The sequence below is a fragment of the Tamandua tetradactyla genome, chromosome 17, assembly GCF_023851605.1.
Source record: "Tamandua tetradactyla isolate mTamTet1 chromosome 17, mTamTet1.pri, whole genome shotgun sequence".
NCBI lineage: Eukaryota > Metazoa > Chordata > Mammalia > Pilosa > Myrmecophagidae > Tamandua > Tamandua tetradactyla.
In genome coordinates, this window is record NC_135343.1 from 51,871,741 (window position 1) to 51,943,829 (window position 72,089).

The 72,089-nt window shown below is 35.9% G+C and overlaps 1 long non-coding RNA gene across 1 annotated transcript; it reads left to right on the forward strand.

The window, feature by feature from the left end:
- Positions 1-16,036: 16,036 nt before the first annotated feature.
- Positions 16,037-37,012, forward strand: LOC143661614 (uncharacterized). The gene is made up of 3 exons (XR_013164732.1): positions 16,037-16,254; positions 25,851-25,956; positions 36,920-37,012. It is a non-coding gene; the product is annotated as an uncharacterized LOC143661614 (long non-coding RNA).
- The last annotated feature ends 35,077 nt before the right edge of the window (positions 37,013-72,089 follow it).

Genomic DNA, 72,089 nt, shown 5'->3' on the forward strand with positions numbered 1-72,089 from the left:
TTGATTTGCATTTCTCTAATGGCTAATAATGTTGAGCATCTTTTCATATTCATATTGCAATTTATATAACCTCATTGGAAAATTGCCTTTTTATGTCATCTGCCCATTTTTTAATTTGTATTGTTGTTCATCTTGTATTGCATTATAAACTTATTTATATATTCTGGATATGAAAGTTTGCAGCTATGTCCCTTCATTGTATAAGTTTGATATTCAATTCCTTGATAATGCTCTTTGATACATAAAATATTTTAATTTTGATGAAATACAAATTTTTTATTTTTATTTTTTTGTTGTTGTTGTTGTTATTCTTGCTTTTGGCCTCCTACTTAAGGAAACATTTCCAAATCCTAGGTCATAAAGATATTCGTTTTCTAAATTGTTTAAGCTCTTCAAATGAATTGGAACATAGGATTTTCCATTTTTGCAAAAAACTGTTAGAATTTGATAGGGATTGCAATGAACATGTAGATAATTTTGAGTGGCAATGACATCTTAATGATACTAAGTCTCCTATTCCAAGAATAAGGGTTGCACTACCATCAACCACGCAGATTCCTCTTCCTCATTTGAAAATTTTGCCTAGAACTAGGTAAAGTTTGTACCAACAGCAACTCTCCAAGTAGGAGAAGTATAGAATTCACTTGGGCTTATCAATTTTAACCAGGCTTGTTTTAAAACTACTTTCTGAATTTTGAATGCCATTCTAGTTTACAGGGGAATATAGAATTAAACATTTCATTTGTTAACACTATATCATCTGCAAAATATACTTCCCATTCTTTCTTCCCTAGAATTCATGTTTAGTTTTCAAAATTTTAGTAATCTTGTGTGAAAGGATTGTGGCCTTGAGAAGAAATCTAAAGAACCAGTAAGTATGTATAGAAATGTGGCAAAACATTGTGAAATGTCACATATCTCCCTGATAACAAAGTACTTCTCATGGATTTTCCAAAAACTTTATTTTAGTACTTAACATAAGTGAAATGATTATAACATAATGTTCATATGGCTGTTGGGAAGATTAGAAGGAATAGCAGATTTAAATTATTTACAACTCAACAATAAAAATAGTTATTTTTAATCAGAGCTTACAATTCTCTTTTAATTTGTTTTTCTTTAAAGGTAATAGCCACATTTCATTAATCAAAGAGAAAAATGCAGTTCTTATGTTTCCATGTTAGAATTTTAAATTGATTTCTGAGTTCTGTGTCTCTCTTTGTTGAATACTAGAGAAATCACCTGTGTAAAAACCTTGAACCAAGTTTATTTTAAACGTTGCACAACCTTTTCTGTACTCCATGCAATTCTCTAGAATCCACTCACACAATTCTCAAGAATCCACTTGCAATTTCTCAAAATTAAAGTTTAAGAAAAACTAATTGCACTGCTTTCAGATAAAAAGGGGTACCAATTAAAGTTCTGGGTGAGAGAAAGACAGATATGAAAATTTCAGGTTGTGCCACACATGCTAAAAGGCCTTTAAACAAAGCATTATTTTCATCATTAACAAAGTTCACCTAGTTTCCCAAGAATGGGTTAATGAAGTACTAAGACTTCATGCTGCAGATAGATTCCAACATGGTTGAATGTGTTAGATGTGTTTAAAAACTGAAAGAAAGAAACATGTTTGTTCTTGAAATTAGAATTGAACAAATATTAGTGAGAGGTATAACAAAAAGTTTGGTCAATATGATTCTTTCCAATTCCACTAAAATCCCTTACACAAATGACACTATGCTTTCATAGAGGAGTGTCTGTCAAGTGGGTAAACATGAGTTCACAGTCATATCTTCAGTGCCATTGTTCCAGGACAGAGATAATATTTGCAAACACGATAAAAACTTGCTAGTTTTCTTATATTTAATTCTGTATATATATTCCCCCCAACCCCTGTAGTGTTTTCTAAAGACAAGATACTCTTTGAAAGGATGCTTATTCAGTGTGTTCAGACTTTCACATGGCTAAAAGTCATTGCAGACTCAAGTGCCAACCAGATGGAGAAGAAGAGGTAATTGACCAACCGGTGAAATAATGAGTTCCTCAGACAACGGTCCTGTCATGGTTAGGGACAGGTGTCAACTTGGCCAAGTTGTGGTACCTGTTTATCTGATTGGGCAAGCGCTGGCCTGTCTGTTGCAATGAGGACATTTCATAGGATTAGGTCATGATCACATCAGCTACATCCACAGCTGATTCCATTTGTAATCAGCCAAAGGGGAGTGTCTTCTGCAATTAGTGATGCTAAATCTAATCATGGGAAGCCTTTTAAGGAGGACTCAGAGGAGACAGGTTTCATTCCTGCTTTGGCTGGTGAGCCTCTCCTGTGGAGTTTATCCAGGCCATCCATCAGAGTCATCGGCTTCGCAGCCTGCCCTGTGGATTTTGGACTCTGCATTCCTACGGTCACGTGAGACATTTTATAAATTTTATATTTGCAAGTGTTCCCTGTTGATTCTGTTTCTCTAGAGAACCCTAACTAATACAGGTCCCATCAAGGGAAATGAATAGTAAATTATATTCATTTTAATAAATTCAAAACTGAAATTGTTTCTCAAATATTGAATTCAAACAGTATAAGTGCAGTATTTATTTAAAGTAATAAATAGTTCACAAATATTCATCCATTAATTCTGATGACAATCTTATGGGTGAAAATCGTAATATAGTATTCTCATTTTCAGATGAGGAATCTGAGGCACTGAATGATTAAGAAATTCACCCAGGATCACTCCCATTTTAATCTGGTGAACCATGAATAAAACCTAGGCAGCTTTTCCCCAAAGTCTTTAAATATGTCCACTATATTTCTTCTTGGAATCCTAGAATATCTCAAAATACATTTTTAATTGTAAGAGTCAAATGTGGTAACTGAACACAACTTTGAAAATACAGAAAAGTAAAAGCAAGCAAAACCACCTGCAATCCTCTTATGCAAAGGAAAGTATTTTTAATTGCTGGCAGATTTAATATTGTTGCATTCTATATATTCTGCACTTTAATCTGCTTTTCTTTCTTTAAAAAATCTGATTCTTATTTAACAATAGGTTTGCAAGCACTAGACTTCTGCTTAACAGTGACATGTAAAGAGCTTGAGGACACCTCTTCCTTTCTTTTTTTTTAAATTTTTTTATTAGAAAAGTTGCCGGTTTATACTACAATTGTTCTAGTTTGCTACTTGCCAGAATGCAACACACCAGAGATGGATTGGCTTTTAATAAAAGGGGATTTATTTTGTTGGTTCTTCAGAGGAAAGGCAGTTAACTTTCATCTGAGGTTCTTTCTTACATGGAAAGGCAAATGGTCATCTCTGCTGACCTTCTCTCCAGACCTCTGGGTCCAACAACTTTCCCCAGGGTGATTCTTTTCTGCATCTCCAAACGCCTGGGCTGAGCTGTGAATCCTGAGATGAGGTATGCTGAGCTGCTTGGGCTGTGCTACGTTGAGTTCTCTCATTTAAGCACCAGCCAATTAAGGCAAATGCCATTCATTGCAGCAGGCACATCTCCTAGCCGACTGCAGATGTAATCAGCAGCAGATGAAGTTCACATACCATTGGCTCATGTCCGCAGCAACTGAACTAGGTTCCTTCACCCGGCCAAGTTGATAACTGAATCTGACTACCACATGTCCACCCCTTGTCAATTTGGCAACTACACGTACGCATCACCTTAAACAATATTAAGGTAAAAAAAAAATATCTTTTGGCTGTGAATCTCAAAACAAGTCATCTTATGCCAATATACAAAGGAGGGACAGTCACAGGATCCATAGGGAGAAACTGGAAAGAAAACCTGCAGGGCAAACACCATTGAATTTCAAAGTCTGAAAGTCATTTATCCTTCAGCTTTAGAAAGTGGCAGCCCCATCCTTTCCAAGGGCCTATGCAGTGACCTGCCTCTTTCCAAATCAACCTCAGGGAACATTGAGGAGACCACCTCTCAGCTCCACTCTCTCCAGGCATCAGGGCCACCCCTCTGCTCTTTGCCATTTCTGGGGCACATGCTCAATCCCTCCATGTGGTGGCAGCCAGGCTCTTCCCAGTCCCCTAAGGAGTGTGCTATACCTTCTTCAAGGCCTGTGGCTGCACGATTCTTCCACTGCAATGAGGTGGGAAACTCATCCTCACCCTTCAGGGTAAACTCACCCTCTCCATGAATATCGGTATATCCACTCTCCTGGGCGAAGCTCAAACCCGAGCTTCTATGGTTCTCACTGTGCAAACTCCAATTTGTCCGTTTGTGTCCCCCTTTGCCCAGATTGGCAGTGGTTCCATTTACATCAACAGTCTCTTCTAGCTCTCCAGGACTTCTCCACCATTCTCTTCACAGTTCCTCCAAAATCTTCCCCTTAACCATCCAAAAAACTATCCCAACATATCTGGTATGTGCAAACTGCAGCAGCACCTTACTCCTGTTACCAAATCTGTTCTAGTTTGCTAGCTACCAGAATGCAACACACCAGAGATGGATTGGCTTTTAAGAAAAGGGGATTTATTTCGTTAGTTCTTCAGAGGAAAGGCAGCTAACTTTCATCTGAGGTTCTTTCTTACGTGGAAAGGTTCAGGGTAATCTCTGCTGCCCTTCTCTCCAGGCCTCTGGGTTCCAACAACTTTCCCCGGGGTGATTCTTTTCTGCATCTCCAAAGGCCTGGGCTGAGCTGCAAGTGCTGAGATGAAATACGCTGAGCTGCTTGGGCTGTGCTACGTTGAGTTCTCTCATTTAAGAACCAGCCAATTAAGTCAAACGTCATTCGTTGCAGCAGACACACCCTCTAGCCAACTGCAGATGTAATCAGCAACAGATGAGGTTCACATACCATTGGCTTATGTCCACAGCAACAGAACTTGGTGCCTTCACCTGGCCAAGTTGACAACTGAATCTAACTACCACAGCAATTATGCATAAAATACAGGATTCCCATACACAACCACACCACCAACACCTGCATCAGTGTGGAAAATTTGTTACAATTTGACAACAATTTTTTTCTAATTCTACTATTTTTTAACAGTGGTTACATTTGTCACAACTGATAAAAGATTATTATGGTAGTACTACTACCTTTGTCCATACTTTACACAGGAATATTTTTCCCCATGTCCCCAACCTGTTATTATTTTTTTTTCATGCTTGCTTTTATTCTTTTACTCATCTACCCATACACTGGACAAAGGGAGTGTTAGCCACAAGATTTTTAAATCACACGGACACAATAAAAGCTATATAGTTATACAAACAATTTTTATCAAAAATCAAGGCGACTGGATTACAGTTCAACAAATTCCAGGTATTTCCATTTAGCTACTCTTTTTTTTTTAACTTTTTTTATTTTATAGAATACCATATAGACAAAGCAAAGGAATAAAAAGCCATAGTTTTCAAAGCACTCTTCAATAAGTGGTTACAGGACAGATCCCAGAGTTTTTCATGGGCTACCATACAATCCTCTCATATTTTTTCCTTCTAGCTGCTCCAGAATATAGGAGGCTTGAGGGTTTAAATACCTTTTTATCATCACAATTGACTATTTTTTCCTTCTTTTTTGGTGAACAATAACATATGTACTAAAAAGCTATAAATTTCAAAGCACAACACCACAATTAATTGTAGAACATATTTCAGATTTAACATGGGTTGTAATTTCACAATTTTAGGTTTTTACTTCTAGCTGCTCTAAAATACTGGAAACTAAAATAGATACTAATTTAATGATTCAGCATTCATATTCATTTGTTAAATCCTATCTTCTATGTATAATTCTACCATCCGTCTTTGAGCTTTCCATAGCTCTCTTTCGGGTAGCTTGGGCTATGGCAATTCTAATTTTTTTTTTTATATTGGAAGGGTCTGTAACTAATATGGGATAAGGAAATGGAACTATCTGATGTTCTGGAGAGTTAGGATAGGTGTCAGGACTTATCTGGCCAGGGACCCACCTGGAGGTTGTAGGTTTCTGGAAAGTTACTGTAGTACCTGGAACCCTTGTGGAATCTTATCTATTGCTCTAGGTGTTCTCTGTGATTGGCTGGGATGATCCTGGTTGAGGGTTAGCAGGTTATGATAGGTAGCAAGGTCTACCTGAAGCTTGCGAAGAGCAACCTCCAGAGTAGCCTCTTGACTCTATTTAAACTCTCTCTGCCATTGATACTTTATTAATTATACTTCTTTTCCCCCTTTGGGTCATGATGGAATTGCTGATCCCACGGTGCCATATCTGGATTCATACCTGGGAGTCATCTCCCACATCGCCAGGGAGACTTTCACCCCTGGATGTCATGTACCATATAGAGGGGAGGGAAATGATTTTGCTTGCAGAGTTGGACTTAGAGAGACTGAGGCCACATCTGACCAACAACAGAGGTCCTCCAGAAGTCACTCTTAGGCATGCCTATATGTAGTCTAAGCTGCTCCACTATCTATATAAGCTTCACAAGTGTAAGCCTCATGATTGAGGGCATGGCCTATTGATTTGGATATACCTAAAGTTTGACAAAGAATCAGGGGATTCCCTGATGGTAAGGTTTAATAGTTTCATACCCTTTCTCCCCTCCCTCAGGGGACTTTGCCAATACTTTTTGGTTATCTGCTAACTGTACTCTAGGATGTATCCAGGCATTATGATAATCTATACAGGATTAAAGGATGTCTTTCTTATTCTGTGCTCCCTGTGTTTCAATTGAGCAAATGAGGTATACAGATAAATCGAATTAGATTATGCACTACAGAAAATTTCAGTTCCAGATCAAATAAACCTTTCTTCCATTGGTCTCAAAGAGGATGTGTGGTTCTAAACTATAGACACTGTCTTCCATCCCCCCGTGTTCCGAATTACTTTAACCCTAACCTGTTTGGCTTCGTTCTTATTTGTAAATATCAGGTTATATATATAAAACACTCTGTCAGAATCCAGAAATAATAATCACCACTCCGGACTTAATGTGTCTGCACTTCAAAGCTTACAATCTGTGCCCCTGTTCTCTTATAAGCATTTTCTAAAGGTGATCATACCATTGATTTTTATTTAGAAAGACTACATCTGAGCAACAAAAGAGGGTCTCTGGGGGCAACTCTTAGGCATAATTTTAAGTAGGCTTAGCTTCTCCATTGCAGAAACAAGTTTCATAAGGGCAAGCCTCAATGTTGAGAAAATATCGGGAATTGCCCAGGTGGGGAAATTTAATAGTTACACATTTTTCTCCAGTCCTTCAGGGGGATTTTACAAATACTTTTTTTTTCTCTGCACCAAATACTCTGGAATATTTCCAAGAATTGCATTAACCTATACATAATATCAAGATCTCATTCCCTATTTTAGATTCCATGTAGTTAGGTTATTTAAATACACTGATCAGACAGGTTACATTAGATTATGTGCTATAGAAAATAATTTAAATTTTGCATTTTGGACAAAATAAACATCTCTTCTTTTGGTCTCACAGAGAAGTTGAAGTTTTAAAATATAGAGAATATCATCCTTTACTTAAGCAGATCCACTTCATTCATATCTCTAATGGAATCTCTTTTTCAACTTCTTTACGAGTTGCTGAATGGAGTGATTCTGGCTTTCAGAGCTGTGAGTCTCAGGTGTCACATAGGTGCCGAAAGTTCCAAGGAACTTCCAGGTTATACACAAAGAGCATAGCACCTCAGAATTTAGAAATGACAGTTAAAACTCAATAATAAATGTGACTTCTGTAAGCACTTAACAATATTCCTTTCTTAAAATAAGCCAAAAACTGGAAAAGCAGACATAAAACTAGTGACTTTTCTTGGACTAATCAGAGAATTGAGATTGCAGAATAAACTGTTAACCCAAAATGTGGAGAAGCAGACAGATACAGAGAATCACAGGTGAGATTGGCTTACTGGGAAGAAGTTGTGGAGGCCCAAATTGGTAGAACACTTAAAGGATAATTTTGGCAGAGGCTGAGAATGGAGGAGCATGAGAGAGAACATTTCCTTGGGACCACAGTATTAGGAGGCTAACCACAATTTTGAGGGTTTTATGTTCAGGAACCCTTCTAGATTTCCATGTTGATGAGCTGAGAAAAAGCCTGCTATATTTTTGGCAAGGAGAGGGGGGAGTAACAATTTCAAAATATTCAATATGTTCTCCATAGCAAAGGCCATCTCTCCAGGGGAAATTTGTTACCAGAGCCATATCCTACCAGGGGAAACGGCAACCACCCACCTCCATCCAGCCTACTTTAGTCTTTCTTTCCAACCTAAGTGGGGAAAAAAAACTAAGAAACACTTTGAAGATCACAATCCAAGGACACATGCCTTCTAGGAGACTGATTTTTAATCACGTAATTCTATATGTTCTCCCTCTCCCACACCTAACTACCACATCACGGAGCTCCACTATAGTAACTGTGGATGACAGCTGAAAGGGCTGCAGGATGCAGATTATTTTATAAGGTGTTCTTAGGGAAACTCAGAAACAACAGGAGAGACAAAAATAAGGACACTTGGGGAATTTGAAGCCTCAGTCACCTACAGCTACAGCAAGCCTTAAACACAGCCTGATTCACAGATGAATTAACCTAAAGCCTCACGCTAAATGCTGATTTATTTCAGTTACTATTTCTTGATACAACATGACATGCTTTCAACTAAGCTTTGTAGGATGCTCTCAAAGACAAGGCAAACATCAGAATCAGACTCAGATATGACATAGACAGTGGAATTGCCAGAAAGGAATTTAAAATACTATGTTTAATATGATAAGGCAAAAAGCAGTTTACGTTCAAGAAGAAATATGTAATGTAAGCAGAGAATGGAAACTAAGAAAGAATCAAAAGAAGGCGTGAGAAATCATAAATACTGTAATAGAAATGAATCCCTTTTGGGGGCTTATCAATAAACTGGACACACCAAGGAAAGAATCAGTGAACTTGTTGATACGTCAGTAGAAACTTTCAAAACTGAAATGTAGGACATAAAAAGAATGAATGGAAAACATTTTAAACACACAGAACAAAATATTGAAGGATTGTGGGAAAAATTCAGAAGGTATAGCATTCCTGTAAGTGAAATAGTAAAGGGAGAAGAAAGAATGGAACAAAAGAAATATTTTAGGTATTAGTGGAAGATAGTTTTCCACAATTAATTAAAGACAACAAACCATACATCCAGGAACTGCAGAGAACAGCAAACAGGATAAATGCCAACAAATATAAACATCGGTATATCATGCTCAAACCCCAGAAAAACAAAGTCAGAGAGAAAATCTTGAAAGAAGCCAGAGTTAGGGAGGGTGCATTGTCTCATGCTTATAATTATCTAGACATGGTTTGAAATGGCTGTATAATGTTCTTTCATTTGTCCATACTTTAATATATATAATAATTCCCAGGTGAGGAGGCATTGAGTTTTTCGTTTTATAATGCAAAAATTGTGTTTAAGAAAACATTTTGCATGTACATTCCATGAATTTCATATTTTTTCTAATTATTAATACATAGAATTGAAATAGCTAAAATTTTATGATTTTTGTATCATTGGGTAAAGTTAATTAATTGTCCTCCATAAAGACTGTGCAGTTTATTCTCTAATCAGCTCTATATAATATTTCCCATTTCCCTTTCTGAAAGTAAGCACTATATATTTTTAATCAAAGTAAAACTAAGAGTTATAAGGTATCGGTATTCCGATCATAGGTTTAATTTTCATTTCATATGTTAATAATGTCATAACTAACACACAATGATCCATATTACATGTTAATATGTTAATATGTTCTAACCATTTACATGTATTAGCTCACAGCTCATTAAATTCATATAGCTGTGAAGCTCTGAAATATATACCTGAATGTGGTCAAAAGGTTAAGTGTTAGGTTATATGCATGTTATAGACTAACAATTTTAAAAAATGAAAACAATTGTGTAGTTGTTAAGTAGATACTATTTGTATTGTCCTTTATAATACTCTATTATTTCACAGTTGAAACTATTAAAAAAAATTTTGTTTTTGGTAACTTAAATACCAAAAAAGCCAAGCACTCTTCATTCCCAAGTTTACTAAAATTTTCTTCATCTCATTTTAGCAGTGTATTCTGAATGTTAGTAAATGTCTTCTTTGTATCTACTGAGATAATGGGCCATTTGATAATCCAATTGTGTCCTTTTAGGAGGCATTAGTGGTTTGAGTGTTGCTCAACTAAGATGCATAGCTTCCATTTTCTAGCTCCATATTCTGACTTGGTGGAGTTCATGGAAAGCCATAATCCCAGCAGGCACCATTGTTTGTGATTTGGGTGCACATATCGATGCACCCTCACCTGTACTGCTAGGCTTTTGAACCCACATGTCCTGAAATGTCATTTACATTTTCATCCAATGCATATCTATTGAGGGTTTACTATTTGCTTAAGGAGTCCACAAACTTTTTTGAAGGGTCAGATAGTAAATATTTTAGCCTTTGGGGGTCATATATACTTACTCTTCCACTGATCCTTCTTCTCCTCATGCTCCTCCTTTTCTTCCTTCTCCATCTCCTCTTTATCCGCCTCCTCCTTCTTCTAATCCTTTATAAAAGTAGATACTCTTTTTTAGTTCATAGGTCATACAGGAACTATTTGCAGACTTCTCATAGTGTTGGGACTACAGTAATGCTCATAATACCTATGCATTTTTCAAACTCACACAAATTATGCTTTCACTGTAAAGAGTTTTAGAGGAACACAGACCACTATGATAATATAAGCTGGGAAACTGATGGAAGACTTCCTTACAACAGTGGCATTGGACAGAGACTCAAAATCACCTTGTAGTCAGTGTCTTGTTATATAGTCTCAGTTTTGCAGTGTCTCAGAACACTTTAAATCCCAGGAAGGCAGGGCCCATGGGAATCCTGATTGCTGCTGTACCTTCAGAACCTAGTACCATGCCATTACAGGCTATATAAATCTTTGCTGGACAGATGAAGAACCCAAGGTGAATAAAGTTAGGTGCAAGTGATAATTGGCAGCATCCTGCACATTTCTCACTAGAATAAAAGGAGGAAAGCAACTTGATTTTCTAGTTGGTAGGGATCAGCTCTGTGTGGGAAGTTTGATCACTATCATTTTAATGACATGGGTTCTATTTCATAAGGTGAAGTAAGAAGAAGGGGAAACCAGGGTAGTGATTTATCAATCAATTGTCTAACTACTTTGTACTAACTCTATAGTTATTCCAGATTCTGATAGAATGCTGTCTGTCATTCTCATTTTATAAGAATTATTTTTAAGAATGTTTTTTTCCATTTCTATGACATCCTAAATATTTTAGGGAGAAGTATGATATCTACTGTTATGGTTTGCTAATGCTGGCAGGATGCAATATATTAGAAATGGATTGGCTTTTATAAAAGGGATTTATTAATTTACAAGTCACAATTCTAAGGCTGTGAAAATGTCCAAATTAAGGCACCAACAAGAAGATGTTTTCAGAGGAAAGGCGGCTTCCAGGTTCCTCTGTCACATGGAAAGGTATATGGCTCTCTCAGCTTCTGTGGGTTCTTCTGGGGGCTTCCTTCTTTTACTCCAAGCATCTGTGTCTAGGCATCTGTTCTTCGTATGGACTCTGAGCTCGTTCTCTCTCTGTGAGCTCTTTCAAGGACTCCAGTGAACAAATTAAGACACACCTTGAATGGGCACGGTCACATATCCATGGAAACAACTTAATCAAAAGATCCCACCCACAATAAACCTGCACCCACAAGAGTGAACTAAAAGAGTCTGGCTTTTTTGGGGTATGAAACAGTTTCAAACCAGCATATCTACCATCTTGGTTTGCTAAGTAAATAGGAGATGGAATCATGGACTTGGAGGAAAATGATCCTTTATCCCAGCCTTAAATTTACAGATATCAAATCCTCGGTGAGTGCAAAAATGAAGAGTATCACTACTAAGTTGGTGTGTGGGTTTTACTTGGACCTGAGAAAGCTGGAAAGCAGATAAATTGTAACTTCAGATGACTCCTCTCTGAAAGTTCCTTTGCCTTCGTTCCTATGGCAACTAAGTTTTTTCTTCTGGTTTCATGGATAGTCAAGGTTTTATACTATAGACATATCTTATTTTTATGTAAAATTAAAAATATGTCCACCTTCTTCACTTTACCATGCTGAACTACCAGTGTTCTAACTCAATAATAGATTTCCATTTCCACTGCCATGACCCTAGCCCAAAGTATCCTCTTTTCACTAGTACCACATAATAGCTCCTTAACTGTTCTATCTCTATCCACTTTTTTTCTGCTATATTTTTTATCTGGCGTTGCATTCTGAGTTATAATTTTAAAAATCCAATATGATCATGCTATGACCTTGATTAAAACTCTTCAGTGACCTTCCTTAGCTGAGAAGATAAACATTAAAATATTTCACACAGACTCTATACAAGTATCACTTTGACCTAACAGATGCCTACAAGACTACCTGCATCTCAAACCAGCAGCCTTTTGGTTTTTATGTCAACTGGCTTGGCCTTATTTCTATTCCAGAAATCATGTTACCATTTTCACTCCAGGTTTTCACACAAACTGAAGGCTGTGCATTCATAATCTGTCCCAAGCACTGAGCTACTATATCTTCATTTTCCTTCCAAGTCTAGATGTCTTTTCCACCAAGGAATTGATCACAATGAGCAAGCATTGGTTAGATTTCCCCATTGATCAGTTCTCTTTAAACCCTGTAGTTCCCCATAGTACTGGTCAGAAATATAAATACAGTTTTTTTTTTCAAATGCCTTACAATATTATTATTCAAATTCTCATGTATTGTTTTTAGAATTAAAAATACTAAATGTTTGTGTCTGTTTCATCTGTCAGAGGATGTGCTTAACAAGATAAGGACTACGTCATTTTTTCCTAAGGGCACATGGAGCAGCACGGTGTGTCGTAGTTGTCACTCTTTATATATTTGGCGAATATACTAGTAAAGGAGAAAATTAAAGCCAAAGTATTAAATAAATATGAAATTAGTACTTTTAGCATACCTACTCTCGCAGAATTAAATTTTATTTTTTTGCTGCTATAGCTTTGTGGTGCCACAGCCTTGGCTTTTCTGAATAAAAAGTATAAATCATACAAAATTAACCCACAGAATTTTATAAAGCCCTTTCCCCCTCAAGTAGGATGCCTATAAACAGTGTCTCCTGAAGACAGGGCATTAAGAAATGGGAAGTAGGATAATGGCCAAATACCAGAGACAATATTTTGTGTCCAAGAGTAAACTTTGTAACTCAGATCACACCACATAGAAACTACATTTTACAAATAAATTTGGTAGCAAAACCACGTCTCAGGCTCGTAAATATCAAAGGGCGGAGAAGACTCTCTACCTGAGGATTTCAAATTTCAAGCAGCGTTACTGAGACTGATAAAACTTTCAGTACATCTTTTCTTCCTTATAATTTCTTAGATATATTGAAAGAAAAATGTTCAAATGTATATTTTCACTTTAAAAAAATAAAACAGTTCCCTACACAGTGATGCAGTGACTCCAATAATCTATCTGAAATACATACAGCAACATCTGGGTTACTTGCCAGCTATTAGCTATGGACCTAAAACAGTTTTTCTGCTGCTAAGTGTTCACCATTGTCCATTTCTTTGCAACTCTCTGGATGGCACATGAGTGCCAACTTTTCCTAAGCAAACGGTTAGATTTAAGTCATAAAGGGAGATGAATTAATTTTACAATTCAGTTTATTTCCTGCTGTTGCTGCCACTGCCATTTTTACTGGTCAAGGGAGATGTCGGAAAGTTATCATGTATCAAAACGCCTGCAAAATCGCAGATTCGTGAAAAGGGGTATTTGGGGTTTGAGGTAGTGGTGATTGAAAATATAATATTCTTAGTTTCTCAGCCTTAGGAAATGAAAATGTTCATATAGAATGACAGGGTCTAGGCACTTTTTTTTCTTATAAAGAAACAAAAATGTTGAGCTCTGAAATTGCATTCATAGAATATATACTCCAGATATTATGCAAAATTGGGGTGAAGATAACTGTCCTTTTTGCAAGTGAATAATGATGTAGAGTATTATATGCTAAAGCACAGGTATTGAAAGGAAGGTAGCAGAGTTCATTTAAATGCAAGGTTTTATTTTTTCTTATTTTTGCCAAGGTGCTCCAAATCCCTTTTCAGGAACAACATGAAAATAAAATATATGAAATGGTCAATCACATAAAAAAGTACCAGGGAGCTTTCTGCAAAAGACTAGTTATATAGTTAATGTGCAAATATAGATCTTTCTTCTGTAAACATTGGGAATTACAGACCTTTCTGAATATATGGTGAATAATATGAACATTTTTCACAGAAAAGTACACATATGCATGTAAATATAAAATTATACATATATATTTAGATTACATTCCTTTAACTTTCCCTGATCCTCCCTTCTAGGAATCTTCCACCCTCTTCCTTCCATCTTGGCCAAGAACTTGCGGACCCTGCCTTAGAATATGAACTTCTCCAGGACTCCAGATAACAAATACCACAGGCATAGACATTTTATCATACGGAAAAGGAATAAATCATTCAAGACAAATATATAAACAGCAGCATTAATTTAAGGATAGCCAAATTCCACCATGAAACCAATATTTGTTCTGCCTAAAGATGATTTTTAAATTATCATTTAATAATCTTCATTTACAAATTAAAATGAAAAATAAATTCATACAATTTCATTTCTGATTTGGAACTTAAAATTAATCCAACTTGCAGAAACTTTTTTTCTTCCTGTTTTGTGAAACTGATTTCCCTTCTTTGTACTTTATAATACTGGAAACACTAGTCTGTGAAATGCTTTGGGCAGGAACTCAGACTATTTCATATGTTTCACCTTACTGGGGATCTACCAAACTCAATAAGTAAGTAAAAAAAAATCCCTCTTGGAGGGAAGCACCAGAGAAATGAAGAAAGGAGGGACAGAAAGAAGTGAGGAGAAAAGGAAGGAAGGAAGAAATGAAAGAAAATTAAAAAGTGAAGGACAGAAGTCAATTATTGATGTCTCCCAAATGTATTTCCCTGTCTTGCTTTGAATTTTTCCTACCAAAAAGAGAACTTACTACACATGACCACATGAAAGATTTGCTGGGAAAATAAGTCCTCATGCAAAAGTGAGCCTCCTGCAATACCCTCTGGATCCCTGTTAAACTAACTGTGGCATTATCAATTAGGGATGATGCTTCTTGGCACTGAAATAACAAAATGAAAATACCCACATTTGTGCTGCCTGGCTTCCCCCTTTTGTCTGTCACTTTCCTAATTCCTCAAACTCAAACCCTTCACTGCAATATGCTAAACTCATCTCTCTTTTTATTTCTCAGCCAATCAACTTCTCCCCTTTCTCTTCACAATTGATACTCATTTATCATTCAAATGGACCTTCTTCCTCTACCTATACGTGAGTCATAAAGGAGTGGAAACATTTCAAAAGAAAAACTATTATGGGGGTTTACTCATACAGCTGTGAGATCAGATACCTCTGTATGGTAGCCACAGCTGTTTTTTTTTCTGAAATATTTTTCTAATATTCCAGTGCTCCTAAAAATTCAGGTTACAATAACAGGGTTTCAGTTTGCTAAAGCTGTGAGAATGCAACACACCAGAAATGGGTTGGCTTTTATGAAGGGAGTTAATTAAATTATACATTACAACTCCAAGGCTAAGGAAATGTGCAAATTAATGCATCAACAAGAGGCTACCTCCACTGAAGAAAGATCAATGGCATCCAGAGTTTCTCTGCCAATCGTGAGGTACATCGCGGCATCTGCTGGTCCGTCTCTCCTGGGTTGGTTTCAAAAATGACTCTATCAACTCCTAGAGATCCCTCAGGCTTCTCTGTTGGAGCATTTTCTTTCTTTAAACATCTGTGCTTTTCTCCAAAATTTCTCTGTCTTAAAGGACTCCAGTTAGCACATTAAGACCCACCTTTAATGGGTGGGGTCATATCTCCATGGAAACAACCTAATCAAAAGGTCCCACCCAACAATGGGTCTTCCCCCACAAGATTGGATTAAAAGAGCATGACTTTTCAGGGGTACACAGCAGTTTCAAATCAGCACAACAAATGACCCTTTTTCTAGTCTGACAGCCTCCTTTCATCGTCATCTGTTCGTATCTGCAGTGAATTCAACCAGGCACAAGTTGGGAAGTGCCCAGTGATCTCGCCAGGCTTCCAGGAGAGCAGAGAAATATTACACCCTCTCCCTGCAATTTCTGGATGTAGACTGCCGTGTAGAACTTGCTGCCAGGTGAAAATGGCTGTTTCTTGCATCATGGAGTGGTCTGAGGGGGAAAGCTAAAAGATAAGTGACAGAAAAACCAAGGAATCAGGTTTACCTCATCTAGACTTCAGTAGATTCTCAAACTTTTCTGAACATCTGACTTTTTGATAGAGATTGTAAATGACAGTAGCAGGAATATTTAATGAGATTGAGTGAATAAAGCACAGTGTTCTGCTTATTTTGACTGCTCAACAAATCGTAGTTTTTATCTCTCTTTTCCATCCTGATTTCTTTAGTAATGAGCTGCTAGCAGAAAAGGTCATGATTTATTTGTTAAGATAAATATCTTATATTAAATATGTAAGTAATATCTGATAAATACTTGTCAAAATATAGTTTATTTTTTCCACTTGACATCAAGCATTTGTATCATTTTGAATATTGATGGCATAATTTTTAATAGCTGTGTACTATTTCATTGTAGTGACAAAACATAAGTGGTTTTTCCAGTCTTACAGTTTGGTATTAAAAAAAAAAAAATCACACCATCCAGGGGCTGCAAGGGTAGTTCACTGGTAGAATTCTCACCTGCCATGCAGGAGACCCTGGTTCAATTCCCAGACCATGCACTTCCCAAGTAAACAAACAAGCAAGCAAACAAACGAAAAACCAAATCAAACAAAATTTCAATAAATGGTGCTGAAAAAGGGGGATACTCACATGGAAAAAGAATGAAATGTGAACCACACCATATAGCATACAAAGAAAAAAAATTCACGATCCAATATTAAAAATAAATAATGAGTAGAGATGAGAAATATATGCCAAAATGTATGCTTAATATCAAACTACATTACTATAGTAAAAAGTATTGCAGTAGCTAAATATTTTAAGGCTTTTGGTAGTTATGAAGATATATGGAGATAGATAAATATATGAAGATATTTCTTTCTTTCAGAAATATCATGGCAATTTATATTCTCACCAGAGTAGCATTTTGCATTTTAATTCCTTTGCCAAAGTTGTGAATTATCAACTATTCATAGCCCATGTTCAAACAGTAAGAGCTGTTTGTCATGTGAAAATATCTATATTTAAAACTTTTTTCTTTGTCTTGACATATGATAAGCAGTTCGAAATTATAACCGTATTCTATGAATATTTTCCTTTATTTTAATTTTGCAATAATAATTATAGGAACTATTTATTTAGTGTGGTAGAATATTAATAATATTTTCTTTATGTGTGTATGCTTCTTCATCTTTAGAATATGTGAATCAGTAAAACATGCTTTCCACAGATATTTGGAAGATATTTTAGTAAGCTTTTCATATGTGTTAGGCTCTATAATGATTGCTTGATAGAAAAAATCATTTTAAATCCATTATCATACATGATATTCCAGGCAGCTACTTTTGATATGGGTAATCTGAGTAGGCACACAAAGCAAAGCTTACTTGGCCTTCTCTGACCCTACGAGTCATCTGGAAACACACATTAAATCACTGATGTCTCTTCCTCCAAGCCCTAGACTTAGTGGTGCATTATTCTTACCGTTACTGACCCTCATTCAGACAAACAGTCTTAGATGTACAGTGTGTGTGCTTGCTTCATTACTGGGCTTGCCCAGAAACATTTGAATATAAGTGGCTTAGTAAGAAGTGCTCCAGGAAAACCTGAGAAGGGAGTAGAGGAAGCAGACTGAGGAATGATAAAAAGGATGGGATTTCAGGGGACATCCCTGAGTCTGCCTCCTGTCTCAGGGAGCTCAAGAGTATAAAGTAGACTCCAGGCCAGGACGCCTGACTTTTGTGATTCCACAGGTTAGCTATAGGCTATGGACAGTCCAGGGGCCACAAACTTCACAGGAAATTCCGGCAGATTTTGCAAATCTAGAAGTGCCATTGGCCAAGTGAATCCTCTAATGGTCCTATGTATAAACTGGTGACAGGAACGCTTGAGGAAGTTCATGCTTAAGGGCAGAGAACTTAAGGAGAAATCTTGGGATTTAGACAGGGAACCCACAGCATTCAACACAGTAGCCTTTATTTTGTTCAACTTTATTTCCATTCTCTGCCATCCGTTATATATTTTGTGTTTCAAAAATTTTATTGCTCTTTTCAATCTTTATTCTTATGTGATAGGAAGGAAACATCAACAAAACAAAATGATGGGATGATTCTGAAATTGAAACCTGCAAAAACGAAAGAATGTTGAATATTTCTGTTTGCCCTACTCGTTCTGTAGCCTGTTTGCCCTACTCGTTCTGTAGCCTGTTCAGCTTCACAATGGTTCTTTCACTGCTCAGTGATGGATTGCTTATTTGTTCTAAATCTAGGAATAAACTGTGACCTTAAACTCATCCCTAAGATGGACTCATAGGATGTTATTAAATAAATCTATTCCTCAAAAATAAAATTATTTCCCTCCTTTCTCCTATATAATAAATCTAATGACTTCGGAAAATTTCTGGAAGATGTGTATTTTTTATTTTTGTATCTTCATTCCAAATCTGTACCTCTTACTTCGAGGAGGCTTAGTAAAGTTAATTTAAAACGAAATCCTTTCTTTATGCCTAAGCCAATTAATAATCTCGCCAAAAAAAAAAAACAAAAACAAATTAGTACGAAGGAACAAAATATTTAATGATGTAGTCCCTGACATTTGATAACTCTTATCATTAATCAATGTGCAGTTACAGAAATGTAAGGCAATGAGCAGGAAAGCCCATTTGTGGAAGTTTCTTCAGTGAAACCCTGTAATTAGCAATCAAATTAGTCTGTCTATTAGATCCCCGGGAGGAGCACCTAAGATGATCTATAATTAAATTCCTGGAATCTAATTTATGCTAGCCACCCCTCAAATAACCATCCTTGCTCAACAAAATGATGCATGAAAGCTTTTTAGGTTGTTAGAAAAGCTTAAGCAAAAACACAAAGTTTGTATAACGTTTGGATTCCTCAAGTCAACAAAGATAAGCAGAAAAAATGACAAAATGTAGTTACAAAATGGCCATCTCTTGGAGAGCCCAGTGCTTAATAGATCTGCTAGCATTTTAATTGGTTAGCTGCTATTGAAATATTAAAGTCCTAACCCTTCTTTTACCTTAACCGACTCCTCCTCCACACATAAATATCAAGTCACACCCAAGGAGTTCACCTACAATATTTTGAATGAATTATTTCTACATGTCAAAGTAAAATTGATATATAATATTGTTTTCCTTTTTATTATATATATTGCCATATCATAAATATTGTTAATGATTGTTCTCTAGTAAACTGTTTGAAGAAGCATAATGGTATTAACATATATTTTTCCTAACTTAGAAGATGAGTATTATAAGGAAGTTCACAAGACAGCTTACTTAAGAATGCCCAGGCGCAAAAACTAATCTTCTATAATTGGTTCCTTAAAAGGCCGTAATAAATTGTCTTATCTCATGGGAACAAGTACGCTTTTTTATTTCCTACCTGTGTGTTCTCAATGAGAGGTCATTTTGAAAGGAGGCATAATTAGACCTGGAGTGAACCATTTGCTATTCAAAAGAGTAGACGTATTATCTTCCTGGTGCTATTCTATTTGACGTGTGTGTGTGTGTGTGTGTGTGTGTGTGTGTGTGTGTGTGTGTGTGTGTGACAAACCAGGTGCAATTTTCCTTGGGTTCACTTGAATTATTTAACCATAAAGCTTTGATGGGTATTATATTAATGGAGGATTTAGCTAACTGCTTCATTCTTAAAAGTAATGAAATGCATGGCATATGCATGATGTCCTTTGTTAAAACATTGATTTAAAATTCCAAATTAAATTCTTTCAAATATTGTTACTTGTCAATAAAAATATTACTACATAAATATTCTAATGAGCCAACTTACTACAAATTCAATGAAGTATAATTATATTTTAGAAGGGATTTACACTATTTGATAAATACAGAATTACTTTAACTAAAAATAATTAAATTCATAAAAGTAAGGAAAAGCACATAAATCTATAAAAATCAGGGTATTCACATATCACAAATTATTATTCCTTTTGCATTTTATCAGCAATTTAAAAAATACAAAAAAATGTCCTTAGCTCATAAGGCATTAAAAAGAGAGAGAGAGAGAGAGAGATGGTAAGCTGAATTTGGCCTGTGGTCCCTAGCTGATCAACCCCTGATCTTGAGTTGCAGATTATTACCTTCTATAAATTAGGAGTTTTTAAATGTTGACATTTTTTCTATTTCTCTATCATGTACCAATTGTACAATTATCAAATACCAATATATACCATATATCATATATATATATATACACATATATACTAGTCTTTTTGAAAAACCATAATAATAATAATGTATCTTTAACTTATTCTAATGTCAGTGAGTGATTTTATACATTATTGTAATTGACTCATACAATTATTAGCATCACCATCTGTGCTGGCTTGAAGTTGTGATGTACCCCAAGAACAGTCATGTTCTTTTGATCCGTTCCTGTGGGTGCAGACCTATCGTGAGTGCGACATTGTGATTAGGACGTTTCAACTGAGATGTGAACCACCCAGTTCAAGGTGGATCTTGATCATCTGGAGTCGTTTATGAGGTTAAAAGATGGAGACACCTCCAAAGGGCTTGGAGAGAGAAATACTAAGAGAGAATCGAGAGAGAAAAGCCACAGAGGAGTTAAGAGTGGAGCCACAGGTTCTCGGACAGAAGGCCACTGGAATCTGAAGAAGAAAACAGTGAAACCCAGGAGAGAAGGACCAGCAGACACCAGCCACGTGCCTTTCCATGTGACAGAGATATCCCAGATGCCGGCAGACTTCCTTCAGAGAAGGTATCATCCTGTTGATGCCTTAATTTGGACATTTTCATGGCCTTAGTACTGTAAATTTTTAAAGTAATAAACCCCCCACTTTAATAGCCAACCCATTTCTGGTAGCTTTAGCAAACCAAAACGCCATTAATAACATTTTTCCCCGTTTTCCATATTAGGGCACTGAGGCTCAGAGAAGATCTCAAGGTTATGAGGTCTGCTCCTCTGTTTTTGAGAAAGAGATATTGAGCTTGAAAATAAATTAAATAAAACAATAATAGAAACGGACCCGATTGGTTCTGTGGAGAATATTGTGCAGGTGGATAAAAAGTAAGAAAAGTTAAGTAATCATTATTATCATTTTACCCAGGCCATGAGGAAGACAGAAAAGCCATCTCTTTTACCTAAAAAAAAAAAAAAAAAAAAAAAAAAAAATGCAGGGCAACAATATGACACTATTAGTGAACACTGATTTTCATCTAGATTCAAGATCCTTCTCATTTGAACAGCTAAATGAACACAATCATGTGATCCATCTTTGCACTCTCTGTTTATTAATCTGTTAATCATCAAACTTTCCTTAACAAAGATTTTCCATCAATGCAATAAATTCAACTTGATTTTCTTGTATTACAGTGTTTCATTTTTGAGTTCAGACTCATGCTACTTTGATTGAAGCTAGATGTGGTCAAACTCATGAAGATTTTGTTTTTAGACAGTTGACATAATAACTTCCAGTGTGACATATCAAATGCTATTGACATAATGTGCTAGCCTAACTGCCAGAGTGCCAGTTATTTCCCCTTTCTCTTTTTCCTAACTTTGTGAATACCTTGAAGGATTCTCCAAGTTCTTTCTACTTGGTTTCGTACTTTTCTTCCTCTCTCTCACTTAATGTATATGTCAGATTAAAAAACAAAGCCTCATTTTTTGCTTACTATAAGTACATGTTAAAAGTTCAATTCTTTCTTTTTCAATGTTTACTATGTAAAATATTTAATTCAGCTGGAAAGTACATCCCTAAGCTTGATTGTGTGTGAATTTTGGAGATACACTATGTTATATATGTTCCAAATAAATAATCTATCAGGTCTTTGTAATATATTCTGAAGGACTTCACGTAATGTGTGTGTATGTGTAATTTGCAATGCCTACTTTTCTTAAGTGAGAGTTTACCCTTAAATTCTAGGAAGTTGCATATTTGTTCCGAGTTTCCAGTTTCAAAATCATGCTTCAAGTGGCATAAATACTATATTCTCAGAGAATGTTACTTTTCTCAAACATTCAGGAAAGTTTCTACATATTAACCTAAATATATTTTTAATTTTACTGTGAATGAATTTTTTATTCTTCCCCAAATTAAGTATGAAGTGACGGGCATCATAGAAGAAAATGGAAAATGAACTCTTTTTAAAAAGTGACTACACATTGGCATTCATGTTAGCAATACGTGAAAAGTGCCATTATTAAAAATATGTTGATTTGTGATTATTTTGACATTTTACGACTAAATTGTCAAAACAGCATCAGGAGCACATTTAGCTTCATATTTTCAGAAGAATTAACTGACAACTAAAAGGTATCCTCCTTAGTGCCAGACAGCAAATCAATGGACTGATCAATATAGCAATTCACAGGCTCTGAATCAGCTACAAATAAGTGGATTTTGTCCAAATATTAATGTTCACATAAAAACAATCATTAAAATCATTAGAGGGCAGTGCAACAGTGGCTCAGTGGCAAGAATTCTTGCCTGCTGAGCTGGGGACCCGGGTTCGATTCCTGGAGCCTGCCCAAGCAAAAAAAAAAAGGCATTAGAAAGATCATTTGTAATCATTAATGTTGTCAATTATTTCATAGTTCGTTGTGTGGGTTTTTTTCTTTCTTTCTTTTCAAAAGCAGTGCTCTGCTAGTAATTTATTCCTAATCTCCTGTGTTCAGACATTGGGCTTCTATTTTGTAAATGGCAGAAGGATTGGTGGCCCAAAGTGTTGTGAATTTTAACAAAAATTAGACAAATGTCTGGCACGTAGTTGTTTCCCAGTAAATGCTAACTGTACTCGAATAAACTAAACTGAAAGATGTTAGGAAAATTTGTCATTCATTTGACGTATTTTTGTTAGTGAAAAACACCAGCCTTCTTTAATTATACAAATACTGGTCTTAAATTTTAGACTAGTTATATATGCTTCAAATAAATTATCTATTTGGACCTTAGGTGGATTAATATTTAGACACCAGGGAGATGAAAAATGAGAGAAGGATGTACACAAAGTTCTATGTCAATTTATTCATTCTATGAAAAAATTATTTCCATTTTTTAAAGAAAAATCCACCACCTCCACCCCCCCCCCCACACACACACAAACTTGGTATAGGAGAGAGTTTGGGATTAGCAGAATTAAAAAAAAAAATCCCAGAAGGTAAATTTTGCACATGTTCCACGTCATATCTAGGCTTCTCGGAAGAAAGGGCAGCTAGAAGACAGGTGCTTGTCTCTAGAACTAGCTTGTATGTTTCCTTTGGGTATTAAGCTGGGTCCCAGGAATGATGGTGCTGTAGCCTGGGATAAGGAGCATCAGGCTAATCTGAGCCTCCCTTCATATCACAGAGCATACAAATCAAAGGATTGGAAAGTTTTAAATATGGGCACATTCCTCAGAGCTGGAACCATTTCAGAAATCAATCAGCTCCAGAAACATGGGGTTACCTAACCAATAATAATCGCTTAATTCTTCTTTCATTCTCTTTTAGGAAACCTCTAAGCCCTACTCCTGGAATGGATTGGAATTCATTTATATTGAACAAATCCTCTTTTCCTTTCACGTGTCACTGACAAGCCAATCCCAAGCTCCATTGCTTGCTTGGCTCACTGTAAACCTTTGTCTTTCCTTGTCACCTGACAAAGCACTTCCGGATCTCTGTGCTATTGCTGCGGACACCTCTTATAAACATCCTTCTACACAGCAAATTCTGAAATACTATTCAACTAAAGTTTCAGTAATACTTCTGAGTACATGTCTGTTTTGATCTCCTTGCTTCTAAAATAAAACCACACAATATGTTGGCTTAAAAACAGGAATGTATTGACAAATGCGTTCATAGGCTAGAAAGCTTGCTTTCTCCCAGGGTCTATATTTTCTGACTCACGGACAACCACTGCAGTTCCCTGGCCTTTCCATCACGTGGCAATACACATGGTGGCCTCTTTTCTCCTTTTGGTTATATTGACTTCCAGCTATTATGCATGGCTTCTCCTTTCCTGTCCAATTTCCTTTGTTGATAAGGACATCAGCCAGATTGGATTAGGGTCCACCATCATTCAGCTTGCCCACACCTTACTTAATAACACCTTCAAAGGTCCTATTTACAAATAGGTTCACCCTCACAGGACCAGGAGATGAGAGACAAACTTGCCTTTTGTGAAGACATGATTCAATCCCCAGCAATGCCTATATGTACTAACATGTTAATAAAATCACACAATAAGAAACAATAGAATACAAATGATCCAAACCATGTGATCAAAACAATACACTGTTTCTGAGCATATTTTCTTCTTACAATAATTGCAAAAGCAATTTTAAAATATTAAAGGCTGTTAGATTTTACCTTAGCCTTTGACCTGAAATTCAGCTTCAAAGCATTTACCTCAAGGAAAGATATACAAGTCTACTTTGGGACTGAACTCCAAGGATGTTCATCATAGCCTTCAATATAATAGCAAAATTAGAAATAAGTATGAAAATGGGGCTTTGTTTAGGTAAAATACTGGGTAGCACAATTAAATGAAATGCAAGTAGTAATATGTTTATAGAAATATGTATTTGTATGGACAGCTTTTGTGATACACTGATAAATGAAAAAAATTACAAAACTGAATCATTACATTTAGAAATAGATGCATGGAATAAAATGGTAAAAGTTATGGGCATGCATTTAGAAACGGTTATTCACGGACTGAGATGTAGGCTTGAAAATATACATTTTTTACCTGTCTTTATTTTCTAATTTATCATCAATTGCTTTTGTAATAAATATCTCGTAAAATATGAACACATTTCTCTGCAACAGTATTAAATGTTGGGATTTTCAGAGGCCTGAACACCTTTTTTCTTCCTTCTTTCCAAAGCCAGAATAAGAAAAAATAAACATAACTTGTTTTCAATAGTTCTCCTTGCAGAAAAGTTGCCACATATTAAACTGTCAACAAATACCAAGGGGTAAACAAATCTCTTTGATAACTACCTAGCAAAATGTCACTTTGGGATATTTGACATTTTGATATGATCATTGATAATTGTTGTGGAAAGCTCAGTAAATTTGTAAACCAGGTGCAAATAATGTGGCATAAAATGTGGCATTATGCAAATTAGATGGTTTAAATCTTCACGTGTAGCTGATGTGTTTATATTGGAGTTAAAGGAATTTATTTTCTTACTATCTAGCAGGCTCCAACTGTACAGCTTTCTAATTTTCTACATGTTTAGAATTCTATTTATAATTATATACAAATAACTCACCAAAGAAACACCAAATAAGATGTAATCATTTTTGTCATGATATCCAAGTGATATGACAACAGAAAAAGGTTTGATCATAAAAGAACTTATCTATATTGTAGAATAGGAAACAAATTAGTAATCATAAAGTCTCTTGCACCAATAAATGAGGAAACTGCAATCTAAAGTGAATGAGCTTCTCATTTAAAACTTCACAATTAGTGGACAAACTATAATAAAACTGTAGTAGTGTCACAGAGTTACCTACAAATTAAATTATATTTGCAAATAAAATGTATTTTCTTTATTTCTTTAGTGCTGATCACATTCTCTTCATGAGCACCTATGCCGCTTGATATGTCATGAGCCTTGTGATGACCAGTTCCAGGAATCTCTGTCCAAATTAATATCAAAAGATTTTGGTAAGTTTGTCTCTTCGATAGCTCTTTTTTTTTTTTCATAACCCATATGCTCCATTGCAATATATCCTTTGGGTGTTTGATGAAGTGGTGAAATATACATGACTGCAGGTGGCACAAGAGAAGAGGTCTCCACACACACTGGGGCCCTGACTCCTCTGTGGGGCCTGATCAGTTCCTCTTTCCAGGAAGATGATAAGGAAAGGCACAGGTGTTTCATCTGCCTTTTGTGAGATGATGATGTGCTGGCATATGCGGTTGGAGACTGTATTCCTAAATATTTGCCCAAAGCCACAACTTGTCCTGCCAAATATGCCTTTCATGTTTTGACACACTTCTGATTTCCCACTGAAATATACAAGGTGTAGGATCCCTCTCATGACATATACTGTCCTTCAATGATTAAGAAATGATGGGTAGAGTAAAAAGAAAGCTAATCTTAAGTGTACTCAGACCTCACCTGTAAATAGAGCTTACACCATTATAACAAGGTTTCAGGCTCATATAACTACATATTCTCCACAACTCCTTGTGTTGAAGGGACTTCTTTTCAAGGAGTCGTCACATTAAACCCCACTAGCATTCTTATCTATTTGGATGTATCCAAAAGATCCTTTGTTGAATTATGGTCCAGTGGAGAATACACAGTCATGGAGGCTATAGAATTCTGAAAGCTTGCCTCCTGCTTGTGGGAAATTAAGTTCCCAAAGACTGTTTTAAATCTTGGGCATTTTAATTTTTACTTTTTGGTGGAGGGCATCTGTGGTTGTGATATTTTGGTCATATCATTCTAGCAACACTTTTAAACTTCAAATAATTTTCTGTTGGCTTATGTTTCAAGAACTCTACGCAAATTTCTTTCCTTGAAAAAGACCTCAAAGTTGTTGTAATTCTCTGCTTTCTCAGTACCAAGTTCTTCACTCTTGACCTAATGGTGACTACTTTGAGAACAAAACTATATCAGGTATGATTTTTGGCAGTTTTGTATGGAGATCTGTCTAGAGGTAAGGTCCAGTGACCTTGAGAAACAATGTACAAAGCATGTCCTCCCAGAGAGTAGAATCAAGATTTAATTAAAGATCTTTACCACCAATAGAGTAGAAAGTCCTCACAGCATCTGCCCAGTGGAATTGTTGAATTGCTGTTGCGTTTCAATGACTGTGTTTCCCATTTTTCTCTTTTCTCAATGGAACATTTTGTTGGGGTTATCATGTCCATATAATATCTTTGTGTAATTGACTTGTATATGGAAGCCAGGTATTTAGTTTATATTTTAGTTTATTGGTTTTGAGAGGAAAAGCATGGATTTAATGATAAAAATTGAGTAATCCTTTACCCTTGATCTGAATGTAGTAATTGTGTGGGAATTGTGGGTGTTTTTACAGAAAGGATGAATTTGACGTATGTGCAGGAAAATAATGAACTGTGTATTTGATGATCAGAGAATGGATGATAGCAGAGACTGGCTAGATGTTTTCCAATCTCATTTGTTTTCATGAGTATACATTGAAACTACGTCATAGGTTCCCCCATAAATGGAGTGGGAGGTTGGCGGACATGACATATCCTATTTCTAGTCTTTGGCCATAAAGCCTCTGGCATGCTCATTCACTTTACTCTCTCCCTCTGTGGTGACCTCAGAACCACAGATTTAAAATTAAAGAATTCTGGAATATTTAGAGGAGAGGAGACAAGAGACTGACATTTGGATTGTAATCAACAGAAGTAAATTTATATTGTTTTTATTAGTTTCCCGTAGTGGCTAACAAATTACCACAAACATAATTGCTCAAAGTAAACACAAATTCACTATCTCAAATTCTACAGCTTGGAAGTGAGCCCTACATGTCACCTGTAAAACTCAAGCTATCAGCAGACCTGTATTCTTGTGCCTCCAGGAGAGAAACAATTTCCTTGCTGTTGGATGTGGAAAACATTCAGGGGCCATTATTTAGCCTAAAACATTATGTTTTCTTTTTCTGTGTAAGATTTGCTGTAGCCACTGATGTTACTATCCTGACTAATGCAAGATCAATGGAAGGTTATGATGAATTTGTTTCCTCACGAGCTGAGTTTGAAGTACAGAGGAGATCATAAGTGGAGATGCTGATGAGAAGTTAAAATATATGGGCCAAGAGTTTAGAATCAAAGAATAAATGAATATTACCCATAATCATCCTATGGTTATGGTTAGGTTTTGGTGTCAACTTGGCCACATGATTATGCCCAGTTGTCTGATGAGGCAAGCACTGGTCTGACTGTTGCTGCAAGGAAATTTCATGTCAGGTTGATTAAATCATCGGCCAGTTGATTGCAACTGTATCTAATTACATCTGTGATCGACTACGGCTTGTCTCCCATAATGAAATAATTCAATCAATTGAAGTCTTTTAAGGAAGAGAGGCTCTTTCAGTGATTCTTTAGCCAGTAAATCTCTCCTGTGAAGTTCATCCAGACACTTCATTGGAGCTGCCAGCTTCACAGCCTGCCCTACGAATTTTGGACTCTTCCACTACCATGGCAGGGTGAGATGCCTTTATAAATTTCATATTTACAGATCTTTCCTGCTGTTTGCTTCTCTAGAGAATCTTGATTAGCACAGGTTACCTTTTTTGAACTATACATTTTCTATAACATCTCCTGCAAGATTCTTGGTTGAATGGGAGTTTGAGGTTCTAGAGTGAAAAAAAACGCTGTTTCTTAGCTATCACTTTACTAATGGGAATTTACTCAATAATGTGCATATGTTTGGACCATACAAGGTTGACTAATGAAGATATTTGAATGAGATTACCCAGAAAATATTTATAGTAAAAGCAGATGTTTTGAGGACAAAGACCCTAAAAAAGAGAGTGTTGAAGGTTAAGAAGAAGAGAACAGAGCTATAGAAGTTAATGGAACAAAAACATTTTAAGAAGCTGAGAAGTCATCAATTTCAAATCTTTCAGTGAGATCAAGTTTGCTAAATTCTAGGAAGCAGTCACTGAAATCATCATCATCTTTGCCTTTTGGGACTTAGAGAAATCATTACATTGTGTAGTAGGTCACATTATATACTGCTACTGGGAAGTTCAAATTTGGAGAAAAGATGTGCAAAATAATTTCAAGAAGCTTATTTAAGAAAGTTTTTAAAAATAAGTAGTTTTGCTTGTGATCTTGGAGAAAACATGAAATCAAGGAATAGATTTTTAAATGTGTGAGGCTCTTAGACATGTTAAAACTTGATGCAAATAGGTAAGTGCAAAAGAAAATTTAGGCGAGGAAGGCAAGAGTTATTAAAGTTGTGTTGCTAGGAGGTATACCTTCCCAATATGCTGCAATGGCAAAAGTTAATGAGATTTGTGGGAAGAGGTTTCTAGTTTTTTGTCATGGTACTTCCAATAAAGGGCAAATGTGGTAGGCTGGGTGCTTTGAGGAACTTTGAGGATTTTTGACATACTCACTATGACCAAACAAATACAAAATAATTCACAAGCAGCATGAAGCTACCAGACTGTCTAAATGTATTGTTTCCTTAAGCAGCACTTTAGAAGCTGGGTAGAAAAGCTGATAAGTCAATATTTAGAATTTTGCAGAATTGTGGTTTTACTGACAGCATGTAACAGAAACGTAAGGGGAAGTCATGAAACTAATTTGAGGCTGTTGGCAAAGGAACAATTGAAATGATATTCCATGGAGTCTATAAGTAAAAGAAATGGCTAAAAATACAGTCATAGTGACTTGAAGAGGAGGCTGTTCAATGTGGAAGCACTTGAGGAGCAAGTGGACTGGCGTTCTTGGTGTACTGGGATGACTACATGCAAAGGCTGCAAGAGGTTTAGAAGAGAGTATGGAATATTTTCTTTCAAGAATTAAGAATTGCAATTCTAGATAGTGATGAAAATGGACGGCTGAAAAACAAGGTGATGATCACAGGAATTTAGAATGTTAAACAAAGAAGATCCTGTGTTGGATGTGTAGTCAGATGCTGCATTCATTTTGAATGATAGATTATCGGTTTTGTCTCGACAAGAAGGAAGATGAGTCAAGTCAAGAGATGAAATTTAAGTTAATGAAGAAGTGTGGCCAAGACATTAGTAGGTGAGCAACTACAAAGGTTGGAGGGTACAGAACCTTAGATGTAGTAGATGGCTGAAAATTTAATTGAGCATGATAAAAAAGGAAAACAAAACAAAACAAAAAATATACATTCCTAAAACATCATGTAAAAATCTTGCTTATTCTCATAGGTTTTAAATTAGTTAAGTTGGATCTTAATCATGGGTCCAGGTGGAGGTCAGGTGTAACACAATGGAAAATCAAGGCAACAATGCATGAGAAAGGACAGTATCACTCACAGATCCCAGGGAAAAAATGGGGCCATCATGGGTTGACAGGGAGTATCATCAACTCCAGGTCTCAACCAGTGAGTGGGGAGCACACAAGTAGAGCAAGAGAGGCCTGGGGTCTTGTGCCTCTAACATGGCCCAGGGCTGGAGGTCAGTCGATTTCCCATGGGAGTCAATGGTTAGTTAGTTAAAGGGAAAAGGCACTGGGGGTCCAAGGAAGGTGGGAATGGTGAGTGCATCATTTGACACCAGCTGTGGGTTCTGGCTGAGGTGTGTGGGTGAGGTAAGCAGAGGCCACAGATGCAGGTTTGAACATGGGGGCAGTTTATGGCCAAGCTGCTTATTAACCAAGCTAAGGTCAGTGTTGAAGCAAGTGGCTTAGGCAAAGGAAGATGCATATAGAGGCAGCACACAGAACTTTTAGATAGTTATTGACAGCACATATGGGCCGGAGTAAGTTTCCTTTAGAGCTTGATTATACTATGACAAACTGCAAATACACTTCAAAACTCAACATCTAAAAAATATGTTTTGTTATCTGTGGAGACAATTCATAAATAGCAATGTTTGCAAATAGATGGGCTAACAGTATGCTTAAACCTAATTAAGATGACTGCTAGATAATCTTAAACCTGGGCTAATATTAAAGGTAATTTTACTCTAATTGACTTTAAAAACAGTAAAATCAGTTAAATAAAGTGTGATTTTCCTAGAGCAAGTGTTTACCGGGGTGCTTTGAGATCTCTCCAGAGGATCTTGTGCTCAGACTAGCAAAGAAGAATGTTCTGAACAAGATAGAAAATGTGTATTTATACCAGGGATGGGTATTACCAGCCCCACAGCTTGTTCCTATCAAAAATCTCCAGGTAGCTTTCCTTGATCAGATTCTGTACAAAGCAGGAGGCATTCTAGTTTATTTATCAGTTCTTTTGAGAACTTGGGAAAAATAAGTAGTAGAAAAAATTATGTGTCTGAAACTGTAAATCTGAGGACCAGACTCTCACTGTCAAGTTTCTATTCCCTGTAAAGGTTTGTCTTAGCAATGAGGCTTCTTCCTTTAAAGTCTCTATCCAGTCACCTTCAGTGTTGATGCAAAAGAGTTGAAAAGTATGATGTGCAATGTATAAGAAACCGATGTGAAAAGACTATGTGCATTATTCCTGGAATATCTGGCATAGATATGTTCAAATTCTTAATTTGTCAGGAAATCTGCCCCTCTATTAATGCTGGACTAAACATGGGATTGCAGGGTGGCAGTTTACTTGTGCACAGGATCTGGGTGTGCTGAATGTGCCAGTGGCTCCCTCTTCTTCTGTCCTTTCCACACAACTGTGACTGTGTGAGCTGTGGCAGAGCCCGTGAGATGAGGCCCAGGGCTGCTTGGAGAGTCTTCCTTTCGGTCTTGCACATATGCTGCAGGAGAAGCAATTGGTCCAAGGCTCGTCCCCTGCGAGCTTGCCCAGCTGTCTTCTCTCTTTTCACTCCTCCGCTCTGACAGCCAGCAGCAGTGTGCTATAAAGCCCTGAGTTCTTTTGTTGTCTTTTTCCCATCTAATACACTCCCCTAGAATAAGTGTGTTGTTTTAATATGAAGCTATTTATCCAACTAACGTGCTACCTTTGTCACTTTTGAATCAGAGAGGTCCTTGGTATGTTTTCACACAGGTGCAAATTCAAAAATAAAGTTATTAGGGAAATTTTGATTATGCTTTAATCACTCCACAAAATTAGCTTCTCAAAACCATATTGCTGCATTCAGTGAATTCAGTTCAGCTTCCCAAAACTGAGCTTGAGCATTAGCATAGGTAATAATAAGGCATTCTTCCACTTGAACATTTCTCATTCCCCTTTGTGCCTAAATCACGTCCAGGTACCTTTACTTAGTTCAGGAGGTGATATGGGTTGAGAGCAGGGGAGATATTCTCAATTGTTAACAACTGGCGTGGCAGCAATTCATCCTGTTGGCCTTGGGGCTGGAGCTGATTCTAGATAATCCAGCACTGGCAATAATTACATTTTTAGTTGCTGAATGAGGCATTTCTAGAGGACCAGCTGGATAGCTGGATGGTGGCACCTCCTGGTAGGCTCGCTGCAGCATGTGGATGCTGGCTAGTAGTTGACAAATGGGGCAGCTGTACAGCATGCTGCTGGTCACTAAAGAGAGCAAGTTGGGATAGGATTTGGTGGGCTTAGACCCAATTAATAGCCAGCTATTTTAATAATATAGAAAAACTCATGATTTTATCTAACATCACTCAAAATATTGCATTGAATGTTTTAAGAAATAACCTTGTGACTCAGGATTCATTAGTTAGTTTGGTTGACTGGTTGGATTGGGTTAAGGAAATTCGTAATGAATGCACCAGGCTAATGATTCAGTCTGCCCAGCGTTAGCAGTGACAATCCTTCCTAAATTTCACTTTGTTCTAAACTTAATGTGTAATTTAACCATCTACACATATCTATCTGTCTTTGTTATCTTTGAATCCAAAAGGATCTTAGCAAGTTTTCAATTAGGTGTAAATTCTGAAATAACAAAGTTCTCAGGGAAATTTTGGTTATGCTTTAAATGCTACACATTTCTAGATACAGCAAAGAGCACAGAAACATTATAGTTGTACTCTCATATCTCACTCCTGCTTCAAGAAATGGATATGTCATGGATCTTCCATGTATTGAATATTTCTAGAGGTCTGAAAATGCTTTAGCAAATTTAATTCTCAGTGCCTGACTTCCTGTACATTCAGTAAGCCAGTCATCAAAAATACGCAGTAATGCATGAAGTTGTAGACTTTTGACACCAGACACCTACATTGTTACACTTGCTCTCTATTGCTCCCTTTTCTCTGATTTCCATTTGGAAGTTCAAGGCATGCACAGCCACTCACACTCACACACAAGCACCAGCTAAAAGATGAGGGTATTTTTATTTATTTTTAAATGGGGTCTAAGGTAAGCCAAAATTCTGGAACACAGTCAAATCTCTCTACTAGCAATTCTAGCCATATTGTATGAGATTGATTAACTAATTGTTTCAGTCTATTCTTTCTCTCTCTTTTTTTTTCTGTTTGGGGAGCTCCAATACGGAGAAATTAAAACCTGACGAATAAAAGAAAGAAAAAGCTCTTTAAAGCTAGCATTTATATTTGAAACATGCCTTTCATCATACAATATTCAATGCTTTGAGCTTTCTAGATTTGTGATTTTGATTATGTTCTATTTTGTTAAATACTTTATAAATACATGGTCTTCTCTACTTTGCATAATCGGGGAAAACGCCTAATGTTCCTTTTATTCAGAAATGTTTCTGCAGTGGTCATGCTTCCTTCCAACCAGGGAGAATGGAAAATAGAGGCCATGCTAATGGTGGTTGGTGCTTCATTTGAAAGTTAAACACATATGACTCTGAATTTCATTGGTCTTTCCAGATCTTCCAAATTCTTGAAATTTTAGTCTTATAAGTTTCTGCTCTGAATAGGAGAGGAGTCATATAATTAATTTCTTAGCAACAGTAAATTGAGTAGGAAAATAGTTCTGAATTTTGTTGTGTGGCCCAGAATGCCTTCACCTTGGGATTGTTTGAGTGACCATGGGGACAATTCTTCACAGGCTTTCCCCATTAGCAGTGAAAATGGGGTTCAACACTGCTCTTTCTTAAATTCCTTTAAGCAAAACCTCGAAGACTGTGCCAGGTTTTCAATTTGCCCAGTTGACCCTTGGGTAGCAGGGATGGGGCAATGATATGATCGTGATGGAATGGTAAATTCAGTTATTTTCGGTATTTCAGAAATACCAAAAATAACTGAATTTCAGAATAACTGAATTTCAGAATTTTGGACCCGCACATGTAAAAGACTGGTGACATTAATCATGAACATGCCATATCTATTTGCTCAAGGCATATGGAATGACCTGGTTTCTCTGCAGGGCTCACCCCTTGTGTTTGAGGTTGCTCTTGTTCTCTGGTTCATCATCACTTCCTAACTTTCTCTCCATACTCATGAGTTCCTTAGTTCAATCATATTACCCAGCTGAGACTATCAAAAAATAACAAGGAAAGACTTACATATTTGTGTCCTCATGCACTTATTTGACAGATTAAGAAGCTATTTCCTCTTCTATTTTTTCTTTTCATGCCAACAATTGTCATTTATATCAAAGATCTGACTGTTTTAGAATCCTGTCCTCACAGTTTTACAATTTCGAAATTCCAATGCGTTTTACCTCCACTCAGTTTCTGCCATACGCTTACCAGTTGTGAAAGACAGAGGGAACAGTCCAGAAGACCCCCTCCACTTCTGATCCAAATGATACATTTGGGTGTAATCAAGGCAAAACTTTGACTTGATAATTTTCTAGAAAGGCTTATGGAATTTTCTGAAAGCCATTAGACTCACAGCTAGAGTTTATTACTTCTAAAGGGTACAGATTAAGGTTAGCCAAGTGAAGCAATCTATAGTTAGGGTCCAGGAAAATTTCAAATGTAGCATTTCTAGTCGTCCTCTCCCCGTGGAGTTGTGGAAAACCTTGTTATTCTCAGAAATAGGCGTAGAGTATTGCTATCCAGGGAAGCTCACTTGAGTCTTTATTGGTACTCCATGGTCAACTGCCGAAATGATTGACCTCAGACTTCAACCCCTCTGGAGATCAAACTGATGCCACATGACTCAAAGTTCCAAATGTAAATCACATTATTATCCTTGCTAATATGGCCCAAAGCCTCCAGACAGAGACACTTCTCTCAGGTATAACATTCCAAGAATTTACGGGTTAACTCCCAGGGCTTAGGCAAGGTTCAGACCTCTCTTTGGGCAAAGTTACATTTTTTTTACCACACACATGACATCCCTTTTATTAGTGATTTTCCAAGTATAGCTTACAAGCAATCACTTGTGTCTATAGTACCAATAGTGAGCTCTATGCTGCACCATCACATTTTCCATTATGTATGGAATTAGACCTAAGAACCTGCATGGTCATAAAAACCCCAAGTAATTTTAATTTAAGTTGTGCCCCCAATCACACTTTGTATGCTATATTCAACAGATTAATGCAATTTGTTTCTTAATGTGTTTTCTGGGATTCAGATTTTCTTCTAAAACTCACAATAGACAAGAACAGAGTCCCTCAAATCCCTCTTTTCTTGTCTTTTTACTTTAATTACTCAATTTTATCTTTATTTTTGCCTTGCGATCTGATCAAAGCTCCCACTAAATTTTTGCATCTCAGAAAATTGTAATTTTATTGTGTCCTAAATATATTTATATTTAGGCAATAGTTTAAATAAAAGGTTTAATAACATTTTCCTAGGTTTAATAGTTTTCTTATATATTTTTATTTCCTGAATTAGTATTATATCTATAGGAATTAATTTAGTTCTTTGTTTAGTTCAGTTTCTATTTCTTCAGTTTACAGCTTTCCTGAAACTATTTAGCATCCTTTAATATTTACAAATAAGTGTTTATGTAATTCAAAATTGAAGCTTCGGTTGAGACTCACCTTCATTTTACAAGAATCACCATATCCCGATCAGCTAAAGCTGCCATCCTTTCCCTGTGGGTTACCACTTATAGCTGGATACATTAGCATCCATATTTTCCTTGGTATCAGAAAAGTATCTGGGCAACTACTCAGATTATTTCTCCCACCTCAAAGCCCAGAAGAGGTGACCATCAGGTAGTTTCTCTTTTGCATATGGGAATAAACTTTTGTCTTATTGTTATATAATTTATTGTATTCTTATAGAAGAAAATATAGAGTATAGATATGCAAATGAAATAAACTAATAACCAAATATTAAACAATAACCTATGCTATTTTAGTGTGTAAATATATTTATATGTGCAAAATATGTAAAATCAAATGATGGGTTATGTACTCTTTTATAGACTTTCAATATTATTACATTGTGAATACCAACCATGTCAATTAATGTATTTCTACTTATGAATTTTAAATATGATTCTATTTTAAGGCTATATTATTTTTATGTAACCAATTTCTAATAGTTGCATATTTAAGTAGTCCCTAAACTTTTGACATGATAAACCATAACATAATGTACATAGTTTTAATGGCATATTTGCAATGATGCTTAATTATATTCTTATGCCACATTTACAGACACAGATTACTAGTCAAAGGGTAGATGTATTTTATATCTTTGTATATGTATTTTTGAATCATCGTGCCATAAATTTATGCCAATTTTTATTTATGTTCACATTTTGGTGAAAAGTGTTGAAGGAATTCATGAGAATGGCTTAAGAAGAAGGGAGTTAGAAAATGAAACATCAGTCAGCTTCTGTAAGAAAGGAATAAATAAGCCCCAAATATCAAGTATGTACTGGTGGGATAAATGAAATGTGGTATTATGGAACACTTCCCTACTAGAGATAATTGTAAACATATGAGATAAAAGTGACACTTCTATTTAATAATTTAAAAAATGAAGAAACAAATGAACATACAATTGTTCAGATACGATGTGTTGAATTATTCTGCTGTGTCATAGTAATAGGAACATGATCAAAAGATAAAATATCAATACATCTGTTACGGTTTTCTAGTTTCCTGAGCTGCTGAAGTAAATACCATGGAATGGTTTGACTTAAACAATCATAATTTATTTGTTCTCAGTTTCAAGGCTGGGAAGATGACCAAATCAAGCCATCATCAGGAAGATAATACTGCTTTCTTCCCAAAGAACTACTGCCAGGGATCCTTGGCTCCTCACCTACATGGCAAGGCACATAAAGACCTCTGCTGGTCTCTCCATTCTTTTCCAAATTTTGTGGGTTTCATCTTCTTGCTTCTTTGACTTTCTCTACCTGTTAGAATTTTAGTCTTTTATAAAGGAATCCAGTAATAGGATTAAGACCCATTCGGACTGAAGTGGACCATGCATTAACTGAAGGCCTCATCAAAAGTTCCTATGTACAATGGGTTCACATCCACAGGAACGGAAGAACTTAAGAATATGTTTTGTTTTTTTTTTTCAGGAATATACGCAGCTCCAAACCACCACAAAATCGGTATGCTCTGAACTGTGCATACCACAGTCTCTTAAGCACAGGAAATTCTGGCACAGAGTAGATACATTGTGCCAGAATTTACTGTGCTTAAGAGACTATTATAGAATAGCACAGCATTAAAAGTCAGTTTGATATGCAATGATTGGTCTAATTCAGTGGGAAACACACACACATATGTACATATGCCTGTTGAGTTTTGTCATAATAGTAAAAGGTTTGAAAACTGGTCTTGCTCATGTAGACATCTCTAATAAATCTTCCTACATGGCATGTGATTGTGAACTTTAGTGTCTTCTGTAAGATAATCAGAGTTTCAGGATAGCAGTTCTGAGGATCAGTAACATTTAACAGGACTTCTTCATCTTATAAATGGAAGCTAGAGCATGATTTTATCTTTTAGTTTTACCTTTGCTTACTTGGACCAATTAGTCCCTTAATCTCAACTGATTAAATAAATGGTTAAAATTGTTAGTTCATGTGTGTGTGCGTGTGTGTGTGTGTTATCTACATGCTCACTCATACATATACCCATACATATATATAACACACATTTACAACATAGGAGAGTTCTGTGGCATATGACTCTTCTCTGTATGAAACTTGATGACGAATAAAAATCTGTATATTTCTGCACGGATTTTAAAATCTAAATTAAGATTAAAACAATAATATTGCCATTATTGTTAAGCTACTCAGTGTCAAAATGAGACAAATAAAATCATAACATGTGATAATAAAAAATAATTATTTAAAATCCTGCCACTCTTCCATGGGAGAGAGAAATAGTGAAGGGGAGATACTACTTCCGAATAATTTCTCTATTTTTTTGTGATTCTCTGCACAGTTTATAAACTTTAAAATGCCTCTGGGGAATTAATAATGATTCTTTAGCATTTCACCTGATATGTAAAATTAAACAAAGCCAGATTTGGTAATTTATAAGAGGATTAGACCATGTGTTATTGTGTATGGGATATTCGGCAGAAGCTGACAAAAACAATGTTTTAAGAGTATATTAATGCTGGAAGCATAAACACTAAGCTAAATCCAGATGCAGAATCTGCTATATCTTATAGAAACAGCACAGAGGAACAGAAGTCTGTTAAAATATAGATTAGCTTAAAATTTTTAACTGAGAGGTTAACATGGCATTGGAAAATGGTAAATGAATGAAATAGTAAGGTTTGCATTAGTGATTTTTAAAAAGCGATTTTAAATATAGCCCTCCCAATAAACATGAGTATGGGAAGCAAGAAGCTTGGTATTTGTCTGCGTGTGAGTGAGTGTGTGCACACGTGCCCACACAGGTGTAGTGATGTAGGAACTGCAAGGGGGGTAAGGTAAAGAAAGGGTAAAAGAGTAAGAAGAAGCTCAGGAAAATACTTCTTTTCTTTACTCTGCAGTATTTTGGGGTGAGTCTGCTCTCTTTCTGTATGCAGCGGAGTGGGATAAAAATGGACTTTAAGTCAAGGCTTCTTCACAACAATAACAAATGCAATTTTCTTATTTTCTCTGCGCGAATAGTTAGGTGCTGGCCTAGTGAAATCACGATAGCACATCATTAAGATCAAGCACGGAATGAAAAGTTCTGTCCTGCACATGGAAAGAACCCAGTGCTGTGCCATCTATTGTATTCTTTCTTTTGCAAAATGCTATTAACAGGCTAATGTGTTAGAAGATTATTTTCTTTTTTCCCTTATCTTGACATCTTCAATGAGATCTTTCCTTGGCTTTAGAGAGTTTATTTGATTTGAAGCCAATGAAGAATAGTGCCCCTTTCCACAAAGCATTGTGCCTATGCCATTTAATGAGGTGATTTTAAATGTTTTCCAAAAGGTTCTCCTCTGGAGAAAGGGGAGAAAGTGTTGCCCTGCTGACCTAAACCACATGTCTATACTGAAACTAAAAGTTTACTGACTTTATACTCAGACTAGATAATCATGAGACACCCAAAACACAAGCAAATAAAAACTCGCATCTTAATATGTGACGTGGTGCCAAGTTTAGTGTGCACTAGGGCAACACACTGCTGCAGGAAAGTGGAATAAACCATTAAGATCTTTGACGATAAATAGACATAAATTCAAATCTGCTCACTGTCAATAGCTCATTGGTATTGAGCATGTTTTATAAAGTTAGCCTCAGTTTCTTCATTTATGAAAAGGGAATAATAAGAGTTTCAAGCCCACAAGATGTTTAGAGGGTGAAATGAGAAAATAAATTGCTAAGCACAGTGGTTGGTATTTAGTCACTGATCACTAAAAGTTAGCTAATTTAGAAGTCTTTTTTAGATCAATGAATGGAAGGACATTGATTAAATTGTGTCTATGTGTCACACTGAACTTATAGTATTAAGTGCACATGCATGATGCATGATGTTTCATATTTAGAGTATTACTCCGTGTCTCATGCATACACCACACACACACACACACACAATCAGAGGATCCTCAGGATGATCCTTTGGTTCACCCACAACTTTATCAAGCCTTCCTACCTGTATTTGGATTGTCCGTATTTTCCATAAAATAAGCAAGAAATAGATAGAAAATAATATATGTTTTTCTATCTAAACATCAAAATTTTCCAGGACAGTTGTGATTTTGGGTATTATGTATGACCAGACTATATTTCACATAATAAACCACACTTAAAATATGTACATCTTATAATTACTGTGCTTTTGTACTGTGAACACAATAGAAACTTGAAATAATCCCTTTATTCAAAAGAAACAGCAACAACAACAATAAAAAATTAACTACCAAAAAAAAAAAAATCCTGAGCTACATGGAAACAAACCATGCACTATTCTAACTTCCATAGTCCATTATACATATTTTAAAGGCACACATTTTTATTAGCATACCCTGCGAATTTTTCCACTTTTGTATCAAATAAATCTATTGGCCTTGTGTGGTGTGTGCGTGTGTGTGCATATATGTATGACTCATTCTGTGAATCTTTCTATCTATCTATCTATCTATCTATCATCTATCTATCTATCTATCTATCTATCTATCTATCTATCTATCTATCTATCTATCTATCTATCTATTTATCTATCTATTCATTTTGAAGAGGAGAAATTTGAGGTTTAAGATGATAAATGTCCTGGCAACTTAAACGGCTTGTTCGTTATTGAATGTCTCTCAGCACCAACCCTTCCACTCCACACTGTTTTGCAGTGATGAACTGGCACTCTGCAAACCACATTTTAGCATCCTGGAGAGACTTCTAAGTCTCTTCCAATAGGGAGCTCAGTACTGAAACCGGAAGGCTGGAGGAGGGATTGGGACATATTCTTCCTATGCGCTTCCTGTTTTTCAACAACACCACAGTTTTGCTTCCTTTCCCCAACAGTAGTGATTTATTTTCATAGTATTATTTAGTTAAAAGCAGTCGATAGTTTTTCCTAAAATTTCAGTACTAGTCCTATCTTGTCCCACCAAAGGACTACCAAAACAGAACGAGCAGCACCTCTTCCTCAGATGTCTGATTGTCAGTTCTTTAGGGTCCCTCCTCCATGCTCCTAGGTTTAAACAGTATAATCACTTCCTTTTGGTTTTCCAGCCCTGGTAAAGGTAGCTGTATTTTGTGGTCGCTTGCATCATGATACCCTAGGGTTTTTCTTTGCCTGTTCATTTACCTAGCCATATCCATTTATCCAGCTAATATTTATATAGCAGTTCTTTATAGTAAATTATATATTAAATTAACTGGTGTGCTTTTTTTTTTTGCAATAAAATATATTTACAAAAAAATATTCCTACAAATCGCAATGAAAAAACAAACAACGCTTTGAAGAAACAGAAAAACTGGTGTGCTTTTGGCATCTATCTGGATGCTGACTGAGAGAAGCAATTATTAACCATCGAACAAGGAAAAAGTCCATTTTTTGTGACTTCAAACCCAGACCTACTTACACTGTAACATAGTCAAAACCCTAAATAACTATGAGAAATAAAAGAGTTAAAAATTACCTGGAAGAAAATGTGATATATAAAAGACAGTCAAAGGAAACTGGTTATACACATTATTGCTGTTTCTAAAGAAGAAGTGTGAAAAAAAGAAAGAAAAATTTTGTTTTAAAAAGATAGAAGAAAACATTCTTGAAATGGACAATGACATAAATCTGCATATTGGGAAGGTAGCTCAAATTCTAAGATGCATTTATGTATAATTGTAAACATTGCAACTTATCCTGATAATGTTAGTGAAATATAAGAATATAAAATAAAATAAAATAAAATAGATTTTTAAAAGACAGTAAATAAATAAATAATCCAAGGAAAGGGGGGATGGGATGTTTTGGGTATTCTTTTTTACTTTTAATTTTATTTTTATTCTTATTTTTTGGGGAGTAATGAAAATGTTAAAAAATCAATTATGATAATGAACGCACAGGTATGTGATGATAGTGTGAACCATAAGTGTACACTTCGGACAATTGTATGTTATATGAATATACTGTATATGTCAATGAAATTGCATTTAAGAGAATAAAGTAAAATTTATTATGGTGATCAGGCAAAATGGTTAAATAAAATCTCCAGTCAGGGTGGGACATTAGACTAGATTCATTTCTTTTTTAATGACAGTATTCAATGATAGATGACAGTAACTCTGTCATCAGAGAAAGTTTCCTTCTTCAAAATTATAAAGTAAAGGGCAAAGCACAAAATCAAGTGTATACAGTCTGTCTTCCCTGACATAAATATTGATGATAAAATTCAAACAACCAAGATGGAAAAGTCAGTTTAAAAAATAAAGTAGTAGACCAGATACAACATAACTATAAAACCAATATTTAACAACCTTGGAAATAAAGTTCAAGACAGAATGTAAAAGTTACAAACGCTGTAGCTATCAAATAATGTCATAATTTAAATCTGAAGATAGATGGGGAAGATTGGGGGGGCAAGTACAAATGGGTTGTTTCGTCATCATGTTCTCATTGTGTGTGACTATGGATAATTTCTGAAACTCGTAAGTAAAAGAATAGAACCTTTTATTTTTCCCCTGTGATCTTATATTTTATTTATTTATATGTTTGCATTTAAGAACTTGCTATGAAATGGATGCTAGCCTCATTGTTCCCTTACTTTTTTGTAAAATTAATATTCATTGAAGTGCACGTGTTATGATCTATTTGATTAAGTTTAATAATGACACATTCAAATAATCTACAAGTTTATAGAAGTATAGAATATTTTCACCATGCCAAAGAATCTCTATATGTCTTTCCTAATCAGTCCTTCTATTTTTGGGAAATTATTTTCCCAAAATGGAAATTATTTTAAATAGAAAAATCTATTCAAGGGACATTAACTGTCTATTTAATAGCCCAATAGACAATCAGTGTACTTATGTTTTCTCAACTCATAATTTATTTTTGCCTTTTTTAGGACTTAAAAAGAAATAATGATAAAGTCATTAATATAGATATCCTTAAATAATAAGAGGTAGAGGTACCAATAAAATGAGAAAAGAGCTTGGAAAGGCTAAATAAAGCGGGACATAGAACATAGGAATTTAGAAAGGAAGGAGGATAATTCTTATAGTGAAGCAATATAGGAGGAACACATAGGGCTGAAAACAATTTTGCTCAGGAAGTGGATATCAGCTGAAATTAGTATTAGTAGTTTTTCATTCTGGAAGGTCAAAATATTATATATATTATATGAATGATTTCCTAATTGCAATCCTACCTGTCATACCCTATTTAGAAATGAAGTATACTTTTTAAAACATCCAGACTTAAATGAAATAGATTGATACAGAAATTTGCATCAGTATATGGCAGAAGGAAAAGAAAGGTAAATCTTCAACAAGCCAAAAGTATGTATAAAATATTGAGAGGGGAAAATACTTCAAGAGAAAAATAATTGCATGATAAAAGAATTACATATTTTTCAATAATGAGTTAACACATACAATTTAAATATTTCAGTTCTTAGTTTTATTTATTTAATCATTAGAGATGTTGAAAATATCAGTGAAGAATTTGGTGAAAATGGGCATGCTTAGATTAATCTTTGTATGGATACAAAATTTAATGGAATATTTTCAGTATACATACACAGATATTATACAGATACATATGTTGTGCATATGTATACATATGTGCATACATATATATTTCTTTGATATAACAATATATCAACTCTTAGAAATTTATCATGCAGATACGTTAAAGGGTGTATTCATATATCTTTTCTACTAGAGAAGTTGTGCGTTTATAGAACAATGATGTGTAAAATACAGGATTCCCATATACTGACTTATTATTAATATCTTGCACTGGTGCAGTACATTTGTCACAATTGATGATATCATATTTTTATAATTGTACTAACTATATTACATGGTTTAACTTAGGGCTCACTGCTCGGGCTGTTTAGTTTCACGGACTTTTAAATAAATGTATTCTGTTACCATATGTACAATCTAACATTTCCCCTTTTAATCACATTCATTACAGTGCTGTTTAATTACATCCACAATGTTGTGCTACCATAACCACCATCTATTACTGTGCCAGTTTGAAAGGATTATGTTCCCTAGAAAAGCCATGGTTTAATCCTCATCCATTTTGTAGAGACAACAGTTTCTTTTAATCCCTATTCAACACGATAGGTTGGAAGCTTGTTTAGATTATTGCCACAGAGATATTACTCACCAAATTGGGGGTATTAAATCTTTTTTTTTTTTTTTTTTTTTTTACATGGGCAGGCACCGGGGTATTAACCCTTGATTAGTGGGATATGTGACTCCACCCATTCCAAGTGGGTCTTGATTAGTTTACTGGAATCCTTTAAAACAGGAGACATTTTTGGAAAAACAGCTGGGGAGCAATGGATTCATGACAGAACCGTGAGAACCACGAGACCCCACGCAGTCAGAGACCTTTGCGGATGAAGAAGGAACACGCCCCTGGGGGAGCTTCACGAAAGAAAGCTGGAGAGAAAGCTAGCAGTTGCCGTCATATTCACCATGTGCTTTTCCAGCAGAGAGAGAAACCCTGAACATCATGGTCCTTCTTCTTGAACCAAGGTATTGTTCCCTGGATGTCTTAGGCTGGAATTTTCTATACCCTTGCTTTAATTTGGACATTTTCATGGCTTTAGAACAGCAAACTTGGAACTCAATAATTTCCCCCTTTTAAAAGCCATCCTGTTTCCCACATATCTCATTCTGGTAACTAGCAAACTAGAACAATTACCAAAAAATTTCCATCATTGCAAATAGGAAACCTGTACTTTAAAACTTTAACTTCCCATTCCCTAACCCCCACTCTATCCACCGTTACCTATATTTTAGATTATCATTCTATTAACTTGCTCATATTTTTAGTCTAAAATAATTTCCATCCACATCCACATTAAATTAGTTATGCAACTGAAAAGTTCTCCAGGATACAATTATTAAAATCTAGTACTTATTATAGCAATATAGAGAAATATGCAATGAATAGATCTTTGCAAAATATTGTGAATTGGAAAAAGTCCCTAAAATATTGTGTGCTATGAATCCATTTATAGTAATGTAAACATAGAAAAATACTGAAATCTTTTGGCCAAATTATTACAATTGCCACCTTTTAATTAGTGGGACTGCATGTGACTTTTAATTTTTTTAATCAGTCTTTTCTAAATTTTCCATAACAAAAATGTATTACTTTTGTAATAAGACAAATCATTTGCATTTTTATTAGTTATAGCTTGTTTCTAGCAATGTTTTGGTTGTTATTTCATGTTGTAACAATCAAACAAATCCCTTTGAGACTCCAATGTAATATTGCAAAACAATTTTGCAACTGCTCTTCATAGAGTTAAAGTCTCTCTGGATTTTCCACTTTTATTGCTTTAACAGTTTAATATCAACTCTTTTTCATAATAAAAATCTATTTTGAGCATTCCAATCATATGTGAAAAAGCAAAAACATATTTTACCATGAAGTATTCAAAATAAACCCTTGGATCTGTATATGAGATCATAAACTTGCAACCTTTTATTTTTCTTTCTTTTATATGGGAAAATGCTAGAATTTGCCATAAGAAGAGTGCAGTAATAAATTAAATTGCAATAGGCACAATGATATAAAATGCGAAATATATTATATGAAGCAGAATAATATAAGGAGAACTACTGAATGAGAAAAACCCTGGATTTAAATCCCAACTTTTCCATTTGACGATTGTTTTCTTGAAAGGATTACTGAATATATCAGTGTCCCAGAATGGCCCCTGTAAATGCAAATCATCCAATCTACATTCTTCATGAAATGAGAAGAAGGTTTACATGAGTAAGAAACAAGGACAGATACATTTATAGAGAGTAATTATTATTAGCTTTTACTAAATTTTTTAATTGTTCAATCAAGAAATGTACAACTTCAATTGGTGATAAATTTTCCAGAGAAAATAAACAAGGCCACATAAGAGTTATTTGACTGTGAGGGTGGGCATGCTTTAGGCTGAGGAGCCAAAGAAGGACTATCTGAGAAGATGTTATTTGAGGCGTCTTAGTTTTCTATTACTAATGACAAATTGCAGTAAGCTTAGAAGCTTAAAATAATGCATACATTTTGTTTTCAGTATTTGGAGATTAGGAGTCTGGATATGGCTTATTGGTGCCACTCTTCAGAGTCTCACCAAGCTGAAATCAAAGTATCAATTGGTTGCATTCTTATATGGAGCCTTGGGTTCTCTCCAAGCTTATCCAGGCTAGTGGCAGAATTCATTTCCTGATGTTATAAGGCTGAGATCTCCATTTTCTTGACAGCTGCCAGCTGACAGTGTGTCTCATAGAAGGTTTCATCTCTAGAAGGTACTCTCAGAGCTTGGACAAGTGGTTCTTCACAACAGGGTGGCTTGTATCTTCAAAGCCAACAGGAGAATCTCTCTCCAATCTAATATGGAGTCTTAAATAATGTAATATAATAATAAGAGTGGCAAGCCCAACATATACAAAGTTCTTCATTATATCCAAGAAGAGAGAATTATAAAAAGTTGTAGGCTAGAAAGCAAGTATGTTGGGACAACCCTAGAACTCTGCCTACCACAAGGGGAAACTAGGGTGATGACTTGGAGCCAGTTTTCTTATTTTTATTGTTATTGATAAATTTTAAGATACAAACATATAAACATTCTTAATATGCAAACTTTCCATACATGGTGTACAATCAATGGCTCACAATATCATCACATAGTTGTGTATTCATCACCATGATCTTTTTTTTAACATTTGCACTACTCCAGAAAAAGAAATAAAAGAAAAAAGAAAAAAACTCGTACATAACATACCCCTTACCTCTCCCTCTCACTGACCACTAGTATTTCCATCCACCCAATTTACTTTAATCTTTGTCCCCCCGTACTATTTTTTTTTTTTTTTTACTTTTTTTATTGTATGGTATAACACATTTACAAAGCAAAGAAAGAAAAAAGCAATGGTTTTCAAAGCACTCTTCAACAAGTAGTTACGGGACAGATTCCAGAGTTTGTCTTGGGCTACCATACTCTCCTCTCAGATTTTTCCTTCTAGCTGCTCCAGAATATAGGGGGCTGGAAGGCATAAATCTTTTTTTATTATAACAATTGACTTTTTTTTCTTTTTTGTGAAAAATAACATATATACAAAAAAGTGATAAATTTCAAAGCACAGCACCACAATTAGTTGTAGAACGTATTTCAGAGATTGGTGTGGGTTACAATTCCACAATTTTAGGTTTTTACTTCTAGCTGCTCGAAGATACTGGAGACTAAAAGAGATATCAATTCAATAATTCAGCATTTATATTCATTTGTTAAATCCTATCTCCTCTGTATAACCCTACCATCACCTTTGATCTTTCCATCCCTCTCTTTAAAGTTGTTTGGGCTATGGTCACTCTAACTTTTTCGTGCTGGAAGGTCTGTCAGTAATATGGGGTAGGGAGAGAAAACTATCTGATGTTCTGGAGAGGCTGGGCCCTCTAGGTTTCAGGACCCATCTGGTCCAGGGACCCATCTGGAGGTTGTAGGTTTCTGGAAAGCTACTCTAGTGCATGGAAACTTTGTGGAATCCCATTTATTGCCCTAGGTGTTGGAGCCAGTTTTGAAAATAGATTGCTATGGTAAGTATCCCCCAGATAGACATGTTTTTAATCATAATTTGTTCCTGTGGATGTGAGCCCAGTAGTAGTAAGAGCCTTTGAAAATGTATTATTAATTAAGGGGCTGCTCAAATGAAGCAACGGGGATTTTAATCTTATTACTGGAGTCCTTATTAGGCCAAAGAAATTCAGATACAGTACACCAGAGAGGGAAAAGGAAGAAATCAGAATTCAAAAGAAACAAGAGGGGCACACACAAGGAGAGAAAAATCATTAAGTGATGGGTAGCAGAACCGCACGCTGAAAAGTCACAAGGATTGTGGCAAGCCATCAGCAAAATCTTACAGTTCAGAGGTAAAGCATGGCCTCGACAACATCTTGATTTTGGACTTCTTGCCTCCCAAACAATGAACAAATAAATTCTTGTTGCTCAAGTTGACCCATTGTGTGGTATCTGTCAAAGCTCTAGAAAACTAAGAGAAATTTGTACCAGAAAGTGGTGTGCTATTATTAAAATTGCCTTAAAAATGTGGAAATGGTATGAGAACTGAGTAATGTAAAGAAGGTGAAAGAAAGTTGAGGCTTTCTATACAAAAAGTCTAGATTTCTTTGAAGAGAATGTCAATTTAGATAATAGATATCAAAGGTAGTTCTGGTGAAGGTTCAGATACAAGTGAGAGTTGCAGATGTTTCTATGATTTTAGAAAACAAATAATTCATCATAAACATAATGTCAGTGGAAATATGAACAGCAAATTTACCTCCAGTGAGGTCTTAGAAGGTAATGATGAATGTGCTATTAGAAAGTGGAGCAAAGGTGATCCTTGTTATAAAATGACAAAGAAATTGGCAAAATTGTGTTTTCATGCTGGATGAAAAGCATAAAGAAAGAAAGATTAGTAAGCATGAACTTGTATATTTAACTGTGGAGATTTCCAAGTTAAGTGTGGAAGGGACAGCTAGGTTTCTCCTTGCTCATAATGAAACAACAGAGGAACAGAATACTTGCAGATTGAATTTTTAAGCAGAAAGGGACTAACAGCTGTTGACTTGGAAAAGTCTCAGCATACAGAGAGAATGTTCCGAGTTTAGGGTATAGCCCTCCCTGAGCCCTCAAGAGGTGAGTTTCCAGAGACTAGGGCTAAAGCATATGAAAGTTTAGCTGAACCAGGCTTTGCAAAGGAGATTAGGTGTGTGACTCATGGAACCCATGACTATTTCAGAGAAAGGAAATGCATTTACCCAGGAAGATCTGTGGATATACTTTTTGTCTGATGGCTTGAACACTGTTGAACTTCATACAAAACTGATAAGGTTTTTGAGAATTTTGTATGAGCAATAAATTGCCAGCCTAGACCTAAAGGAATGGAAATGCAATTAAATAAAAGAAAATGAGTTCAAGGGCAGCACCTTGGAATAAGAGGTCTAGAGTAAAGAGGTTTCTTCCAGCTAAGAGAGGCTTCTGTCCGTGCCTTCTGGTAGGTGGGCCCTCAGCCCCTATCTTTTAAGTGTGTTCAGCCATCACCCAAAAGCTCTGAAAAAAAGTGAGGCCCGTGCCTTGGTATTTGAGGAGAATGCAGCTGCTACCTCCATATTCGTAGGGGGTTGGCACCACACACCAGTTTTTAGGAGGAGCATGGTCACTGCCTGAGTGCTTGCAAAAAGTGGGCCTGCTGGAGCAGGACAAATCACCAACTCACAGATGACTCTCAGACCTCGAACTCTAATAGAATTTGCCTTGCTTGGTTTCAGACATGCTTTGGACCTGTGATCTTGGTTTTCCTTTTGATTTTTCCCTTTTGGAATGGGAATGTCTCATTTATGCTGGACCTACAACTATATTTTGGAAGCAGATAACTTAATTTCTAGGCTTCACAGGTTCACAAATGGAGAGAATGGACTGTGGATGGACTATACCCATAACTGATTTTGATAAGTCTTTGGATTTAGATTTGGTACTGAAATGATTTAAGGCTTTTGGATATTGGAATGATAAGAATATATTTTGCATGTGGGAAGGACATATCTTTTTGAACTCCAGAGTATAGACATTGGTATATTTAACTCTAGCAAAAAGCATGTCCTTAATTAATCTAATATTCCTGTGGAATCCACTTATAGATAGCACACTTTGAAGATGTATTATTAGTTAAGGGGGCCCAAGTGAAGCAGAGTTGACCTTAATCTGCATTACTGGAGTTTTTAATAAGCATAAAAAAATTGGATACAGTAATTCAGACAGACTCCAAGAAAAAGCTGGGAGTCAACAGAAACCAAAGGAGAGAGAAATCACCATAAGGAGGGAGGTAGAGATGAAAGCTCAGGAACCCCAAGGATTGAGGCACAAAATACAGACTTTAGGAAGAAATCATAGCCTTTACAATGCCTTGAGTTTGGACTTCTAGCCTCCAAAACCATGAGCCAAATTCTTGGTAATTAAGCCAACACATTCTCTTGTATTTGTCAGAGAAAGTCTGGCAAATTAAGAAACCTGGTTGGAGCATTTTGGGTAGAGCAGAGGTAGGGTGAAGGCATGGCAACAGACCTGAATGCCATATTGTTCACATGCTATAGTCTAAATTCACTCTTGTTGACTAATGTTTCTTTAGCCTTTGAATCTGTAAGAGGTATAGTCCTACTTTAGAGGTAACCATACTGTAGCATTTCTCAGGAGTTTGTGACAAGTATTTAGTGGTCTCATGGCACAATGTTTCCTTGAATTTTCTGATTAAAATATTAGCCACCATATTACCAATTTGCTGTAAATTTCTTTAAAATAATAGAATGTGTGTGTATGAGAGAGAGAGAAAAAGAGAGAGAAACAGACCTTGGAAAAGTATCACCAAGATGGTAATTGAATACACGTCATTACTTTCAATTTAATAAATGCCAGTGGAAATGGAAAAAGGATGATGAAAACATGGGACATATCCAAAATCATAATAATAGATGGAAACTAAGTAAATTCCATTCGATTTGCCAAAGTCATTGCGAATTATCTAGGACTAGATCAACAAAATGTAAATAATGTTCATACCTTGGACCCATATGCCCATACAGGCGACAGATGTGTATTCTCATGCCAGTTGACAAACATTTCTGCGTGCGGTTTGAAAGAGTTATGTATCCCCAGAAAAGCCAAATTCTTTTAATCCAACTTGTAGGGGGTAGACCTACTGTTGGGTGGGACCTTGGATTACAGTGTTTCCATGGAGATTTCCCACAATAGGGTGGGACTTTTTTTTCACAATCTTTTTTTTTTTTGGCACGGGCAGGCACCAGGAATCAAACCTGGATCTCCAGGACAGCAAGCGAAAACTCTGCCACTGCACCATCGCCCACCCTCAGTGGGACTTTTTAATTAGTGTGTTCCCACCCATTCAAGGGGAGGTCTTAATCCATTTACAGGAGTTGTTTAAGAGAAGGACATTTTGGAGAGGACACAGATATTTGGAGATGCAGAAAGAAATACCCTGGAAGCTACTAAACAAGGACTTGCTGAAGTAAACAGAACCTGGGCAAAGCCAAGCAAAGCTAAGAGATAAAATCGAGATTGCCCCAGAAGTTGAGCGGCTCCACAGATTCCTAGAAAGACAAATCCACTGGAATTAGAAGCAGAAATCAACAAACCTGGAGCAAGGACCAGAAGACGCCAGCCATTTGCCTTCCCAGATGACAGAGGCATTCCAAACGCTGGTAGCCTTTATTCAGAGTCCAGGTATCATCCCACTGATGCCTTAATTAAGACGTTTTCATATTCTTAGAACTGTAAACTTGTAACTCAAGCAAATCCCCTTTGTAAAAGCCAATCCATTTCTGGTATATCACATTCTGGCAGCTTTAGCAAACTGAAAAATCTTAATTACTAATCAAGAAACGTTTAACAAGTATTTACAGGGAGCCAAGCTCCCTGTAAATATATTCACTTTAATCCTATTGCGTTGCAAGGATGGCAATATGATGAAAAAAAAATAGGAATGCTGATACATGCTGCTACATTTTCATCATGTTGTTTCCCTTATGGGCATCATCTCAGCCCTCTACCCATTCCCATTAGACTGTAGTTAATGGAAGAGAAAATGCAAATGAAGTTGGCCTCCTTATATAAAAGATAGTTGTTGCGAATTGAAACATGTCCCCCACCCTAGGCATGTTGGAGTCTGACTTGCATTCCTATGGATGTGAACCCAATTATAAACAGGACCTTTGAACATACTAAAGTGTTAGCAAATGGAATGAAGGTGAGCCTTAATCCAATACGGTGGAAATACTCATAAAGAAAGGAAATTGTACAGAAGTAGAAGCCAAAAGTCAGAGCAAACCACAGGACCAGACATAATGAGAGAAAACCATCTGAAGGAGGATTGCCAAAATGCTACAGACTCCAGAAGAAAGCAAGTCCCAACAGTACCTTGATATTGTACTTCTAGCCTCAGAAACAATGAGATAATAATTTCTATTGTTTACACTAACTAATTTGTGATATTTGCCATAACAGCCCTGGCAAACCAAGACAATAGCCTCAAGTAGTCTAACTTTAAGGCCAAAACTGAAGGAATGTTTGGTCATAGATCTTTTTTGCCTTGTTATTTTTCCATGATGAACATTTATCCAGACCTGACTTTCTCAGTGTTTGTGGTTCTATTTATTTCCTAATGGGTAGAATTATTTTTCACAGTTACGTTGGTGGCTAGGTTGATGGGTGTAGTTTTTGTTTTAATTTTTCATTTGTGTCCAGATTTCTTTCTCATTGTAAGACTTCCGCACTGAAATGTTACTTCTCCTTATTTTAAAGCTTTTCTCTATGATATATTAAATTAGTTTATAAAAGTAAAATCTTAAGTTTCCAAAATAAACTAAGGAAAAGTTTCTTCCTGATGCTGCTCCTGCCTGGAGTACTTGTTTTATGGGAAAATCCTCAAATGCATCACTGTGCTGTATTAAATCCCATCCTTCTACCACTGTCTCCTTTCTTTTTTGTTCATCTCTAAAGGTTCCTTGGTGTTTATAAAGGGTTAAGTGGGATGAATGGACTGAGTGGGTTTTGCTTCTGCTCTAGTTTGCTAGCTGCCAGTAAGCAACACGCCAAAAACGAAATGGCTTCGGTGCTGGTTTGAAAGGAAGTATGGCCCCTAAGAAAAGCCATGTTTTAATATAAATCCCATTTCTTAAAGGAAGAATAATCCCTATTCAATACTGTGTATTTGAAAGTGTAATGAGATCATCTCCCTGGTTGATGTGATTTAGTTAAGAATGGTTGTTAAACTGGATTAGGGGATGACATGTCTCCACCCATTTGAGTGGGCCTTGATTAGTTTCTGAAGTCCTATAAAAGAGGAAACATTTTGGAGAATGAGAGATTCAGAGAGATTCGGAGAGAGCAGAGAATGCTGCAGCACTACGAAGCAGAGTCCACAAGCCAGAGACCTTTGGAGATGAAGAAGGAAAATGCCTCCCGAGGAGCTTCATGAAACAGGAAGCCAGGAGAGAAAGTAGCAGATGACGCTGTTTGCCAGGTGCCCTTCCAGCCAAGAGAGAAACCGTGACTGTGTTCACCATGTGCCTTTCCAGATGAGAGAGGAACCCTCAACTTCATCGGCCTTCTTGAACCAAGGTATCTTTCCCTGGATGCCTTAGATTGGACATTTCTAATTGGCACATTTTCTCAGCCTTAGAACTGTAAGCTTGCAATTTATTAAATTCCCCTTGTTAGAAGCCATTCCGTTTTTGATATATTGCATTCCGGCAGCTAGCAAACTAGAACAGCTTCTAAAAAGGGGAATTTAATAAATTGCTAGTTTACCGTTTTAAGGCCAAAAAAAAAATCCCAATTAAAGCAAGTCTATAAAAATCTCCAAATTAAGTCACCAACAAGAGGTTACCTTCACTCAAGAAAGGCTGATGAAATTCAGGGTTTCTCTCTCAACTGGAAAGGTGCATGGCCAACATGGCGACATCGACTAGCTTCCTTCCCAGGCCTCTTGCTTCATGAAGCTCCACCCCAGGTTGCTGAATGGTAGACTTTATAGTTCTTGTCTCTGCTTCTCTCCTCATTCTCAACCTTTCTCTTTTAAAAGAGTCCAGTAAGGTAATCAAGACCCACCTGGAATGGGTGGAGTCATTTCTCCCTCTATTCAAAAGCTAATACCTTCCCAGTGCCTGCCCATGCAAAAAAAAATGTTTAATACCCACAACTGGGTGAGTTACATCTTTGTTTCCAACCTAAAGTATTGAATAAAGATTAGACAAAATGGTTGCTCCCACAAGATTGATTAGGATTAAAACATGGCTTTTCTAGAGTACATAAATTCTTTGAAACCAGCACTGCTTCTAAAAGAGATACTCAGTACAATATAGGATAACTGTCCCATTATCTGGATAGGGTTTCTACCTTGAATTACATGCAGTGGGGAAGGTAACTTTCATTATTACGTGGTATATACAACATGAATCAAAGCCTAAAATTGGCCAAGAGGTACAATCTAATTTCACATAAATAGCTCAATTTGCCTAACCTGTTCACAATCAGTAGACTGGCTTTTGGATTGAATTTCTTGATAGACTTTTATGTATTCATTATGTTGTATTTATCTATGTTTTAGAGGAAATTTTGCAAAAACTATCTGTATGTTGGTCATTCCGCAAATAAAACTGGAATCCTGTGGGTGGATATTACTTAATTTACCTGAAGTACTAACTTATTCAAATTACAAAGAGGCGAAAAGCATTGCCTACTATAAATACCACACCTGTACCAATTACTTCCCTCAGGAGAACTGGAACTTTTGATTCTGCTAGTGATAGGCTTTCTTTTTTCTCTGGGGAGAAGGAATTCAGATGATTTCATGGGTCTCCCACAGGTGGAGTCTAAGAAAGAAAGAATGAAGCTGAATTTGATCCCTCGTGTATTTTAAAAATGCAAAGAGTGTGCCTACATTCTCATTATGAAATGTATTCAACCTGCCAATTTTGCAGCTTTAATATATTCATTATTCCCTGAAAATGCTTCTTGGGGTCTGGCACTTGCAAATGCTGATTCTTTGTATTTATGTTTTGATACTATGCTGCAAAAACCCAAGTACAAAAATTTAAAGCAGTAATTGTATTAGCTGATATGTTCACTACCCTTTAAGTTTGAAAGAAAAAGTTTCTGAATAGCTAAATATAGCTGTCCAGTTCTATCTGCAGATTGATTTTAATCATGAAGGGAGGTGGCTGATGAAAATGTCCTGCATTTTCAAGCATGTCCATGGAAACTTTTTCACAATGTTCTAGTACTTAAACTGCTAAATCCATGGCATGGAATATCAAATAAATAATGAAATACTAGAATTTCTAAATTATCTTTCATAGATACAAAAAAACGATTACATCTTCTTATCTATAACTTTCATACTACCTGTTGCAGATTTATTTTGTTTCTTTCATTTATAGTTCCTAACCATATAAAGTTTTCCTCATACTGGTATGATCTATTACATGCATAGTTTATATTTACTTCTTCTAGAAGAGTAGCAAGTTTTTGTTTTTGTTTTTATTTTCTCATTTCAGATATTATTTTACATATTTGTGTATACTGATTTGTTTTCCCTTTTGCACTTTGGGATCAAATAATGACTCTAATTTCGTTTTTATATTCATCCCTAATATATTTGTTTAGGCAATAAAAAAATTTACGATTAGACACTTATTTTATGAAGGCAATTAAAGTTTCTTTCATGCAAATCATCGAATTTCTATAACAGGAAAATTAGCAAAAAGTCTCACATAACAAGCCTGAGGCAAAATATTTATTTTTTAGAATCTCATTTGCTACATTACATTTTACTCATACTCACAGTTTTACTATTTGTATGTGACTATATTTGCATTCCTGCCTATCTAGATTAAACTAATAACTATTTATATACTGTATCTTAAATAGATTTTATATGTATACTTATGCATTTTAATCTGCTCTGTCTTTTCTAAACATGACTCATCCTATCACATTTTTGCACTGAAACACCTAGAGGAAATAGCAGACAGAAGAATGGAAATGTATAACATAGAGAGCCAATTGAGTATTGTGATTAAGCGTATGAAGTCAAGCAAACTTGGGGTTGAGTTATTTCATAATTAACATTTGCATGACATTACTCAAGTTAATTTTTTTATGCTCAGGTTTATCTTCTATAGACGTGCAGATAACTATAGATCTTCCTAACGGAGGACACTGTGAAGAATACATCCGATGTTATATTAAAAGATTTGTAGTCGCAGTATGTGGCATGTAGAACAGCCTCAATAAACCATGATTTTATTAATTTTTTGACTTGGCAACATTAAAAATGAAGACTGAAAGCCAAACTGGTCTTAGAATTGGCAAGGAAATTTCTCTATTTACTTAGCCATAGGAATTGAAATTGGATTTCTAATTGGAAACTGGGATCAATAGTTTCTTACTTGAGAAAAGCAAGCTTTACATTTTTTTGTGCCCCAGTGACCTGAGCATCATGGACCCTTTAACAAAAATCATAGATGCCTTTTTACAAGTTTACGTATATTGCTTTTCGATGCCTCTGTACCACAGTTTTTATAGCCAGCAGCTCCTCTGCTCTTTATATATAACACAACAAAGCAGATGTAGGAGGGGTGTGAAATGGAGAATTTTGTCTCCAAGATTATGATATTAACAAGTGAAACCTTTTAGGTAATAACTTAGAAATATGAAGGACCCATGGTGAGTTAAGGTAGGGATTTTGGATTTTCTTAGATCTATTGACTTAACATGCCAATGAAATTAGCCATGGAGCCAGAAGGACATTAAGCTGCAATTCTATAAAGATAACTAACTTAAAGTTAGTTTCAACTGTATTAAGGCAATCATACAAATACATCTTTCCTTTGGCTTTAGGGCTAAGAAAGGGATGCATGTATATATATAAAAATGCCCCCCCCCCCACTGATTTCCAAGGCAGTATTACTCAGAATTCTCTATGAGTATTATAATACATGGAATAGGGAGGTTTACAGATGTACTTATGGTTGGATGCTTTAAAATAAGGAGATTGTCCTTGATTATCTGATGGGCTCAATCTAATCACATGAGCTCTTAAACGCAGAGAATGTCCTATGGATAGAAGAAGAGACACATCAGAATGAGTTATCAGAGTGATTCAAATCACGAGAAAGCCTTGGTTTACCATTGTTAGTTTGAAGAGGGAAAGGACAATGTGATTAGCCAGTAGGTGACCTGAAAGGCTGGGAGAGGCTCCTGGTTGAGAGCCAGCAAGTAAATGGAGTCCTCAGTCGGACAATTGTAAGGAAGTGAACTCTGCCAACAAAGTGGATGCTCCCCTAGAGGCTTCAGATGACAGCCCAGCCTGGCTGCCAGCTTCCTGTGGACCTTAAGCTCATGAAGGCTCAAGTTCTAAACCACAGAGCTTGTGGCAATTTGTTGCAACAGCAATAAAAACCCAAGACAAATTTTTGAACTGGAAATAGGAGATAGCTAAAAATTACAGAAGTGGCTTTGGAATCATGTGGGGGCAGAGGCTGGAAAGTTTTTGTGGAACATGATAGAAAAATCTTAAATTTCCTTGAACAAATTATTAGCGGTAATTTGAACATTAGCAGCTCTTTCGTTAGGGCTCCAAAGGAAATGAGTAGATCATGGAGAAAACCAAACTTGTCTTAAAAAGTACCTACATCATGATGAGCAGAATGAACATTAAAAGTGCTGCAGTGCCTCAGAAGGCAGCTGGAAACAGAGTAATCTAAATGGGGGAAGGAGTTTAGTGAAATTGTGTCTTGGCTGTTACATGGAAAACAATCTATAAATGATAGACTTGGACATTTGGTTGAGAAGATTTCCAATCAGACTGTTGAATGTACAGTCTGATTTCTTCTTGCTGCCCATGATAAAATGCAAGAGAAGAGAGAGAAATTGAAAGAGGAATGATTAAAGGAAAAGAAACCAGGACTCGATGACTTAGGTGATTCACATGTTATGAAAGTGGGAAAGACATTAAAATTAAGAGATTTGCTGTCAGGAAAGCATGCTCTGCAGGAAAAATCAATTGTGTGATGGCTTCCCTGGAACCTGGGAAATACATCCCTTCCTTGGAACCTGGAAATAAGCACAGGGTCAAAGTAGTTACTGTTCATGAGATATTAACATAACTCACACATTCCCTCAATCAAACTAAGGTTTCTCCAAGAAGCTCATGGGCATTGAGTCTGAGTCAACTCAGCAGAAGCCAAAAGTAGGGCAAGGATTATCTCAAAAATATTTGTGGATGAGCCACTGAATCCCAGAGACATAGGAAAGACATCCACAGAATTCTTGAGAATTACTTACCGGCAGCCACGCTACACACTGGGACTGAAAGTGGAAAGAGAGTATGATGTGAGAGAAGGTTGTCAGATTCCTAAAATTCCATAGGCAAGAAGCAAGCTCATAAACTATTCAGCTGAACATACGTCCTATTTTACATGCTGTTATGATTAATGTTTAATTGATTTAATATATATGCTTCTGTACCATGTAAATTATAAATATTTACTTTGATTTAACATGACCTTGGTGAGAACTAAGGTTATATAAAATAACCCATTATGGCACAAATAATATTTTTTTTATTTTCCAAAGAAGAGAAATGTTATAGGCCATTTACTTAAATCAATGAGCTAAAAAAGAAACTAAAAGAAGTAATTAACTGAATAAAGATATTATGAAATTAAGTCATATCCAATTGGTATAATCTTTCGTGTGAAAATTTGTCAAAAATTATAGAAACTTTAAAAATATACCTGCTAATTGCTGAATAGAGTTCAGTTCAATTTTACTAAGAAATACATTTTGGTTCATTGCAAATGTATGTCTCATCTTTATTTTTCCAATGCCATTTATAATGTTATAAAACAGAAAATTAAGATGGTCTACTGTGCATTTATTTGAACAATAGTATAAATAAATATCTACACATATAAAAATATATATTGTATAGGAACTTATAAAATGTTACTGAAGTTTTATTTTCAACATAGGCAAATAGGAAGTAAATGATTAGATAGAGATTTAATAGATATCTGATAGATAGATGGATAAGTAGATATATTAATATGAAAAGACAAGAGAATAAATGTCCTTTTAAAGTTTTTTCTCCATTTTATTGGATTATTTTCTTCCATTTTGCTTTAAAATATTCTACAATGAGTAAAAATATTTCTTTTAAAATATTCTAAGAAAAAAACAGGTATTTCTTGTATTAGAAAACAAATAGTTTTAAAAATTCAAAGTAATTTGTTTATTCTTTCTGGTCCAGGTATCTGAACTAAGGAAATATCCAAAACTTCACATTTTGCTCTTTCTTGTCTTTTTTAGTTAACTGTAAGAATTCTGCTAAAAAGAGAAGGGGTCTGGGTTTTGCCCAAATTTTGATTTAATTCCATACTAAAGTTTGATTTCTAATCCCTTACCCAATTCTGTGAGTTGATGGGAAACACCTCATTCAAATCGAATGAATTATGTCCAGGTAGTGATATTTCTGAGAATTTTATCTCTGCTTTCTTTATTTTAAGTGTTCTATATGCAAATCTCTGCAGTCAATGTCAGGTAGGCCCATCCCCATCTTACATGAGTTTACCATGTAATCAATATGTGATAGTCAGGAAAATACCAGGAAAAGATTGGATTTCCTCAATTAAGATAATGCACTGAGTCACTCAATAAGGTTATTTTATTTCCATAATTTATTTACAACTCATTTGTAAAAACACTTGTCCTGAGATGAGGCACTCTCATTATGCAGTGTAGGAATGATGTCCTCTTTTCGGTAATTGTGAGGATTGATTCTATGTGTTAAGCAAAAAGAACGCTTTTACAAATTCATTTTCTATAAAAACTGGGCTTTAAAATTAAATAAAAACGTTTCCTGGATGAATAGCATTTTCTCATAAATGTTGTCCCTGTTCTTATGCAAAAAGTGTTCTTTATCTATGACAACAAAAAAAGCTTCATCTAGACAAATCAGCAAAATAGCTCAATGGAGCATTATTTTTTAGTGTTATTATTCGTATTACAGTCATCCTATTCTCATGACTTAATCTTGCAAGAAATAAGAAAATAACAGAAAATCTCAATTTCTTGTAGGAAGTTAATTCCTGGAACAGGAAAAATAAAATTCCCTTTCAGGAATCACATTTTCAACCATAATTTCTAGGAAAGTGAATTTATATAATTTCAAACTGTCTCAACACCAAGTTATAATGATAGTCATAAATTAGAAGAATAAAATGGTCAAAGATGTCACTACAGTAATAGCTTCATGTTACATAATAAAAATGTGCTGTAGGTGCCTGCCCATGGACAGGTATGAGGATTTTGTTTCTTAGTGCCTCTTGGCAGTAGCCACACGTATGGAATCCGGAGTGACTTCTGAATGAGCCACTGACCTCAACTCAGGTGGAAGAAGAAATTAGTGTTATAAAAGATCGATAAATAAAGGTTTTGAAAGGAAACTACCTACCATAAGAAGGAATAGAATTTTGATTTATTAGGTACAATGGTCCAATTTAAATATTGAGAAAAGGCAACAGGTTTTAGGGTTAATTTGATGGGATGTCTTATATTAAGGGACCTGGAAGTTGTGTCAGTATTTGAAATGGCCTAAGCATGCAATTGTGAATCTGCATACATATGTTGCCTCCTGTATGTCTTTTCTGCATATGTGAGCATGATGAACTATGTATGACACAGAGTGTATGAACACTGAATAATGCTTTATGTACATCTGTACACAATTTGAGTGTAATGTTAAAAAGTTATTTCTGTAAGCTCCACTTGGAAATTAATGACATTATAGTTTATTAGCATATGTTATTCAAAATATAGCTTTTTACGTGTTTTAAATTTCAAAGCAGTGTAATGGCAAGCCAAAAAACGTGGGTTCTTCAAAATAGAATGTCCTTTTTACACACGGAATAAGAATTTATTAATTATACTTATTGATTACATAGGGAGATTTAAAAGAAAGGTGTGAGATCTAAGAAAAATCAACTATTCCAGATTTTCACCTACATTTAAGTACAGCAGTGATGAACGCAGAAAGTGGCAAGGTCTAAGACATGGTCTTGGAATAGAGGGAGAGAAAATCTAGATTTACGGGTTTCACCACAGTGCAGAAAAGTTCTTTTGCCAAGGTTAGCTGACACAAGCAAAAACTGCAGTAGCCATAAATCTGCCTTGAACAAGATCTATTGTCTGTTTTGGTTGTTACAGTATGTTTTAGCAAACTTTTTAAATGCTGATTTTTTTCAGGGAACCTGTATGTTATGTTTACATATTTCTCCTTATGATTGTTTGCATACTTGAAAACTCTTTAACAGATTGATCCCAACAACCACTTTGAAAGAAATTATCTTATTGTTTTGCAAAACCTGAAATTTTCTGTGACCTCCTCATTCTGTGTTTCTTTCATGACACAAAAAAGATTTTGTCAAATGAATGAGTTTTGCTACATACCAGTTATCATTTAAAAAATCATTCCAGGCCACGGTGGCTTAGCAGGCAGAGTTCTCGCTTGTCAAGCCAGAGACCTGGGTTCAATTTCCGATGTCTGACCATGCAAAAAAAAAAAAAAGAAGAAAAAAGAAAAAAAATCATTCCACTTATTATTTTTTTCATATGGTGGGGTCACATTTCATTATTTTTCCACGTGAGTATGCCATTATTGTAGTACCACTTTGTTGAATTTTGTTCGTTTGCTTGGTTTGGGGGAAGTATGTGGACCAGGAATTGAACCCATTCTCCTGCTTGACAGGCAGGAATTCTACCCCTGAACTGCCCTCGCACCTCATTCCACTTTATATTGGTCATTTTGCTTTTCTCCTTATATGATCCCATGATCTAAAATTTTGGTTCTACATAATTAAGAGCATTGTCTAGAAAACACTGTCCCTTGAGAAGTAAAACTAATAAAACATTTTTAAATGGATATGCATCACTCGATAGAAGTAATTCTTGCCTTAGAAATTGTTTACTGCTTTGATAAAACCCAAGACTAAATTAGCCAACTAGTGTACACAGACCTAGAGAATGAAGAAAGATGGTAGCTACTGCATAATCATTTGCAGCATAAACTGACTCCTTGAAGCGCTGAAGTCATAGAACTTAGGAAAATAAATTGTCTTCAGATTGTCAAAAAAATAAATTTGAGGGAGAGAGATTTACATCTGTGTGTCTCCAACTGCGTCAAAGAGAGCGGGTACTGCCCCTGAAGAACCTAGCAGAATATTCTGCTCAACTTTTAGGTCTGCCCATCGTGTGCAGCCAAGGGCACTGCACAATTAGCTTGATGATTTGAGTGACTGAGGGTGTTTTGCTCTCCTTTCTTTGAATCAAAGTGGTTCCAACTACTTTTTGACAATAAAATGTCCAACTGGATTTCCTACAGAGACAATTCAATTGAAATCAATTCAATGAATGTCTTGGTGTTACTACCTCTGGCAAAGTGAAAGGTGCTAGGCCTTTAAAGAAGAATAACTTTCATTATCTGTCTCTTCAAAGGGAGTTCACAATTTGGTGCCAGCTAGCAGTGATTTGGAATGTAGCTAACAATGCGATAAACGCTGGTGATAAAGGCTGTGGGAGCAGACCTGCAGCAGTGATTCATTCTGAAACAGAGGATTATTTTAAAAATATGGTGATAAGTCAACCTGGACCTAGTTAATAAACAAGGAAGGGGAGGGAATCCTTCTATACAAAGTAAAGAAAATTTATTATCTTCTTTATTCATAATAACTCTACTCAACATATGTTATACTCATCTCTCAAACCAGCTCATCTAGGGTAAAAGTCCTTGTTCAAGTTCCCATCGTGAGACAGGGTTAAAAGTGAGATACTGATATATTTTTCATGCCAAGAGTAATCTTATCATTTCTTCTTGCTGTGTAGTTAATAATTACAAACAGAAAAAAAATGACAAAAAAAAAAGTAAAGGATGGATACAAGATGCATTTATTTCCATGGTTCTGGAATGGCTCTAGACAAACCATGATGTCATGATGGACAGCTTTGCTGTAGGTAAAGTAGCAAATGTATCTGGGCTCTGGGAATACAAACATCTGGGATCAAAATGAAGAGGCAGCAAAGATGTGAACTGGGGACTGTTGGTCATAGAGAAAACTAAAATGCCAGCACCAGATTACAACGTACAATGTCCAAATAAAAGTTAGTAAAGCCACACTTCAGCAAATGCCAGAGTGTAATGCAAGAGGCCTACAGGACCTAAAATGGCAAATTGTTGAAGAAATTTATATACTCAATAGTATTCAATATCTTTTAACATTGCCCTCATGAAATTAAAAATTAAAATCGATCACAAACTGTAATACTGAAAAAGAAAAACATTCCCATTATTTTCAGGAAACAAAAGTGTCTTTCTGGAACAGCAGTAAGGGGTTCCTGTAGGCCACAAACCGGTAAATTTTAAAAGTTTGAAAGAGCTACAGTATATAGAATAGAATGGTCTGAGTATACAGACGTGTTTATATACTACTGAATGAACTATAAATTATTATAATCTCTTTGAAGTATAGTTTTTATAATAGGAAAACCCTTAAAACCACCTTATTGATTTTTATGACTCTATGATTTTTCCCTTACCTGCTTATAATGTTTTTCTGTTGCCCTTAAATACACCTCTTACTGACACACCAGTCTACCTACCTCCCAACCTCCATGAGAAATTCTCCTTGTGAACACTGGACTAGCTTTGAGAACCGAGATGGTCTGTGATGTCTTTGAGGATTCCAAGGAATGAATGAAGATCTCCTAGTACCTCTCTGAACTCTGATATATTTAGATATGATCTCTCTCTTTTTACTTTCCATCCATCTGAAATAACATAGTAACAAATTAACAAGAATATAAGCTAGAAGTTAAAACATGGCATAACTTGTCAGGGGTTATATATATATACTACTTTTTAAAGAGTGATTATTTTTCATCTTACATTAGAGTGTTAGCTATGTAAAGGGATAAAATCTTTCCATAAACCTTATGTCACAAAGAATAACAAGCCTCTGGCCTAAATCATCCCTCATTTTGATAACCAGGGAGAGAAATTGCAAGCAGGACACTTAGAAGAAGGAGTTCCAAGAGAAAGGGAGGTGCTGGAGGTAATGGATGACCACTTAGAAAATAATTATAATAATAATAATAACTCATTTTATTAGAATTTGTGAGGACTCTGAATGACAGTATGTACACATACACACAAGAGAGACTTTCTGAAGCTAAGAACCCAAAATATACTTTTCTCAGACTTGCATCAAGGTATCTGTAATCAAGAACTGTGAGTCAACTAATTTCAGCCTTGCCCTGACTTCACATTGCTGTCCAACTTTCCCCTTTTCTTTTTACCCACCTGGGGGTTTATTAGACCTCTTCCATCTGTTGGAAAGTAGATGTCTCACTTTCTGACCGACCCTCCCATTAGAAGTAAATTAAATATTCTCTTTTCTCACCTTTTCCCAGGTGCTTTTGATCTAAGACCTGGACATAATTGCAATATAATTGTGATTACCTGAACATGCAGAATTTTTATGAAAAGAAATGTTCACAACATTTTCCTTGAGTATAGCTGTATCTGAAAATTAGGCTTAAAGAGAAAATATTACAAATAAAACAGTTAATAGTAAAAGAAAAATAAACAGATAGTACTTCACAAAATATTATTTCTTATGCTATGCCTTTTAATTATGAAGCATATAGTTTAATCAAAATATAGTCCTTGTTCCAAATGCGGTTTTCATTGAGACCTCAAAAATTCTGGAATTCACTCCATTTATTTCTTCACCAAACTTTTGTTAATTACTATACATAACAAAGAAGAGATAATGAGACAAATGGCTTTGAAAATACGTCGCCATCAACTGAGGCGAGGGTGGCTGTAATCAGCACGCCGCCCTCCCTCCTCTATTTAGTTGTAATTCTCTGCCAACTTCCTTTCTGGAGCTGGTCAGCCACTGGGACCTGGAGGGAGGTGAAATCTGAAGGTGTGTGTTGAGTCCCAGTATCTTTATGCATCTAAATAAAGAAAAATGATAGAGTACCCATTTACTAATCTCATGTGAAACAGAACAAATAATTAAAAGTAAACTAGGATGAAAGAATAAGTAAATTTAAAACTGGATGTCAATGAAATGAAATAAATTAAAATTAAATAATGTATAATAAATAGATTCAAAAGCAGGTTTACTTGAAAAATAGAGAGCTTCTATCTGTCATTTCTCTACCTATCTACCCATTTATCTATCTATCTCTCTGTCTACCACAGTAAGAAAGGTTACTAATTTTAGTTAAAGAGGTAATGAAAAGAATTAGATGAAAATACTAACTGCAACTTTATAGTAATATATATGAATATCTAGAAACCATTGATTTCAAGCAAATATAAATTGCAATACTAATACAAGGGAATTTTTTTTTTAATTGGGTTGTTACTATAGAAGTGACTAAATGTAATACAAGTAGTTTTATCAACAGGAATGGTCACAGAACAAACTATATTCATATAAAAGTCATATCTTAGAATAAGGTATCACCCCTTCTGCAGATGAATTTATTCTCTGTTAATAGTTCTACAGATACAAGCAACTAGGTTAATATGTTCTTATTCTAGTGACTTTCAATGGAATATTTTGTGCATTTTATGCAGAGAAGTGAGGTTTGTGTTTCTTTTTCTTCCTCTTCTTTTATAATATACTTAATTTTTCTTGTTTCTTAAAGCTTTCCACCTATTTAGTTAATGCCATTCAATGCTTAGGGGTGGATAAGCATAGCCAAGACAAAAAAAAAAAGGTAACTGTTGATTTTCACTCATGTCAGGCACAAAAAGTCTAAACCAAATAATAATTTCATTTGCCAGAGATAATAATTCAGAAAGAAGCTTTCCTTTGAAGATTGAAACTTGGAGATGGAAGAGAGAAAAGAGAGTTTTACAAAGTTGTCTAACTGATGTCCTTGTGGGAAACTTCACATTTGCTTTTACTACAAGGTTGGAACTTTTATGAGCTAATAAATAAACTCTTCAGCTAACACTGTGGGCTAAGGGCTGGAAAGACTTCCTCCACATTATACTTAGATGCTAGGAAGGGACAACATTCCAAGAATTGTCCCCTAAGCTGGGCTGTATTTGTAATTATGGAAGGACACCTGTGTTCACACAGGTCATGACATGGCCAGCCTCCCTCACCTCACCCAGAGTCACTGTAGTGTTCACCAGGGCATGGAGGACATCTAAAATATCCCCTGAACTTAATCTGAGAAGTTATCCCAGACATGGAACGAGGTGGTTCTCCTGGAGAGACTATCCTTAGAAAACCCAAAGTTGGGGAAAACTAGAGCATGCCATTTTATCTCAGTGAAGAACACCAGCAAAATGCAAAGAGGGGTATTTTATTCAGGTGTCCCTCTCCTTGGGAGCTATTATAGATGAATTGTGTTCCCCCAAAAGATATGTTCGAGTCCTAACCCCTAATCCTACGAATTTCTGAAGATTTTGTGATTTAAGATGTGGCCAAACTGGAATAGGGTAAGCCTGATCCAATATGACAATGCTCCTTATAAGGAGAGGAAATTGTGACAGAGACAGACAACTAATACACAAACACACACACGCAGAATGAGAGAGGGCCCTGTGTTGGAGGGAGAATGGCAGGGATTAACTTCCCTCCACCATCAGAGCCTCACTGACCTCAGAAGAAGCCTGGACCTACCGGCACTCGACTTTTAGACATCTAGCCTTAGGAACCGTGAGCCAATTAGCCTGTGGTACTTTGTTACAACAGCCCTAGCCAATTAAGAAAGGGAAGGCCAATCACTGGGCATGAAACAGGGATATTAGAATGTACCAGTGTTTATAATCAGTGGATGCTGTGGGAGAGGCCAGTACCACACTCGGACAGTGTGCAAGTCCACCCCAGCACCAGAAACCACTCCTAGGAGGGGGATCTGGAATAGAAGGAGTAGAAATAACTATTTTAAGAAAAATGTTTACTTCCTTATTGTGAAATATAACGTGTACATTAGAAAAATACTCAAACTTACATGTGATTTTAAAAGTATAATTTTAAAGTAAACAATAATTCCTTAGAGAATATCGTTAGGAATACCCACGCAGACGTCTGAAGGGAAGCAGGGACCCAGAGGGCTAATTATTGCCAAATCTGTCCTAATTACCTTCAATTTTAACACCTCATGGGGCTATGGAATCAGAACCAAAGTGAGCACAAAGTTGAAGGAGCAAATAGGAATACAAGATGCCCTACTGTTGAGTCCTCAGATGGCTACACCTACAGGGTAATTACTGAGCCGGAAGTAGAACCACAGTCCTTGTCATCCACTGCCAAGTTACCTTCTCTGGGCAGGGCAGTGAAAAATGAAAGTAGCTTACAAGCTGTAGCCACAAGCAAATGATGCGTCATTTATATTTTCAAACCCAATATGAGCCATTATTTCACTTTATACACTTAATGTTTGACGTCTTCATTTTCTGATGCTTTGATAAAGATTTTACATATTCTATCCAGAACACTTGAGACAGAAAGACTATTTTGCCAGTGAGATGAAAAATAGTATTTTCCACAACTGAAAAAAATTTTTAAAAGTTTAGTTAGAGAAAAGTAAAGGATTTCTATTTCATTAAATTTTTGAATGTGAATTTTTAACCTTCTACCTAGTTAATTGTATCAGGCAACAGTGGCCAAATACTTTATTCTCCACAAGAGAAATGCACCTTCCACAAGACATGCAATTTTTTATTCTGTGTGTGGGGGTATGTTTGCTTGAGATGTCACCACTAAACTTGTCTCCCTGACCTTCCTTTATCTGCACTTCTTCTGGTAACCAATATCTCCTTTTGGAAACTATTCTTTCTCAACTACATAAATAATGTCAATTTGGCCACACACGTTAGCACTGATTTCCCCCAGGTGATCCACTGTACATGGAAATAATAACTCATCTTTTATTTCTGCTCCTTTGCCCACACTAGTTACTCATGCAGGGCACTGCCACTGTACTTGATTTTGTCACTCCTAAAACCTTGTGTCTTGCTTCCTATTTCCTGCCCTCAGGTTCTTTTACTGATTCTGATACTGGAACACTACAGGATTCCCAATTAGAATCCAGTGGACCGAATCTTTGACCAATATGAGAAAGAGGCTAGGATAAATGTCTCCCCCTTTCTCCTCTCTGCCCCACCACCCCTTTCGCCTCTCTCCCTTCCCACGTTATTTTGAAGAGCATTTTTTTATGCAACTTCTTGGGAGAAAGTCCCATACGATCCAGTCATTAATTGTACTTTGCAGATGGCAGCTCATACCTTCCTTGCCTCACTCCTTTATCTCTCTCTCTCTCTCCTTTTCCCTGAAATTGTATTCCCTAGTAGAGTACAAATAAATATAAACCATTCCTTCCAGAATATGGAGATCCCAGGCTAAGACAGTAAAGCAAGGCTGATATCAGTATTGAGATAAGTATTATAAGCCATCCTGTAACTTCTTCTTAAATTTGCTTCCTCAGACTAAAGTTGGGGGTGGAGATGATTTCTGAAGTGCCACATCATTATCCTCTCCCTTTCTTCCACAGCTGTAGGTTAATCTTCATTTCCTGCCTCGCCCCAAATCTAAGAGCTTTATTCTTATCATGACCTTGTCTACGCTAGTTGGCCCACTGTGGAAGGAGGTGGAGAGCAATTCGATGTTTACTTGTACAATGAGGCACCCAAGCCATAAAGACCACTGTTCCTTCTGTGTACACAGGCCCTCTAATCTCATTGTCATTCCATTTATTGGAAATCTCTCTCCTTCCTGTCAACACCTCAATAGCAGGCACTTGTGTGATACCAAGGCTTTACTTTCCTTTAAGTTTCAAGTAAACCTCAATGGATCCTGGCAGGTACAGCTGAATATCCTTTATTTCTAGCAGGGATATTCCCAGCAATGATTGACTTGCTGTCTGCTTAGTTTAGTGCTTTAAGTATTGAATCCTTAAAACAAATATCAAAGGTAGGTGTCATAACTCCTGTTATACCAGGAGGATTATATCAGCAATACTGTCATTTTTCTCTATCATTAAACACTTTTTGCATCACAAGTTTGTAAAGGTCATAATCAGAAGTTAAAGTCAGTAAGTCTTCCCAATAAGTTAACTCACTATGACTTGATCAATCATAGCCAACTATGAATCAAAAAGTCTTCTTTATGTATATAATGAGAGTAAGGGGAGTTTAAAATAAATATGATTAATGATAAGTTATGGAAATATTATAGAATCCATTTTTCATTATAAGCACATTTCTAGGTAAAGAAATTGTGATTACACTGTAAAAGCAAAGCATCCTCTTTCATGCATATATGCAAAAATATTTTTTTCCAGTGAAAGTAATCATTTCCTAAATCCATTGGTATCATGATACCACCATTTAGTTTTTCTCATCAACAACTTACTAAACCTATTCTATATGGCAAGTACTTATTTTGCTTATATCTTATCATCACATCACTAATTATTTATTTATATATATGTCTCTCTTACTCAACTATACTGAAAACTTCCCAAGAAGGGAAACTTTGTGTATCCAGGAATGCTGGATATTTAGCAATGGCAGGAAAGAGTTTGCTCCATCAGTATTTGGTGAATAAATGAATGGATGAATGACTGATAAAATTGTGTTGGGTGCTATAGATGTTGTTCCCTGATCACAACAAACTATAATACAGGCTCTAGAAATGTCAAGAAAGAAGTATACATGCACAGGCATTTAAAAATGAAGGGAATGTGAATGTATGGATTTACAGATGCCCAGGACACTCTGGTGAGATATCAAGTAGTTTCAGCTTCAAATAATGATAACAAGTTTGTCATGGATGAAGGATACAGCAGTGTAATTGGGAAATAGTGAGCAGATCATCCTTAAAATATAAACATGTACTTGAGGCTGAATAGCCTTGAAGGATGGATATGGGCTACACAGTATAGTTAATGAGGAGACAGTGAAGGTTCTCAGGGTGTTAGAGTGACATAAATAATACTGCATCACAAATGTCCATTAGCAGATGGCCATAATTAAGAAATGTTAGTGGGCAGAGTAAACTTTTATATGTCTTTCACAAGCATCCATGTGAAATAAGCAGCATTCAGAGATCAAATAAAGAATAAGAAGAAATGATAGATTCCTAGTACCACAAGTTCTTTGAGTAGAAATATAAATTTGGGTTCATCTTTGTATCATCAAAACTAGCACAAAGAGTGAAATATAAGAAATATACTATAAATATATATTTTTAAATTTTGTATGGATTTGGAGATATATCAAATGTCTGATGATAATAGAGATTTGGGGAGGTAGAAGAGTTAACATTTCTTTTTTTTTGAGAAGTTTAGCTTGAGAAAAGGGGTGTACTCATTATCTATTATAATTAAGCAATTACTAATTATAAACTATTACTTAGCCATACTTATTACATATTTTTCTGAAGAAATGAAAAAAATCATTTTCCTGCAGCCAGGATTGCATTTTGAAGGGAGCAACAAAAAACCACAACCTAGGGCAGTATGAAGGTGGTTCAGTGACAGAGTTCTCACCTGCTATGCCGGAGAACTGGGTTCGATTCTGGGCGCCAGCCCATGTTAAAAAATAAAAAAAAAGAAAACAAAACAAAAACCACAACCTACTTTTAAATGCCTTATGTTAACTTGATGGAACCAGGGAGAACCATGTAGTTTAGTACTTCTCCTCAGAAACTTAAAGAAGCGGCTGTGTGGCATCAGTGAAATGGTGGAATAGGCAGTTCCAAACCCATCCCTACACAGAAATATTGAAAAATTAAGCAGAAAGCATGAGAACCAACTTTATGAGAACTCCAGAGAATAAGCAAAGATTTACACCAACCAAGTGAACACAAGGCAAGTTAAAAATGGTAAGGAAGCTTTGTGGCATTTTTGCTTGTGTTTGTCACATCCTCTGTAGCTTAACAGAAGTCCTAAAATGGCGGTCTATATTCCCAGTGTGGGACAATGTTCCTTGGTTCTGGAAGGAGCAGAGCAGACCTACTTGCAAATTATTGTGTTTATTGGTTATCATCTGCTGGAGATATCTAAAGGACTGATTCAAGGTGCTCATATCTGTTTTCCTTAAAGTGGAACTCAGGGTAGAAAAGTGTCAGTCAAACCTGGAAAACATCATAAGGCAAATGAAAAATCTACATCCACCTAGAGCAAGTGATTACTGTTTTGACACATAATGAAGCTTCTCATATGTGTGTGGAAGGACTATTCCCTCTGGGGAAGCAATTACAAGTTTATCCAGCAAAGAAAGCTCACCAGAATTTAGGAATTCAGTGTCCCAGCTTCATCGTGATCTTTCCATATGTTATCATTGTGATTTTCAGATTCCATTCCTTCCCTATCTATACCTCACTTTAATTGCAGACACTCTGCAAGGTAAAGAATCTAATTTGCATTGTAATCCAGCTACTTGCATGATGAGGCTCTGTTGGGTTTTCAGAAATCTCAAATCTGCAGCTACAGGAAATGATGTGTTTTTTCAGGGCACACATAAAAACTTTCAGGTCATTTATGCATGGTCGAGCTGGTAATTTGAAACCCTCAGATCATCCTTTTCCATTGACTATTTTCTCCTGTGTATTTAATAAGAACATGCCAATCTCGTTAAACTCATTAGCTCACCATGAACCCATATTCTACTCTCAGAAGTGACCTCCTTGGGACCAGTGACCCCTGCCTGAAAGTTGCCCAGGTCTTACGTCTGTAAGAGTGTTGTTCTGTATTAAGAGAAGTTTATTCTTATTGTATCAAACTTGGTCCCTTCCATGCACAATACTTATACTTTAGGAAATATCTTGATTCTCTATTAAAGTGTACTGAAACAGATAGTGTGCGGAAATGATGCTAGCACAGCATTCATCTTGGTTTGCCAGGATAAACAACAGATTCACATAACAAAAGGTATTTATTGTCTCATGGTTTTGGAGACTAGAAACCCAGAATCAAGGTCTTAACTGGCAATGTGTTCATCCAGAGTCTAGAGTTTTGTGGGCTGGCTTGCTGTAAGGCTTTCAGTTCCTTGGCTTGCATTTCAAGTCTTCATCACGTGGCTTCGTGTTTTCAATTTCTGCTAATCCTGCGCAATCTTCTGTCATCGGTCTGGATTTCCTTTCTGTCAAAGGACTTCAACCTTATGGCTTAAGGCCTAGCCTGATTCAATTTCTCTTCAGCTAAATAGAATCTTTGAAGATCCTGTTCACAAATGAGTTCACAATTTACTAATTGTAACGTCTTCAAATATGTTATTTAAAAATGGCTTCACACCCACAGGTACGTAAATTAAGGCTCGAATGGGGGCATGATTCAATCCCCAACATCACTTTAATGAATACTTTAAATTATTGAGCATATATTCCCTAACAGTATATTATCTCATTTGGGACTCTGATTAAGAAGAAAATTTGGAGTAAAAAGCATGGATGTTAAATTATCTTTCTCCCAGTTTCTTTGACTTGATCATCTCTTAGACTTTTTATAAAAGAATACATGATATTTTAGATATAGAAAGAACAAATACCAGTCTATCACTAAACAGTAACAAGAGTTATTGAGTCACCT